Source organism: Diadema antillarum, unplaced genomic scaffold (genome assembly GCF_040938485.1).
Source record: "Diadema antillarum isolate AM-2024a unplaced genomic scaffold, OU_Dant_1.0 seq00000645_RagTag, whole genome shotgun sequence".
NCBI lineage: Eukaryota > Metazoa > Echinodermata > Echinoidea > Diadematoida > Diadematidae > Diadema > Diadema antillarum.
Genome location: NW_027271559.1, coordinates 265,062 through 325,813, shown reverse-complemented (window position 1 = coordinate 325,813; position 60,752 = coordinate 265,062). Strand labels below are relative to the sequence as shown.

The 60,752-nt window shown below is 38.1% G+C and overlaps 3 protein-coding genes across 3 annotated transcripts in view; 1 reads left to right on the top strand and 2 right to left on the bottom strand.

Moving 5' to 3' along the window:
• Window positions 1-9,429: 9,429 nt before the first annotated feature.
• Window positions 9,430-38,186, top strand: LOC139736424 (scavenger receptor cysteine-rich domain-containing group B protein-like). The gene is made up of 7 exons (XM_071647175.1): window positions 9,430-9,457; window positions 9,835-10,173; window positions 14,112-14,489; window positions 30,345-30,440; window positions 32,146-32,539; window positions 36,847-37,107; window positions 38,183-38,186. The coding sequence occupies exons 1-7, from the start codon at window positions 9,430-9,432 to the stop codon at window positions 38,184-38,186; spliced, it is 1,500 nt and encodes a 499-aa protein (XP_071503276.1).
• Window positions 38,187-41,561: 3,375 nt separating this feature from the next.
• On the bottom strand, window positions 41,562-48,386 carry LOC139736420 (uncharacterized). Its single transcript, XM_071647172.1, has 6 exons — window positions 48,022-48,386; window positions 46,399-46,568; window positions 45,351-45,438; window positions 43,463-43,696; window positions 42,889-42,980; window positions 41,562-42,383 (listed from the first exon to the last, which is right to left on the bottom strand). Exons 1-6 carry the CDS (start codon window positions 48,125-48,127, stop codon window positions 42,288-42,290), a joined length of 786 nt encoding a protein of 261 aa, XP_071503273.1. The 5' UTR covers window positions 48,128-48,386; the 3' UTR covers window positions 41,562-42,287.
• Window positions 48,387-56,623: 8,237 nt separating this feature from the next.
• Window positions 56,624-60,752, bottom strand: part of LOC139736422 (uncharacterized) — a 12,419-nt gene continuing 8,290 nt past the window's right edge. The window contains exons 7-9 of the mRNA XM_071647174.1: window positions 59,692-59,878; window positions 59,091-59,180; window positions 56,624-56,869 (exon numbers count right to left, since the gene is read on the bottom strand). Of these exons, the coding sequence (XP_071503275.1) occupies window positions 56,624-56,869; window positions 59,091-59,180; window positions 59,692-59,878 (523 nt within the window). The remainder of the gene's footprint in view (window positions 56,870-59,090; window positions 59,181-59,691; window positions 59,879-60,752) is intronic.

Sequence of the window (60,752 nt, the reverse complement as noted above, 5' to 3'; positions counted from 1 at the left end):
TACCAGTGGCGCACCGCCCCCCCCCCCCTTAATTTCTAAAACAAAAAACAAAGCTACAAACGGAAGTTTTTGGACTGTAAAATGTCAAAATTTTCACGCTCGCTCGCTCGGCTCGCTCGTATCTAATCGCTTTGCCCATTCTCCTGATGTTGCTACCAGTATTAAATTGCCAGCAGTTGCCCCCGGTGCCCCCCCCCCCCCCTCCTTAATTTCCAATCGAAAAGGAATAGCTACAAGCGGCAGTTTTTAGACTGTAAAATGTCAAAATTTTCAAGCTCGCTCGCTCCGCTCGCTCGCATTTTAATAAATTCAATTCAATTCAAACTTTATTTCATTTTTCGAAAAGAACATAAACATTTCACTTTGGGGGGTAACATAGAATAAGGTTGCATAATCAAAACAAAGTAAATTGAGAAAACATAATCGTGGAACCTTGGGGTAACAAAAACGTTGTAAGGAAAATTGATTGACTGAAGTGATACAGACGATATAATCGTTATGTCATTCTCCTGATGTTGCTGCCAGTAATTGCCAGCAGTTGCGCCCGATGCGCCCCCCTTAATTTCGAAAACGAAAAAATATAGCTACAAACGGCAGTTTTTTGACTGTGTCAAAATTTTCAAGCTCACTCGTTCCGCTCGCTCGCATTTAATTGTTATGCCACTCTCCTGAGATGTTACTGACACTAATTGCCAGCAGTTGCGCCCTGTGCGCCCCCTTCATTTCCAAAGCGAAGAAATATAGCTACAAAAGTTGTTTTTTTTTTGACAGTAAAATGTCAAAAATTTCAAGGTCGCGCGCTCCGCTCGCTCGCATCTAATCGTTTGTGTCCCGTTCTCCTGTTGTTGTTGCCAGTAATTGCCAGCAGTTGCTCCCGGTGCGCCTGCCTTATTTCCAAAGCGAAAAATATAACTACAAACGGAAGTTTTTTTGACAGTGAAATGTCAAAATTTTCAATCTCGCTCGCATTTGATCGCTCTGCCATTCTCCTGATGTTACTGACAGTAATTACCAGCAGTTGCGCCTGCTGCGCCCCCCTTAATTTTCAAAGCGAAAAGATGTAGCTAAAGACGACATTATTAGTTTACTGTAAAATGCCAAAATTTTCGAGATCGCTCGCTTCGCTCGCTCGCATTTTATCGTTCTGCCATTCTCCTGACGTTGCTTCCAGTATTTGCCAGCAGTTGCGTCCGGTGCGCCACCCCCCCCCCCCCCCTTTAATCTCCAAAGCGAAAAGATAGAGCTAAAAACGGCAGTTACTGGACTGTAAAATGTCAACATTTTCAAGCTCGCTCGCATTTAATCGTTATCCCATTCTTCTGATGTTGTTGCCAGTAATTGCCAGCAGTTGCTCCCGGTGCGTCCTGCCTAATTTCCAAAGCGAAAAAAAATATAGCTACAAACTGTAATTTTTTGCCTGTAAAATGTCAAAATTTTCAAGCTCGCTCGCATTTAATCGCTTTGCCATTCTCCTGATGTTACTGCCAGTAATTGCCAGCAGTTGCGCCTGCTGTGCCCCCTTAATTTTCAAAGCGAAAAGATGTAGCTAAAAACGACATTTTTATTTTACTGTAAAATGCCAAAATTTTCAAGCTCGCTCGCTTCGCTCGCTCGCATTTTATCGTTGTGCCATTCTCCTGACGTTGCGAGTACCAGTAATTGCCAGTAGTTGCGCCCGGTGCGCCCCCCCCCCCCCCCCTTTAATCTCCAAAGCGAAAAGATAGAGCTAAGAACGGCAGTTACTGGACTGTAAAATGTCAAAATGTTCAAGCTCGCTCCCTACGCTCTCTCGCATTTAATCGTTATGTCATTATCCTCATGTTGCCGCCAGTAATTGCCAGCAGTTGCGCCTGGTGCGCCCCCTTCATTTCCAAAGCGAAAAAATAAAGCTACAAACCGCAGTTTGGGATTGTAAAATATAAAATTTTTCAAGCTCGTTCGCTCCGCTCGCTCGCATTTAATTGTTATGCAATTCTCCTTTTTTTCTTCTTTTCACAAAAAGTCCATCCATGGGAGGGTATCCCCCTCCTACACCCTCTCCCGCTTGGTTACTTTGCTCCCTCGCCGAGGATCTCACATCACACCGTCACATAAAATGTACCCACGTAATAGTCCTTCATAGTATATCTATTTTTACTATGCTCTATAAGCGCGACTTTTACACTCCTGTTTTTACAAAACGTTCCTACGGTGGGAGGGGGAAGGAGGTATCCCCCCCTCCTACACCCTCTCCCGCTTGGTTACTTCGCTCCCTCGCCGAGGATCTCACATCACACCGTCACATAAAATGTACCCACGTAATAGTCCTTCATAGTATATTTATTTTTACTATGCTCTATATAAGCGCGACTTTTACACTCTTGTTTTTACAAAAAGTTCCTATACGGTGGGAGGGGGTATCCCCCTCCATCACCCTCCGCAATGAAGGAGCGGAATAGATCATCGCCGAGGATCTCACACCGTCACGTAATTTCATAGCGAAAGAATTCGTGTATGTATACAATCGCATGTACTAGTATGTACAATGTAGTATGTGTAAATGTACACGATGACACAGGAGGCAATAAATCAAATTATTAAAAAAAAAAACTCACAGTTTACATTTACTTTCAAAACGCACCCCCTTGAAAAAAAACTGGTGACGCCCCTGCATAATATGCAAATCAGCTCCCATAATGATAAAAATACAGTGTTTCCATGAAAACAATGCTTCTAGGTTTGAGATTGGAACACCGGAAGTGTTGAAACCTATGTTTACAATGTCAGTTAGTGCGATGCAAACATTTCCACGTACATAATCTGGGCCTCTTATGCACTAGCATATAGCACAAATATGTTTCAATTTTCCATGCCTTCACATTGCCGTTTCGGTTGTACAGCAATTGTCCTTTTGTTTGTAAGAAATGCAATATAATTTCGAAAAGAAAAAATGCTCCACATTAACTATATTGTCAAAAGGGTGAACATTGAAAAGCAATCCCTTAGGAAGTGTCCAAAATTACACCACCGTTCAAGCCCCGTAATTACAACACACGGATATTATGAACGCAAATACCGACGTTCTTTCGTGCATGGTTTTAGAAGTAGTTCCAGCAATACAGCCACACACTTTTATATCAATGAATGTCGTGAAAGGAGAAGCATTGCTTCAAAATATCTATTTGTTGGGAGGATGCACATTAAATGCCAATCCTGTGGGATGTGCCCCAAAGTACACCACCCTCATGGCAATATAGAAAACATTGAATATCATTAACGCGAATATACTATATGTTCCAAACGTACATATTTTCAAACTTCGATCGTGCCGTACATCAAGGGCAGTTTTGTTTTAATAAATACATTGTAGTTAATAGGGGAGACTTTGCTCTACAATATCCGTATCGTCAAGAGGGTGAACATTAAAAGACAACCCCATGGGAATGGTCCAAAGGTACACCTACGCTCAAGCCCCCTTAAGACAAAACACAAATATTAGCAACGCAAACACCGTTGTTCTAGCGTGGATGGTTTTAAAAGTAGTTCCGGCAATATAGCAAACACACTTTTTAACAATGAAAAGTCATGGAAATGATAGAAGAGGTTTAACTTTATAAGATCTATGCAGTGAAGAGGGTGCACATTAAATGGCAACCCTGTGGGATGTGCCAAAAATATTCCGCCCTCACGGCAATATATAAAACATATCAAATCGTATGTAATGCGAACATTATGTTTCAAACGTATATGCCTTTAAAATGCCATCGTGCCATATAGCAAAGGGACTTTTGTTTCCAAAAAATACAACTTATTAAAAGAGGAGACATTGCTCTACAATAACTATATTGTCGAAAGGGTGAACATTCAAAATTAATCCCTTGGGAAGTGTCCAAATTGACACCTAAGCTCACGCCCTCTTGTCACAAAACACAGATATTAGCAACTTAAATACCTTTGTTCTAGCGTGAATAGTTGTAAAAGTAGTCCCGGCAATACAGCAAATACAAATTTCATCGATGACAAGTAATGAAAATGATAGAAGAGACTTCACTTTACAAGATCTATACAGTGAAGAGGGTGAGCATTAAATGGCAACCCTGTGGGATGTGCCAAAAATACTCAACCCTCACGGCAACATAGAAAACATATAATGTCATAATAACGCTAATACATACAAATATGTTCCAAACGTACATGTTTTCGAAATTCCATGGTGCCGTATAGCAAAGGCACTTTTGTATCCAAAAATGCAACTAATTACTAGAGGAAGCATTGCTCTACAATTACTACATTGTTAAAAAGGTGAACATTCAAGTTCAAGTTTCAAGTTTATTTTCCACATCTCATAAAAAAAGAAAAATGAAATCAATGTGATTTCATGTGAGCGTAACAAAATGTACACACAGAAAAAAAATCAATAACAAAATAATGCACATGTATAAAAATCAAAGTTTGTGACTCAGGATATGTGGCGAGTGTGGAGGGGAACAGCAATAGGCCATTGACCTTTCGAGGCCGAACCCCATAGACGAAATGAAGAAAAAGAGAGTCAGTTAAAATAATGATATCATAATTAACAGTTATCAATTGAAGCGTTATAGAATAATTAATACCAAGCACATAAAGCAATTACAAGTACTATATGTACTTACAGAGGACAAAATAAACTATTACAAAACGAAAACAGTCTACAAAACAGGACATTATGTATCACTTAGCCAGGTAGGACTACACATTAATATACAATAATTTGAAATAAGCTGTAACTTATATTTTCTTCTGAATGATGCAAGAGATGGACTTTGTTTTAAATCAATGTTTAAACTGTTCCACAATTTTGGACCTACAAATCTTATACTACTTCTTGATATCTTATATCGGTAAAATGGAACATACATATTGCACGAATTTCGGGTTTCATAAAAATTTATAGATCTATTAAGAGCAAAGTAACTGCTGAAAATTTGGTTACAGCTCGTTATTCCGAAGGTTCGTTATTCCGAAGGCTCTTTATTCCTATAGGCTTATAGATCATCATAAAAGTTGATGCCTATTTAGGTGGTCAAAATTTATATTTGAAATGAGAAAGTGGGAGCATTTGCTGACATTTGTAAACATCCGACATTTGTTTTAGCATTGTAAAGAGCCGAAAGTTACCGTTATTTATTTCTGATTGTAAAAGCAACCATCCATCCAACATTTACAAGTATTTCAACACCTTATACGGAGCCGAATGTTACCGTTAATCTTTTTCAAATGTAAATTTGAATAATATTTTTGAATAATACTTTGAACGGAATATTACCGTTATTCATTTCCAAATTCAAAAGCAAACATCCGACATTTATTTCATTATCGTACGGAGCCGAATGTCACTGCTGTCCACTTCCGAAAGTGAAATGAATCATCTGACAATTATTTTAGCATCGTACGGAGCCGAATGGTACTGTTTTTCATATTTGAACGTCAAGGCAGACATCAGATATTTACTTTACCATCAAACGCAGCTGAATGTTACTGTTATTCATTTCGAAATGTAATAGCAAATATCCGACATTTATTTTAGCTTCATTATTATGGAACAGAATATTACTGCTATTCACTTCCAAACGTAAAAGCAATCATGTGACATTTATTTTGGCATCTTCCGGAGCCGAATGTTATTGCTATTTACTTTCGAAAGTAAAAGCAAACATCCGACATTTATTTAATCATCGTATTACGGAGTTGAATATTATTGTTATTCATTTCCGAACGTCAAAGGGATCATTCGATATTTATTCAGATAGCACCTTTCGGAGCTGAATGATGTTGCTTTTTACTTTCGAACGTAAAAGCAAACATCCGGCATTTATTTTATCATCATACGGAGTTGAATACTATTGTTATTCATTTCCGAACGCCAAAGCAAACATTCGACATTTATTTTATCATCTTCCGGTGCTGAATGTTATTGCTATTTACTTTCGAACATATTAAAAGCAAACATCATACATTTATTTCATCATCGTACGGAGTTGAATATTATTGATATTCATTTCCGAACGTCAAAGGGATCATTCGACATTTATTTTAGCATCTTCCGGAGCTGAAAGTTATTGCTATTTACTTTCGAACGTAAAAGCAAACATCCGGCATTTATTTTATCATCGCACGGAGTTGAATACTATTGTTATTCATTTCCGAATGTCAAAGCAAACATCAGACATCAATTTTACCATCGAACTCAGCTAAATGTTACTGTTATTCATTTCTAAATTTAAAAGCAAACATCCGACAGCTATTTTAGCATCGTATGGAGCAGAATATCACTACTATTCACTTCCGAACGTAAAAGCAATCATCTGACATTTATTCTAGCATCTTCCGGAGCTGAATGTGCTATTCGCTTTCGAAAGCAAAAGCAAACATCCAACATAAATCATCGTTACGGAGTTGAATATTATTGTTATTCATTTCCGAACGTCAAAGGGATCATTCGACATATACTTTAGCATCTTCCTGAGCCGAATGTTATTGTTATTTACTTTCGAACGTAAAAGCAAACATCCGGCATTTATTTTATCATTGTACGGAATTGAATATTATTATTATTATTCATTTCCGAACGTCAAAGAAACATTCGACATTTCAGTATCTTCCGGAGCCGAATGTTATCCTTATTCATTTCCAAACACAAAATCAAATATCTGACATTGATTTTAGCACCGTACGGAGCTTAATCTTACCGTTATTCATCTCCAGAAGTATAAGCAAACATCCGACATTTATTTTAGTATCATACGGAGTCGAAAATTACCGTTATTCATTTCCAAAATTAAAAGCAAAAATCTGACATTTATTTTAGCATCTTACGGAGTCGATTGTTACCGCTGTTCATTTCCAAAAGTAAAGGCAAACATCCGACTTTTTTGGTGGCCCGATCGGGCCACCAAAATCTCAAGTTCTGAAATTTTGGTGGCCCGACGTGCGTTTTTGGTGGCCCCGGGCCACCGGGCCACCATTAGTGTCGAGCCCTGTCTAAGCCTTTACCACTGACTATCTCATCATTTACATTGATTGAAGAGATTTGTGAGTCTGTTTTCTTTCCTGGTAACACATACCTCAAAGATTGCCAAATTTCTCTCGTAGAATTTCCAGCTATTTCAATCTTATTCATAATAAATTGGCGTTTAACTTGACGAATTTTGAAAGTCACATCATTTCTAGCCATCTTATAGTTTTCCCAGTCCGAGGGTCGATCTTTTTGCCTTTCTTTTAAGCTTGTACCTATCACGAATCAGAGTGAGGATGTCACTTGTCATCCACGGAGATTCTTTTTGTTTAACGCGCACTTTACGCATTGGTGCATGGCGATCAATGACCTCGTTTAACAGTGATATAAACCTGTTATACATCATTTCTACATCATCGGTTGCTTCATACACAGAGTCCCATTTGATATCTCCGATGTCTTGTATAAATGTTTCTTCATCAAATGTCTTATAACTGCGAACAAATTTGCATTTATGTACTTGGGGTTTATCTGAAGTTTTACCTTTACTGTACACACAGTATATCATGAAATGATCAGTCATAGCCAGCTCATATACACCGCTGAATGCTAATTTAGATGACACATTAGTTAATATCAAATCAACTGCAGTTGAGGAAGTTTCTGTTACTCTCGTTGGGCGTGTTATTAATTGGGTACAATTATATGCTTCCATAATATCAAATAACTTCTTCGTTTGCCATGATTTACTCTGACTCAAAACATCACAATTCAAATCTCCAATTACTAGGAAATCAATTATGATTCGTCCAATTTCTGCATTACACATTCGAAGGCATTAAAAATTTCTAATGACGAATTCGGGGGCGTATACCAGCAAGTCACCAAAAATGGTTTTTGTTTTACCAATCTCAATTCTATAACAAGTAACTCAATCATTACATCTTTCGTCATATCACTTCTCACAACAAAAGAAAGGTGATCTTTTATATAGAAAGCCACACCTCCACCAAATCTATTCCTATCTCGTCTTATCAAAATATCAGGAACATTGATTTCTCTGTCATCAATCTCTGCACAGAGATGTGTCTCGCTAAGAGTAAAAATATCCAAATCCAACCTATGAATTGTTTCTCTAATTTCATCGATATGTTTCAACAATGACAGACAATTCAAATGGGCGATCTTTACCCCTTTCATTTTAGAAATATCAGGGTTAATCGCGGATGCCGATTGAGAGGAAGGTGCTGGCATAACACGCCCAGGCACATGATTAATTACCGTTTCTTTACAGTTGCCATTACTGAAAACCTCATCTTGTGTACAATTATTACTTGGTAACAATTTCCAAACACACAAATCACATATCCAATCTTCATCTGATTTGAATACATTATCAGATATATTTGCGCACTTCAAGTGACTTCATTCACTACAGCTTACACATAAAATAGCATCCTGATTATTTCTGACAGTTTTATCACAAAATAAACAAGGAAATTTACAATGAGGCATGTACAAAATACGAATTAATCACTCTGCCAAAAATACAAAAGGTGTGATGATTAAAAAAAAAAGAAGACCTACTGAGCAAGTAGCCTCAGATCAAAACAAAACGAAACAAAACAAAACATTAAATTAAGTGTGAGGCAGACCGGGAAGGGGGGGGGGGGGGGATGGAGTGAAGTCAAACTACTACAGGGATATGCGACGTTCCTGATCACCCTATTGATGGTTCTCCCACTCGTCGCGTTGACTCTAGCTATGATCTTGCCGTCGCTTGACCAGGCAGTCACAACTTTTTTTGCTTCTCAGTGTCTCTCTCAGGAGTTGTTGGTTTTGTTTGGTCAGTTGTTCCTGTATCACAATGCCGGTTCCTTTCAGTTTGCGTCGCTGGGAGATAACGGATTGTCGCAGTGGGTAGGAGACGAACTTCACGACAATTGGACGTGGGCGCCTCTTCGGGGAATGGTGCGCGGAGGTGTTCGATGTCTGCTGTGCAGATTCGCTCGTCGGATATCCGGTCCGGTGTGATCTGTCCATATCCGCCTTTGACAGCGTCACTCCAAGCCGGGCATTCGCGATTTCACATGCAATGTCGTCTGTGCACTCTTCGCGATTCTCAGGGATTCCAAAGATCTGTAGGCAGTTACGTCGACTGTATTGTTCCAGGTCTGCGATGGAGTTTTGAAGATTCTGAATGGTGTCACATTGAACGTCGACCGTGGCTCGGAGTTGGGCAATTGTTGACGCCTGGTTTTGTTGGGCTACTTCCAGGTTCATGAATTCGCCCTTGTTGCTCGTCGAGACGGTCGAGTAGCTTCGTGAATTCCTTGCTTACAGCTTCGTGAATAGTTGCATTGATGGATTTCAGCATCTCTTTGTTCTCGAGACGAAGCTGTTGGAAAACATCTGAGGAGAGATTCTGCACAGATTCGCCAGTGTACGGGGACGCCATGTTTGCAAAATCCAAGAGTTCAGAAAGTGGGTGATCAAAAAGCAAGTTTTAAATCACAAATACACGCGTAGATAGTGAGATGCGTGCCAGCTCAGATCCAAAATAGCCTTTGACGGTATCACCTTGTAGGGTTGTATTATGGAAGTGATGTACCAACGTTAGTGACGTAACAACGTTAGAGGGTTCAGTGACAAGTGCATGTGCTCATTAACATCCATGTCCACGGAAGATAGTATTGATATATAATCAAACAGGCAATGCAATGTTGAACAGCAAGACGGAAAGTTCGGCAGTGTGTTATAGTCATAACATTGAGGGCTTGTATGTATGATATTCATTAACAAAAATGTTGGACAAGGAAAGAGGATAACATGAGTGAGTTTTCACCACGTTTCGTGCTCAGATACGTTCACCACCTCCCCGCCTACCATCAATAGCGTCCGTCTTGTCGGAGGGCGCTCGGAATTCGAGGGTCGTGTTGAGATCTATCACGATGGAGCCTGGGGGACGGTGTGTGATGACGAATGGGATGACGATGATGCCCGGGTCGTCTGCAGACAACTCGGATATTTCACAAGCGGCGCACGGGCTGTGAGAGGAGGGACGTACGGGGAAGGATTGGGATCCATTCTACTTGACAACGTTGGCTGTGACGGCTGGGAGTCGAGTCTAGCTAGCTGTTCTTCCAACGTATGGTACAACAACGACTGTGGGCACTGGGAAGATGCTGGCGTTCAATGTGGTAAGACTCAACCCCTTTTTAACAGGTCCTTTCAAACTAAGATTATTATCGCGGCAACATCCGGGTAACGTCAGGATGTATTTGTTTATTTATTCATTCATTTATTCTTCATATTATTACTATTAATGCTATTATTTTTATCTTGCTTGTTAAAGGAATAGGCCTAGTGCAGTTTTGATTGAGACCAATCTTCAGGGTTTTATTCAATTTTTTTTTGTGTGTGAGATAATGAGAAACCTCTTCTGAAAAATGAAAGAGGGCATGAATATCAAAAGCGATTCAATGTTTATTTGATGAAAATTGGTTTTGAAAATGGGGGAAATGTGCAAAACAGAGCAATCGTGATAAAAGATGGGACCAACCTGTTGTTAGGATCGCTGTGTTTTACTCTGTGTTTTGGATATCTCAGACATTCCGATACCGATTTTCATCTAATAAACTTTGAATCCCTCTTACAATGGTGCGCTCTGTATTATTATTTCATAAGAAGTTTCTTGGTATCTCGTAAAAAGTTAACAGCCCAATCCTCATTTCCACCAAAGCTACCCAATCCCTTTGAAACAAACGGTCCCGCAGAAAGTTGCTCCGAAATTGCCGCGGTAACCTCTCCAAAATTCTACCCTAGCATTACTCTGACACCGTGACAGTGTCCTCGTAACCCTTCTACAAGAAGGCAACTAGGGTAAAATTCCGTTGATACACTCAACCCGCATGCGCAGCATTGCAGACAAAGAATGATTAACTCGCCGCGCGTCGATAACGTGCATGGATTGTAACCATTGATGTCAGTCATTGTTTATGTACAGTAGTTGAGATCAGTGAGTGCATTTACTATGTGCACAATCTGGGACAATAGGCGTCGATTGCAGGTAGGCGTGTTTGTAGAAACCTAGGTGAAGGTTTTCGTTCTGTGTCTGTTAAAACGGTAGGCCTACCCTTTACTCTCTCTTCCGGTTTTATTGGAATTTTGGAGGAATTTTATTTTTCGGACGTTGTCGTGTCGTTGCTGATATAGGGTCTGGTAAAGACAGGACTTCAGAGTTTCAAAATTCTTAACGTAGCAAAACTATGCAGTAATACTTAACGAGATGAGATTGCTTCCATAAAACACATAAAAAATACCAAAGAAAATATAGCCTGTGTTGCTCATGCTCGAAAGTAAGATATTTTGATATTACACGGCAGCGAGATTCTTCATCTGTAGAAACGAAAGACAGTTCCCGATTGTCTGTAAATTCGATTCCAGATTTTTAAAAAAAAAACTATAAAATGGTATCCTGTTCAATGTTCTCGAGATCCAGCATAAATAGATTGAAAAATATGAAAGTAAAAGAAGAAAAACAAATCAACGCAATAATTGTCCAAAGAGGAACTTTGATATAACACAACTAGAAAAGTAGCGATATTGCATCATGTAACCATTAATAACGGAGGAAGGACAAACACTGGGCACTGCCATTTTAGCAGAACTCGACTTGGATGGGGCCCAGTAAGACCATAATGTAAATAAAAAGAATAATCACTTTTACAAAGCGCTATACAACACAGATTTGTGTATGCAGATAAAAATATTGCATTATAGAGTTTACATGACGAATCGCAGTGCATACCTTGTTGATAAATGTGAGATTAAGGATTGCGTCACACTGTCCCGAGATTAACACAAGATGTCAGTTCGTCACTGGACGTTTTCAATTTCGTGTGAAGTTGTTGAAAGGCCAATCATCGGCCGAAGCGAGTATGATGCCTATAGAGGGTCACACGACGGTACCCGAACCACATGCGAAGGCTCCATGAATATGCGAATCTTCGTTAAGATGTTCAAAGGGGGAAACCAGTCCAAATATAAGTTAATCTGATAAAAAAGTAAAATATTACGAGTTCAAGGGTATATTTTTGATCGAAATCGGATGAAAAACAATGAAATTATGATACTTTGAAGTGTCTCTAAGTTTTCTTAAAACTCTTCTTAAACAGTCACTATCAATATGCAAATGACAAAGTCAGCGTGACATCCCCTCTCAACTTGTCATTAGTTTGTACATTTTAAATCTCTTTTAAATTTCCAGTTTTTATTCAAACGCAATTATGCCCGAGGTTCATATCATCTTATATCCAACCGATCACTATTCTGAAGTTATTCAACCAGGAATAACATCTTGTTTCAGACTTCAATGACAGAAACGTTGAATATTCATCATTTTTTTTACACGATCACTGGAAAATTGTGAGGTGTGGCACGGTTAGCACACTCATTTGCATATTCAATATCCATTGTAGAAGAACTGTTTGGCAGAAATTAGCAAAACTTCGAAATTTCGCAACTTTCTTATTTTTTATATTTCAGTCAACTTTATACCGTTGAACTCTTAAGATTTTACTTTTTCTAATCAGACAAACTTATATTTGGACTGGATTTTAAGAAGTCAATATTATGAACTTCACGAATGAAACAGCACATCAAAACGAAGATCTTGCCGTCGCTCACCAAGTTGCTGTTGGAGCCTACAGAAATTCCACTGGCGGTCATGTGATAGTTCAATAATATGCCCTCACGAAATAATGATCAGGGCCGAATTTGAACAGTTCCTTTTATATGCACCGTCTTGGTAACAGGCCACACAACGCAGGGTAGCCTCGAGTAGCCTCCGGTGAAGATTGCTATCCGGAGAAGACGGTGAACAGCCCCCGGACAGCCTCCGGAGAGCTTCCGGAGAATAATTTTTAGTTTCTTTAAATATAGGAAATGGGGTGGGAAAAATATATTTCTGACATAAGTGACGGGCGGTATGACGCAATAAAGGACTCATAAATATTGACGAACGCCATGGTTAATGTTAAGTATTTCAGACTAATAAGTTTGAAAGTCACACTGGCTTATGTGCTGACGGTTTTGCAAAATTAATAATCTCTGCGGAGCGGGAATTTTCATTGGAAAGTTGTAAATAGTCACTTTTTCATACCAAATTGATGCTTCTGCCCAAGATGTCCAAAATGGATAATAATGATATGACTGGCATATTCTTTACTGTCGTATCCCCTTAAGGCCAGTCCATATTCCACTGTCAATGGTATTGAATGTTTCCCAGAAGACAATGTCTCTTGTTTTGTTTTGTTTTGTTTTGTTTTTAACAAAGTTTCAATTGTAAAATAGGTGACATGGTAGCTTCTCATTCCAAATTGGTGAGGAGGTTTATTATACAATGTATAATTTGTGAAACAAACGCCGTCATTTAATGATTTTCTAGATTACTTATACATACGTAATGATAAAAATCGATTGGTAGTATTGATATTTGCCTATAATTACTTTAACATTGATTTGAAGTAATCGTATCTTTTTTATTGAAATAACCTCAGCGAGTTTCAGAGAGTTTGAGAAAATGCCAGTTAAAACCGATGCAATACTATATGAATTGAAGCGAACTGAAAAAAAAAAATCGTGCACATAATAACTATAGATCAAGCTGTTCTCAGGTTTCGAATATTGATGATTCCATGACTATCAGAAGGGACACAAAAACGAATTATTGCAAGAGGTATCCAAATAAATAGAAAGATTGGTGTTACCTGGATCCATATTAGCCGCTAAATTTGAAACTGAAATAGACATCAAAAGTTTGCGATCGTGGGAGCATTGGTAATTTCTTGATTGTGATTGAACATTTGGTGTTCTCTGCCTCCGTTTTTTTTTTTCCTGTCAGGGGGAAACAATCCCCCACCGCCAAGCCTCCAACAAGACCGCGTATGAGATTGCTTACCATTGACAAAGTACACGACATGTTCAGTGCTGATGTGCACCTATCTTGACGCAAGTCTTTGCAATGATATTTCAACATAATTATGAAAAAAAAATACTGAGACATTTGACTTTAATGGTATTTTAGTTTATAATAAATATCATTTTATCAGTATGGACGTCCTCTGTCTCCAATCAGATTGGTTTGACCAAGGATATGAGGTAGCTCCACCTCCCCGGTATGACCCGGCCACCACCTCCCAACCCATCAGCATCCGCCTTGTCGGAGGGAACTCGTACTACGAGGGCCGTGTTGAAATCTATCGCAAGGGAGCCTGGGGCACAGTGTGTGATGACGAATGGGATGACAATGATGCCCGGGTCGTCTGCAGACAACTCGGATATTCCACAAGCTACGCACGGGCCGTGAGTGGAGGGACTTACGGACTAGGATCAGGATCCATTCTACTTGACAACGTTAGATGTAACGGCTGGGAGTGGAGTCTAGCTAGCTGTCCTTCCAACGGATGGTACGACCATAACTGTGGACACAAGGAAGATGCTGGCGTTCGATGTGGTGAAACTAAAACCCCTTTTTAACAGAGCCTTTCAAACTGAGAACCATCGCGGCAACGTCCTGGTAACATCAGGATATATTTATTTATTTATTTATTTATTTATTTATTTATTCATTCATTCATTCATTTATTATCATCATTATTATTGTTATTATTTTTACCTTGCCTGTTAAAGGGATAGTGTATTTTTGATTGGGACCAAGCTTCAGGTTTTCAAACTTTTTTTTTGAGAGAGAAACCTCTTCTGAAATATGAAAGAGCATGAATTTCAAAAGAGATTCAACGTTTATTTGATGAAAATTGGTTTTGAAAAGGGAGAGATATGCAAAACAGGGCAATCCTAATAAAAGATGGGACCAACCTGTTGTTGGGATCGCTGTGTTTTACTCTGTGTTTGGATATCTCAGACATTCCGAAACCGATTTTCATCCAATCAACTTTGAATCTTTCTTACAATGGTACGCTCTGTATTATTTCATTGGCAGGTAGGCGTGGTTGTAGAAACCTACCCGGATAAGGTTTTCGTCGTGTGTCTGTTAAAACGGTACCCTTTGCTCTCTCTCTCTCTCTTGCGGTTTTATTGGAATTTTGGAGGAACTTTATTCTTCGGACGTTGTTGTGTCGTTGCCGCTATAAGGTCTGTTAAGTCAGGACATCGGAGTTTCAAAATTCTTAACGTACCAAAACTGTGAAGAAATACTTAAGGAGATGGAAAGAGAAACTTACATAAAACACACCAAAACTTTTGATAAAACATCGTCTGTGTTGCTCATGCTCGAAAGAAAGATATTTTGATATTACACGGCAGAGAAATTGTTCACCTGGAGAAACGAAAGATAATTCTGGGTTCTTTGTAAATTAGATTTGATATTTAAAAAAGATGGTATCTTGATGAATGTCTATAGGGTCTGTGCTTTAGCACAATTCGTTTTCTTCGTTGTTGCATTTTCTCCAGATTCGGCATTGATACTTTCATCAGTTTGAAAGTATAAAAGGAGGACAAACAAATCAACGCAAGAATTGTCAAAAGTGTAACATTATCTTGACATAACACAACTAGAAAGAAAGCGATATTGCATAATTTCATCATTGACAAAGGGGGAAGGAAATACATCGGACACCACCATCTTATAGCATAACTCGACTTGCATGTGGCCCAGAAGGCCCATACGTAAATAAAAAGAATAATCACTTTTACAAACACTATGCAGCACATTGTATACAGGTAAATATTGTATTATGTTATCCATAGCACGAATCGTGGCGTATACCATTTTGATACATGTGAGACTATAAGGATTGCGTCACACTGTCCCGTAATTGACACAAGATGTTAATACGAATATGGACGTTTTCAATTTCGCATGAACTTGGTAAGGGTGGGATTTCACGGAGCACGCGAACGATTTGCGAAGAACGCGAATGGCAAAATCCAGCATTCGTATTTTAGTCTGCAAAAGATCGCCAAACGAACGTGAGGGTTCGGAAGCGTCGTCAATTGTTCGCAAATGTCGTTTTTACTTCGGTGAGAATTTCAAAAAAGTTTGAAATTTTTTGCGAACCTTTTCCGCACACTTCGTCGTGATTTGCTCTTGAATTGTTCTCGGAAGTGTCTTTAAAGCCTCGTCATATGCGCAAGACCTTCGCAAGACACGCGCGATGTTCGCAAAATGTTCGTGAAACCCCAAACAGATTCCGAAACTTTTGAGAATGTCTCGCGTATGTTTCGCGAAATCTGCGAAGTTTTTCCGATCATTTTACGACGTAATCGCAAACAGTTCGCGTACCTTTTGAGACATTCTCTCAAACGTTTAGCGCACGTTTGGGGGATGTATGACCTATACGTTTTCTACAAATAAAAATCGTAGCATACATCTAAACATCAAAGAATTATTAACAACTATGGTAACAAAAGAAATGTAAGACTATAGCAAAGAGAAAGAAATGTCTGATATACAAAAAAAAAAAAATCACAGAATACACTTAAAATTAGTCTAAAGTATCTACCATTTCATTTGAACTATAGAGATTATGTGTTGGAGGAACTGCAAAAAAAAATCAAATGCTTTACTAGTGGAGATAAGTATTAAGAAAAAAAATGTAGGCAAGCACACGATAGAGAAATGAAAACAAAAGAAAGGAGAAATAGAAGGAAAGAAAAAAATCAACTCAAGGCAGCTTCCATCTCTCCTTGGGTACATTTTCTACCATGATTATTGGAAATTTTTCGTTGTTCGCATTTCCGTCGCGTGTTCTTCGTGTACGTAACATGCTGTACTTTAGCAATGATACACACGACATTCGCACATACGTTGTGAAAACTTCGCACAAATTGCGCAAGAATAGTTTTCGGCTTCATTGTCGGAACACATTCGGAGAAAAACTTTTCCGAATGTTGGATTTTGTCATTCGTGTCCTTAGCAAATCGTTCGCGTGCTCCGTGAAATCCCACCCTAAAGGTCTGATTTCAAGGAGCACGCGAACGATTGGCGAAGGACGCGAATAATCTGGATCTGAATACAGAGGCTCAGCCTGCGTTCAGAATCTTCCATAGGTATCCATAGGTATGACAAAATCCAACATTCGGAAAAGTTTTCTCCGAATGTGTTCCGACAATGAAGCCGAAAACCATTCTTGTGCAATTTGTGCGAACTTCTCACGACTATGTGCGAATGTCGTGTGTATCATCGCTAAAGTACAGCAATTTACGAACACGAAGAACACGAGACGGAAATGCAAACAACGCAAAGTTTTCAATAATCATGGGAGAAAAATGTACCCAAGGAGAGTTGGGAGCTGTCTTGAGTTAAAGTTATTTATTCCCGTATTTCTCCTTTCTTTTTATCTCTCATTTCTCTATTATGTGCGTGCGTAGAGTTTTTTCTTAGGACCTATCTCCACTAGTAAAGCATTTGATATTTTTTTTGCAGTTTCTCCAACACATAATCTCTAGATTCAAATTTGATTGTTATCATACTTTAGATTCATTTTAAGTGTATTCTGCGATCTTTTTATATTTTTTTTGTGTATCAAACATTTATTTCTCTTTGCTAGTCTTTATTTTATTTCTAGTTGTTAATTATTGTTTGATGTTTAGATGTATGCTACGATTTTGATTTGTAGAAAAAGTAGGTCATAGTACTTCCCTAAACATGCGCTAACATGGCTAAACGTCCGTGAGAATGTCTCAAAAGGTACGCGAACAGTTTGTGGTTACGTCGTAAAATGATCGGAAAAACTTCGCAGATTTCGCGAAACATACGCGAGACATTCTCCAAAGTTTCGAGGTCTGTTTGGGGTTTCACGAGCATTTTGCGAACAGCGCGTGTGTCTTGCGAATGTCTTGCGCATAACGACGAGGCTTTAAAGACACTTTCGAAAACAGATCACAAGCAAATCACGACCAAACATTTCAACATGTTTTGAAATTCTCGCCGAAGTAAAAACGACATTCGCGAACAATTGACGACGCTTCCAAACCCTCCCGTTCGTTTGGCAGTCTTTTGCAGACTAAAATACGAAGGCCAATCATCGGCCGAAGTGAGTAGTCCTACGATGCCTACAGAGGGTCACACATGCGAAGGCTCCACAAAGATGCGAATCTTTATTTAGAAGTGTAAAGGGGGAAACCAGTCCAAGTATAAGTTAATCTGATTAAAAAATATGAAAATATCAAGAGATCAACGGTATAGTTTTGATCAATATCGGATGAAAAGGAAATTATGGCATTTTGAAGTTTCGGTAATTTTTCGGGAAAGAGTTCTTGAACAGTCAATATGAATATGCAAATGGCAAAGTTTACGTGTCATCTCCTCACAACTTGTCATATACTGAGTAGTTTGTGCATAAAACTGTGAAATTTCTAGCTTTTCATTCAAATGCAAGTACGGCCGAGGCTCAAATCCTCATACTGATCACTAGTCTATAATTATTCAACCAGGAATAATCATGATAACATCTTATTTCAGACTTTAATGACAGACACAATGAATTTTCATCATTTTTTTTTTACACATTCAATGGAAAATTGTGAGGTTATGTCATGGTTAGCTCACTCATTTAAATATTCATATCCACTGTACAAGAACTTTCTTTTATTTCATCCAATTTCAGTCAAATTCATATCGTTCAACTCTTAAGATTTTACTTTTTCTTATCAGCCTAACTTATATTTGTGACCCTGCACCTCAAAACAAACAAAAAGTCGCCAGACATGAATTTTTCGTTAAGACCATATTCTGAAAGAGCAGACTTTAAGCTTTAAAATGATGAATAACTCAAATCAAATGGACTCTCCTAACCTATCTACATACTGGCAAAAAAGCACAAACTCAGGAAAAGTGTGAATTCAGTGTCTATTCAAACGCTTAATCTTTTCCAAACCGTGCTGGCTGTGCGATGAATGGGACAAAAACAGGAAGTAAACCGCCAGAGTAACAACAAAGAAGGGATCATTAGATTAAACTGAAATTAAGCATGCCTCATTAACACATTCTGTCCATAATTAATGCCAACTTTCAAAGCAGTAGCACTATCCTTTCAAAAGTTATTAGAGTTGAAAGTGAAGAGTGTGGACAAGGTTTTTCAGAAATGAAAAAGGGATTCTAAAGACACACCTAATCACACTATTCCACCAAAAATGTTCGAAATAGACTGCTAAAAAACACACTCTCCTGCCCGTTTTATGATACCAAATTTTTGCATAATGTAAAAGAAGACCCGTTCTTTCAGAAAATATGAAAAAGTCAAGTTCGGCTAGGTTGACCCATTTCACTTATTTTCAGTCCTCACGCAAAATCAGTATGTGCGACTTTATATTCGTTTTGAGGTGCACGGTCACATTTGGACTGCAATTGTATAATAGGTGACACGATAGCTTCTCATTCCAAATTGGTTAGGTGGTATATTATACAATGTTAATTTGTGAAACAAACGCCGTCTTTTAATGATTTTAATGATTTAATGATTTAATAATTGGTAGAATTGATATTTGCCTATTTATTGATGTAATATTGATTTGAAATAATCGTTTCTTTTTTATTGAAATAACATCATTCTCCTTGACAACGTTAGATGTAACGGCTGGGAGTCGAGTCTAGCTAGGTGTCCCTCCAACGGATGGTACAACAACGACTGTGGACACAAGGATGATGCTGGCGTTCAATGTGCGATTTGTTCGAGCTCCTCTCTGTTGATAAAACCGCTCTCTCTTGATCGTAGTACAGTCCCCCCCCCCCCCATGTTCATGTGACTTTGACAAATAGAGGTAATCAGATATAAAGAAAGAATTTTGCGGATCAGACATATTGGTTCAAAGTATTCAAATGATACGAGATGAAGTCGTCGTATCACAATCTTATAACCTTGATTAGTTACCATACATTTGGTTGATAGTCAGAAAATACGAGTTTCCCTCTGATCATTGAAAAGTATCAACATGGCAGTGATGTTTCAAATGATTCAGCTTCTTCTGTTTCATTTCCCTTTAATGGAAAAAAATGGTGTAAAATCCTGTACCCGTAATAAAAGCTGAAACTCCAGCTGGTTCACTGGCAATCAGTGAGATGAACTCCCAAACACCCTCGTGAACAGTACAGACAAAAGTCAACCAAACTAATAATAGAAAGACTGTCTAGACGGTAGGCTATGAAACAAGTTGGGCATCTTACCCAATCCAGCTGTCTGTAATGTTATACTAGTTACAGGAATGACCAAGTGGTATAATACACAGTAGATCAGATCCGGATGGAGGAGAAAATGACTTCGCAAAACTGGTTTAAGTTCCTGAGCTTATGGGCTACTTGCTTAAATGCGATTCATTTAAGCTCAAGCGAGGGCTTCTGTCTTCTTGCATATTATATAATGTTCCTTGTTTAAAAATGAAAGGCAGAGAGAGATAAATGGCTACACTGTCTCGGTCACCTTGTTATGAGAAGAAGGTAGATAGGCGAGTTTTTAACATCCCACTGAAAGGCACTTTCATGTCTTCCAGTCAGAAGCAAAAAGCTTTTGTGAAGTTTAATGGTCGAAGTTATTTTCTCGTCCAGGCGCTAAAGCGAGTCTCCACGATTGAGGCTTTCCATAAACAGTATTTAAAAGTGCATTTGACACTGATTTGAGATTCATTTCTTGCTTTCTACTCTCCTCATCCTTAACTGACAACTTCCCCCTCTTTTCATCGTATCGTCCACACAGGTGATATTGAGGTTCCTTCTAGACCACCCTGGCCCATTACCTACGATGCGCCGATTCGTTTGGTAGGCGGATCTACGTATCACGAAGGTCGGGTGGAGATATTTCACGAGGAAAAATGGGGTACTGTGTGTGATAGTGGTTGGGACTCGCGGGATGCAGAGGTGGCGTGTCGACAGCTCGGTTACCAGTCGTACGGTGCTCAGGCCTACAGCGTCCCCCGAGTCAATGGCAGCAGACCGTTTCATCTTGCGTACGTCAACTGCGATGGTTGGGAACGCTCTTTAAGTTCGTGTCCCGCGAATCCTTCACCTGACATCTGCACTAAGATGAACAGTGCAGATGCAGCGATTCGTTGTGGTATGAGAAATATCGTTCATATCTCCATGAGAGTACATGATATTATTTCATATGTCCTTTGAAATATTTATATTATTTTTATCTATTCAGGCTACATGTTCATGTCACCATCTATACGGGTTATTGCACATATTGCTAACTGGTTTACATTGCAACTCTAAAAAAAGCTGGTAAAACAGCGGGCGGATCCAGGAATTTCGTAAGGGGGGGGGGGACGCCTTTACAAAATTAAAGGGGGTATGCGCCCCTCAATTTTTAACAAAGAATTATAGGGGGCGCCCCTCAATTTTTAACAAAGAATTATAGGGGGCGCCCCTCCATTTTTAACAAAGAATAGCCCGGTGCGCTCCCTATGGACCCGCCACTGTAAAAGTAGCTGCGTGATTGAAAATGCCTACAAAATGGTGAGACTCTCAGCTATATTTGTTGCTACCCGCTGAGCAATTACTGCATAGTTTCTAAAAGTTGCAACAAGCTTTCTCAGCTGATGTTTGAGCTACCTGGAACGAATTAAACCAATTCTTTAACTCGCAAGGACTCTCAGGTGGCGACGCAGCAAAGTCCCAACCCCCGCCCATGCACACCTCACCATGCAGAATACATTCACACAACAAAGGATTTTGTTTTCATTTCCCCAGGGGAAATTAAAGAAATTCACATATTTTTTTTTTGAAATATAGGAACTCTAGACAATAGTTGAAATGCATGCAAAATTATTAAAAAAAACTTTTTATAAGGAGGATCAAATCGGCATTTTCATGTTGGACCAAAATTAGTGTTTTGCCAATTTGTACAGAGAAACCGTGTACACATGAAATTGTTAATAATATTTTGCTCTTCAAAAGACTTAAAATGAAACCTATCCACCTGTATGAGGTATATTGCTCTGTCTGATTATTATTATTACACTATTGCGGCATGTATTTTCGGTTGTACTCATTACCATCTTTTCTCCAACGAAAAAAAAGAATGTTTACACTGCAGTATTTATCGGTTCCGAATCCACTAAAGAATAGACGAGAAATCACATAAATCTGTTTGTTTTCGTACAGTCGTGATTCCTGAGAACAGTGCGACTGTAATGTCCCTTGCAGTTGCTTGTGGACTTTCCATCGCCCTTGCACTGGTCTTTGTGATTACAACCTCGGTCCCGTGCCAAATGGTGAAATTCCGGTCACTACCCACAATAAGGTGCAGGGAGATGAAAACGAACTTGACGAGCGCCCCCTTCGACGAACGCATCAAATACATCGATATAAAGAATGATGCCACACTTCATGTTTGAATAAATCATCTATGAAAGAACGTTAACCAGCTAAACTCAATTTCTTGAACCAAACTCTGTTTCTTTCTATGTATTTTTGTCAACCAGTGCCGTAATACACACATGTGTCACGATGTGAAACTTGGCTGGTTTTGTAGCATTACGTAACTTTTCGAGTTAAAACTAAAGTACTGTTTCGCGTCTTTCCTATTCTCCATGGAATGACGTTACCTACTTTGTAAGGTTAAAGGTAATATGTGTCAAAGAAAGTGACTGTGTTTGGCCAGAATGAATATCATTTCTGCTTTAATACTCAAAGAATGCGGAAGTTAAGTTGCCAAAATAGAAGGCTACGTCTTATAGGAAGATGTGACGTGATTGAGGTTTAATTCTCTGTGTGCCACATTAATTTCTGATCATGTGAATTTCGTGCACATTTAATTAACACAGAAAGGGTTAATGTACATGGATTGATAACAACACGTACGAAGCCTTATTTTACTCAGAGTTTTGTTTAGACAAACATATTATTACATGCAATAATCAATATAATTAAAGAAAAAAGTTGTTGCCTAAAGCAAAAGTACATTAGTACGCATAGAAACAGTCTAACTGCAGATAACTCATATTGCTAACTGCAGATAACTCACATTGCAAGCATTTTGTGTAAAGCAATAATGTGAAATGAAAAAGTGATTGAAATGAACGCAGAAAAAAAAAAACATACCGGTACACACCTTCTCTCTTTTCCTGCATCAGCACTTTCCTAATAGTCCAGGCTAGAAGGCACCCAACCTTGTTTTTTGATATATACAATGTTTTTTGATGGTTTCTTGTCAATTCGAGGGTGCTGATTCCAAATCCGATTGATGCCACTCGCGTAACCTTGAGCATTTTCGGCAAAATGCAAAAATCCAAAATGGCCGCCAGATATGCTAATTCGGCCATGATAAACACAATAATGTGCATTATTATGACCAATTATTCCACCAAACTTTGTACATTTCTGTTCATAGAGTTACTCCATCTGCATTTGCAAGCGAATTTTCACTTCATATAGGTTCATTTAGCATTTAAAGCTATATTTTTATTCAAAATGGCCGCCATTCCTATGCTTATGTACTATATGAATGCCAAAACATATGCATGGAAATATAGAACAAATTTACTGTATTTCCAGTCCCGTACCTACGCTATCATAAAGTGTTGCATGTGCAATATGTTGGGTGTCACTTACAATATATAGGGGGCCTACATATGAGCATTTAATATTCATAAAACTTACGATGTTGAACACAATTTCTTATATATTTCATTTTGTCTCAACAAAAGTCTCAACAATTCACTAAACGTCTCGCAAGGAATCAATATACCATCATATTCTACATGCCGGCCGAATATAAAAATATATCGACAGATACTAACACAATATATTAAGGAGCCTAGATACATGGTATTTATCAAATAATGTTGAAAATGGAGGAGAAGCTAGAAAGCAAAGCTTGTATTATGAATTCCCTTAAACCATATTAACAAAGTACAGAAAAATCCTATACAGTAAGCACTGGTAAGTGCAGAGATACATGGTTGCAGACAAAAACACATCGGACATTAATGACACAACTAAAAACCCTTTACATTGTAGATTTTTTTTTCCAACAAGGAGTTGGGGGGGGGGGGGGAGGAGCAATCCTGAGGCGAGTTCGAAATGGATCATAACCTCCATCACTTTGATATGATTTAATTTAGAAATGCCGCCTTGATATTATCGAGCAAGCCTGATTTTCTTCTTGAATTAAAACAACAACAAAATCTGTTGAAGGCATAAACGAAACTGTCCTAATGCAATACCGTAGAAACTGTTCATTAAATATCAACCAAGGAGCAATGTGAGATACCTCTTTCAGTTCTCTCACAGTTCCCAGGTGTTGATAATAAACTTTGACATCATGATCTCATTCAGTCTTGGCTTAAAACTAAAACTGTCATTTTTATTGTCTTTAAAGAACCCTTTAATTGTATGTTTAGCAGCAGGCGACATCAGCCCCAAATTTGCAGAATTCTCAGGCTAAAGATGCATATTAGTCCTGCAATTGTTTTAATTGCAACCACATCTGGTGATGTTCAGCACTTCCTCAGGGGTCAGAGGGCGATTATTTGCTATAGAAATAAGGTGAAGACATGAAGACTTGCTTGATCACCACCCGTTGAAGCCCTGTGGCTTTGTTGCCAGGCCAGAGACAGTGTTGTAGGTAACTTGGGTGGTATCAGAGATGACATCAGACCAGCATCTGTACCAACCTGTTTTGGGGTCAAAGCTTTCAAGTTACAGTATAGGGAAGTCTAGGCTTGTGGGATTTCAGGCGCATTGATGGCAGGTTGTTCAAGGGGGGCATTTCATGAAGTGTTTTGTCAGATCTTTTCTTTTTGACAAACTATTATAAGCTATTAAATCCTTGCATCTGATTGGCTGAGAGCAAATTTGTCAGACAAATTTGTCAGACAAAACGCTTCATGAAATGCCCCCCCCCCCCCCCATGCTATCGTGTTTGGAAGGTCAGGGTATGCGTTGACGGCACTGGTGACACTTGTCATCATTTCCTTCCAGTGTGAGGGAGAGTGATCGAGTGCCAGTGAAGGAGGGTGGACTTCCTTAGCCTATGCTTGGAAGGCTTGCCACAGAGGGCTACCTTGAACATAGCGTTGGCAAGATAGTTACTAAGATTGAAGGCATGGGTCTGATGATAATCTAATAAAGGTTGGGGCAAAGTCTCCAGAAGATGAAGTACTCCACTATTGTCTTGAGATGGGTCAGTACTCGGCTCATGTCATCCAAGGACTTTCTATGAGACGTAAAGGCAAGATCATCTGCAAACTTCTTCCGTGAAGTGAATGTAATGTCACCACATATATGTTAAAAAGACCTCTAGTGGAGTTAGTTTACAGCCACCATTAAGGAGGCCATCATTCAGAGTCCTAACACAGCTTGTCTGGTTACCGAGAGCAATCCTGAATCTGCAAATGCTGAAGATTAAAGACAAGCAGTGTGAAGTTGTTATAACAATGCTTTCAGAATGAGGCAGCATTGTACAGATCTCAGAGTCTCCCTCGACATCATAGGCCTATACTCAAACACATTCACTCCGAAAAAACGGTGGTAAAATTCATCTACCATATATAATTCATCTGGGTTAACATTAAAACTTTGGGGCATTGTTTTCATTTCAGAGATTTGACAATACACTGTTCAGGAAGTGAGGTGGTCCCTTTTTCCACTTTCCCCTGCCTCATGTTCTTTCTCGGATGAGGGGACTGAAAAGTTTGTATAATATCGCTTTTAGATAATGTAGAACAGGACAGTTAATTTGAAATTTCATTTGTGTCATCATCTATATAGGATTCAGCCTTTTGAATCAGTAAATCAGAATGAATATTTTTGATGTTGAACATCTCAAGGCAAGTAAGTATCAAATGTTCATATCTAATAATTCCTGATAAACGATCTTGATGTTGGCGTCAATTCAAGTTTTGGTGGATTTTTCCAAATACCCAGAGAAAAATTCAGATTGAGGTAGCAAATTTGGATGTTTGCATCCAAAAATAAAGCAGCCTTTGTTAGTAACAACCTTCTGATTTATAATCAGCACACAAATTGGTAAACAGTGTACCTGAGTGACAGGAAAAAAAAAGAAAATTTGTTTATTTCACACGCTCTGCCGTTCATATTGTGCAGGGGTATATTATGAGTGGCATCCATTTTGAAGTTTTGTATTAAGAATAATAATAATAAGCCTAAAAACAATAAACTTTCTATTTGTTTGCTTGTTTGTTTGCTTGTTTTGGTAGTGGCACTCATCAGATTTGCATTGCACATGCAAAACTTGGTAAAAGCGTAGGTATGTGACTGAAAATTCGTCTTCTATTTCTATGCATATTTTTTGCCATTCATATAGTACATGAGTATAGGAGTGGCGGCCATTTTGAATTGAAAATAAGCTTAAAATACTAAATGTACCTCTTCAGATGAAAAATTTCTTGCATGTGCAAGTAGAATTACTCTAGGAACAAAAATTTATAAAATTTGATGGAACAATTTGTCATAAAATTGACATAACTGGGATTATCATGGCCAAATTAGTATATCTGGCGGCCATTTTGGATTTTTGCGTTTTGCCGAAAATGCTCAAGGTTACGCTAGTGGCATCAATCGGATTTGGAATCAGCACCCTCGAATTGACAAGAAACCATCAAAAAACATTGTATATATCAAAAAACAAGGTTAGGTGCACTTCCTATGGAGCCTAGCCTGGACTATAATTCTTTATTTCTGATTTGTGATTACTGCATCGACTATAATTTAGTCACAAAGTTGTATGTGGGTTCAGTTGTAAGTGAATTGGCAAGTTATTCTTTGTTGATCAGAAATCAAGAGACATCTGGCTTGTGTCAGAGAGGAATAAAAATGCTGTGAAACTTTGTTTGTGAGCGATGAGACAGTTTTCAATGTATTTCAACCGCATATTATAGCTGTCTTGCTTTGAAGAACATGTATAAGTAAGAGCACAAAATGTTTGTGATACTCTTGTATGCTAAATCCACATTTCTTGTCGGATGACCGTCATATCAACGTAAACTGCTATTTTGAAAACCTCGATTTTGATGTCTAGGCCTTTATCATGAGCTGTGAAAGTGAAAATCAAGATGAGCATCAAACCTTAATTGAATGGATTCCTAACCACGAAGGTAGGAGTAACAAACAAAGCGGACTTTCTGATTTTCAATTTCGTTTTTGTTAACTTAGCAGAACATTCTGTACTCAGTACTGTTATTACCTGTATATATATTCAATCATTTGACCACAGACAGACAGAGCTCGTGCCGTTAAAGAAATATCAATGAATTGTTCTGGTGTACTAGGCTTATACTCAGGACACACAGATGAATAAACCTTTACCGCTGAAGTGCATGCAAATACCTTCATATCACGGTTTCCTGTCAACGATTTTCTTCATTCATTTGGTTATTCGTGGACAAGATATCAGTCTAGGAGGGGAGGGGGTCAAATAATGATAAATGACAAAGTAACACTATGAAAGACGATAAAATATTTGTATGTGTATCTTTTAACGTCAAACGATCACAAGGATGTATGTTATTGTGTTGCGGTAAGACAGACGAGAGAAGAAAGTGTCACGAGGATTATGGTGTAAGTAGCTTGAGAGCGGCGTAGCGAGCTGCCTGGAATGACTTGGTCGAGAGAGAACGGCGGTATCTGTTGTGGTCACTGAAATTGTCCTAGAGTTGAAAGAAAAATAATATATCATATACCAACGATTAACAATAACGCATCGACAAATTGATTGATAATCATGACTTCCAACTCCTTCATGTACGCATGACGTTGCTTGAAATCAACCACTATAACTCTATATACCTTAGTGATCACCTTCAGCGGAAAGTGCGGGAATTAGCTGTAATGTAATCTTAATCATCGTTTGCTCCATAGATTAATGTTAGTTAAGTGTACGTTAAAAACATGTGCATGACACTGTTACAAATTAATTGAATCGTTATATAAAGATTCAGTCATTTTGAGTACTTGACTTCAAACAAAATTATTTGTTTGTTTTGTTATCACGCTCACAAAATACTCCACACCCGATTCTAATAGGATGTTCCTGGATAAGAAAAATCTTACCAATGAAAAAAAAAAACCCGATGTGAACCTGGTATGTATTTTATTCCCCGAATGGTCGAATAACTGATTCAAAGGGTATATTAGATAAAAGTGACATATACATTTTTGCACAATGTTAGAGGAAATCATTTTTAAACATAAAAAGAATTCCAGTATTTCTGAACGGTAAGTTACATGACTAATCAATGAGGGTTTCAGTTGAAATATCACTGCAATGTATCCATAATGTGACCCCTCCCTCCCCCCCCCCCCAAAAAAAAAGAAGAAGATTGTACAAGTATAGTATAGTATAGTCTTGTATCGTATAGTCTTGGTTGAGACCTAATTTCAGGTTTCTAACATTTTTAGGTGAGATAATGAGAAATCTCTTGTGAAATATTAAAGAGCATGTGATTCCATGAGGAATTCAACATTTATTTGATGAAAATTGGCTTTGAAATGGCTGAAATATCCAAAACAGAGCGATTCTAATAAAGTGTGTGGGACCCACACTTTATTACGATCGCTTTGTTTTACTTTGTTTTTGGATGTTTCAGTCATTCCAAACCCGATTTTCATCAAATAAACTTTGAATTCCTCTTAAAATGGTTTGCTCTGTACTATTTCATAAGTGTTTTCTTGGTATCTTGCAAACCTTAAAGCCCAATTCTCATCTCCACCAATACTGTACTATCCCTACAGACAAAAGCTTTATTAAATGTGTGATGCAGTTATATTCGTGCGGGATACAGGATAGGGTCTTTGCTTTTTAAGTCAATCGTAAGCTTTATGTTGCATCACTCTTGCATCCCCTTCTAAAGACTTCGCGTAATTGGGCAAGTTCTAGAATACACCATTTTGTACTCTACCCTGTGCAAAATAATCAGGACTGAATTACATGTATATTGTCTCCATTCTAGTTCATGTTTTGATCTTTACCTACATTATGGTGCTTCACTGTTTGCCCCTGTAACCACAATGTTTCATATCTTCGTGAGGCAAGTTAATGGCGAATTTATGGCCCCAATTTAAGCAAATATTTACGCCTCCTCACATATCATGTATATCTCACTAAAGATTTTTAATAAGGGGAGGAGGTGGGTATGACGGAAGTTTTCAGTGAGTGGGGGAGGATATAAAACCCCTTACAAACGTTATAAGGTCACTGGATTAAATGAAAAACATACACGATAGATAAAGGTGCTATGGTCATAATTAGTATAAAGTTGATGTATAATAGGCAATTACACTCGTTTTCCACGTTTCGCTCTATGTCCACATATAAATAGATTTAAAACGTAATTTGAAAGCAAAGAATACAAATTAACACGAACTGTCATTTCTGTGATATCACAAATCGTGGATAGCACTGTTGCTTACAACATGGCGAACATAAAGGTTATTTAATTGTATAGCTTCATCATAGCTTCATGGGAGAAATAAAAAGTGCGAGATGGTTTCCTTAACTGCAGATTGTCTTTCTATTCATTTCATCTTTTTTTTTTTTTTAAATCTAGCAGAAGCACCAGATTAACTGATGGATCTCATGTCTGAATGAACAGCAAAAATGTCTTTTAATTATTTATTTAAGCAACAATAGGCAGGTAAGTATTGAATTGTGTGGTTTATATAGATAGATATTCCATATAGATATTCCGTATGAGACTGTAAAGCACATGCCTGATAGTATTATGTGAATTCTACCTGTAGACTTGGGTGTAGGGCTATAGTCTTCATTAATTTTGTGTGGTTGTGATGGCATATATAGAATATCTGCCTATTGATAGGGATACATGCATGAAATCTGATTATTACTTTTATTACAGATGAGAATAGTATTGACCTAACGGTTTTCAACGACGCCGTTATAACCTGTGTAAATATTTATTTAACAGACGCATTATATATATATATATATATATATATATATATATATGCATATACATATATAATATAGATATATATTTCTTCCTCAGTCTTGATAAAGGGCAGGGCCCGAAGGCTCGAGTATTAAAATCAAATTGTGAGGATTCAAAAGCAACGCCATACCGCCTCTTCCTTACTCTCAACTACACACTACTAAGTTCCTTCCCACCCCTCTCAACCCAAAGGATCTGTCCTGTGTTATCTTCCATTGAAAAAATAACGTTGGGTTTTATCGCACATTATTTATGCCACGTCATAAAATACTTCTACACGAGAGGTATAAGTACACTGTATGTGGTGACAAGCCCTCACTAAATTACATTATTGCACCACATCGGTCGGAGAAGATTCTATGCCACAACTACGCACACTATCGGCTATGGATATCTAGTAGAGGCACAACGCGCTTCCAAAGTACACACTGGGTTTAGTCAGTGGCCATGAAAGTTAACATGGCGTCTCTACACTCACCTTCTAATCTGGCGCTGTTACTTATTGTCACAGCTTTGATGCCAAACTGTGCTGTTTGTCGTAAGTTCATCTTGATTCTTTGTACCATCGAATTTGTCTTCAATGTTTGAATTACGACTCAAGTCTAGATTTGTAGGCTTACATCCAGGAGCAAAATATCTTTTAAGATGTGAAAAAAAGACCAACTTGTGAGACGTGTCTGTTTCATTACCTGAACACAAAGGAAGGTTAAATGCCAGCACTTAACTGACAAAACTATTGTCGATCGGTCATATTTCTTTGATTGAACATATTTCTTGAATGGTGGGGCCTGCATTTAAAGTGATAATCGCAGTCTAATATTTTGTATTCATGTCGATTTTTCCGATTCCAGATGAAATAGTATCAGAGAATTTATCGAATGCCATTCATGTGTACGTTTGTTATGTATAGTATATATAAGTAGGCCTACATACTCTTTCCTAATTGAGAGTGGCACTTAATAGTCGCAGTCACTCTACGGTTACCATGTAGCAGCTTTCCAAATACTAAAAACTAGATTATAGATTTTAAAAGTAGGCCCTTATGAAATGATTTTTAGAAATAAAGAATCTGTATCATCAAAAATCTCTTGATATACATATGTATGTATATATCATAAAATTCATGTATTTATATTTATAATCTAGTAACGCTGACAGCGTTTTGTTTGTTAACACTCCGGTTGAAATGATCTTATCCACTAAATTCCTCGTTGTTTATGAAGATGGTAAATCATCATGGAAATGTCATGTCAATTATTGTTGTTATATTATTTCTCCAAACATTCGCATCATTGATAAGTACTTGAAATAATTTCACCCAAAATGGTATACTCATCGTCCTATAGCATAACCCTGAACCGAAATACTTCTGCATTCAGGGAAATGATGTGTATGAAGATGTCAGGTAGGCCTACATGAAGCCACGCACAAGTATTATTACAAAAATGTAGCATTAGTTTAGATTTAACAACACCTTACTGATTTTTGTTGTTGTTTTCTGTTCATCAGCAATGGAAAGAGTCATTATTTTTGGTAGACGTTGACAGTTTTTATAGGAGGTGGTAGGCCTACACTGTTGCGACAAGGATTGTCGCCCCGACAAGGTGCTTCGAGGGTGGGCGACAATCCTTGCCGTCAGCCCTCGTCACAGATTGTCGCCAGACGACAATCTTTGACGGAGCGACAATCCTTGACGCCAACTCCGTCCAGGATTGTCGCCCCCGAGCCGGGGGCGACAATCCTTGTCGCAACACCTAGACATTGAAGTATACAAATGTTGTTACAATCGTCTGGTCAGAAAGCAGCACAACCATGCGGGAAACAATTGGGTATGTTTTAGATTCACTGAGAACAAAGACAAAAGTCGCTCCCTGAAATGAGGCTCCCCTGTCATAGTGTAATTGTTTGCAATCAATAAAATTAAGAGCAAATTGCCATTCTTATAATCCTACGTCCCTTTTCGTTATGGCACTTGTTGACACAATTCAAGCCTTTAAAGAAAATGCGTTCCTCCTCTAAGCAGAAAGAACTTTGACATATTTCAGGTTTTAATTCATATCAAATATTTCAGTTTTATAAGCGTAAAGAATAAACGAGCAAAATAACATGCATCTGTTATGGTTATGAAGTATAATAATTTTATCATCAAATCAAACTTGGGACTTTTTAGTCATTATAGTACATGTATTCTATTCTTCGTCCATTCAGTGTATCATAAAACTATCTTTATTTTCTTAATTCAGATGTATATTTCGACTATTCAGAAGAAGATTATCCCTGGAACCATGACAACCCCACCACATCCCCGCCAGATAGCATCCGCCTTGTCGGAGGGAGCTCGTACCACGAAGGCCGTGTTGAGATCTATCACGATGGAGCTTGGGGCACGGTGTGTGATGATGACTGGGATGACGATGATGCTCGGGTCGTCTGCAGACAACTCGGATATTCCACAAGCTATGCACGGGCTGTGAGGGGAGGGACGTACGGACAAGGATCAGGATCCATTCTACTTGACAACGTTGAATGTGACGGCTGGGAGTGGAGTCTAGCTAGCTGTTCCTCCAACGGATGGTACAACCATAACTGTGGGCACTGGGATGATGCTGGCGTTCGATGTGGTGAGACTAAAACCCCCTTTTCAAGTTTTAACGGAGCCTTTCAAACTTATAGTCACCGCGGCAACGTCCGGGTAACTTCGGATATTTTAATTGATTTATTTGATAATATTGTCATTATACTTTTACCCTGCCTGTTAAAAGGATGGTGAAGTTTTGGTTGAGACCAAGCATTTGGTTTCTAACATTTTTTTTTTTTTGAGATTGTGAGAAAGCTTTTCTGAAATATGAAAGAGCATGTAATTTCAAGAGGGGTTCAATGTTTATTTGATGAAAATTGGTTTTGAAATGTGACAGATTTGTAAACAAGAGCAATACTAATAACAGGTGGGACTAACCCTTTATTGCATGGGATCGATTTGTTTTATTTTTTGATTGGATATCTCAGACATTGCGAAACCGGTTTTCATTTAATAAATTTTGAATCCCTCTTAGAATTGTAAGCTCTGTATTATTTTAGAGGTAGTTTCTTGGTATCTCGAAAAAAGTTAAAAGTTCAATCCTCATTTGCACCAATGCTACCCAATCCCTTTAAAACGGTCCCGCAGAAAGTTGCTCCGAAATTGTCGCGGTAACCTCTTCCAAATTCTACCGTAGCATTACCCCGACACCGTTACAGTGTCCTGGCAACCCTTCTATTAGAACGCAACTGGGGTAAAATTCCTTTGATATACGTACTCAACCCGCATGCGCAGTATCGAAGACAGAGACTGATTGACGCGCCACGCGTCGATTAGGGTGCGTAATAGAAGTATTCGGTATTCGCTATTCGGTATTCGGGCACCGAATACACCGCCACCCGCACCGTCAACTCACCATCCCATGCAGTGAGGATTTCTTCCTCCTACATCCCAGCAAATCTTATTAACAATTTCTAAACTGCATCAGAATGTCAGTCTACATGCTTATTTTTGCTAAAGGGCAAATCCAGACCAAAAGTGTCATTATTTCATAAACGAGAGACGGTATACGCTGCAAGAAAATCGAACAAGCTCGATTCCCACTTTGCTATACTTTTCGCAGCTATTCGGTACTTTCGAATAGTGCCCTCTTATGTGAACCGGTATGAGGAAATCCTATCGTTCGATTCAAGCTATTCGCGTGCCCTCGAAAAACGAGCCCGAATACCCGAATAATATACTTCTATGTGAACGCAGCCTAACGTGCATGGATTGTAACCACTGATTTCAATCATTATCTTGCGTGTACATGTATAGTTGACATTATATGATGATGACTGGCGGGGGAGGGAACATACCGAATGTTCCACCCGAAGGGTTTGAAATGCTATTGAGGAAGGTTATAAGTCCCGAGACGAAGTCGAGGGACTTATAGCCTCCCGAAATAGCATTTCAAACCCTGAGGGTGGAACGTTATCTTTGGTACAGCATTTTTCCCGACAACAAAAGTCATCCTCTGTTATATTGCATGGGTTTATAGTCAAATACCATCATCTGTTATGGGTTGATATTATAGTCAAAGTAATCTGACAAAACTTACCTTACATTTTGCGCAGAATTTTCCGTAGAAGCCATGTTCTCAACGTCTACACCAGCACAACGCACTCGATCGCTCTCGCAGAGCCAAATTCACTGTGCGCGGGTCCTTCAAATCACACTTTCGTACGCATTACAATAATCGTCATCTGCTTTTTCACATTGTATGGAATAGGCAATTTTATCATATCGATTGCGTGAAAAACATAATCGTTCAATCGTTTGGTATCGTTTGTCATTATTGTAACGTGAAAATGTTTTCTCATGGGAGAACATTACAAAAATGTTCTGCCCATGGGCGAACATAACCAATGTGCCTCCATCACGTGACTGTGTTTAGACAATCACTAACCGGTATTAAATAACCCATTTAATATCAGTGATTGTAATATTGTGCACAATCTACAACAGCGGGCGGCGCTGGCATGTAGGCGTGTTTGTAGAAACCTACCCGGGTAGAGTTTACGTCGCGTGTCTGTTAAAACGGTTCTCTTTGCTCTCTCTTGCTGTTGTATTGGAATTTTGGAGGAATTATATTCTTCGGACGTTGTCGTGTCGTCGCCGGTATAAGGTCTGTTACGACAGGACTTCAGAGTTTCAAAATTCTTAACGTACCAAAACTGTGCAGTAATACTTGAGGAGATGGCAAGGGAAACTTACATAAAACATACCAAAACTACTAGAGAAAACATCGTCTGTGCTGCTCATGCAAAAAAAAAAAAGAAGAAGATATTTTGATATCATACGGCAGCGAAATTGTTTGTAAATTCTTTGTAAATTAGATTTAAGATTTAAACCAAAAAAAGAAGAAAATGTTATCCTTTTGAATGTCTAGAGTCTGTTGTTTAGCACTTTTCCGTGTTGAATTTTCTCGAGATTCGGTATAAATACTTTCATTAGTTTGAAAAGGAGGACATACAAATTAACGCAAGAATTGTCAAAAGTGTAACATTATCTTGACTACCACAACTAGAAAAATAGCTACATTGCATAATTTAATCATTGACAAAGGGGGAAGGAAAAACACAGGACACCACAATCTTAGGAGAACTCGACTTGCATGAGGCCCAGAAGGCCCATAAGTAAACAAAAAGATTATCACTTTTGCAAGGCACTATACAACACATTTGTATATGAAGGTAAATATTGCATCATGGAGTCATCGGCCGAAGCGAGTACGATGTCTACAGAAGGTCACAATCATGGTGGCACCCGAACCACCCACGAAGGGTCCACGAAGATACGAATCGTTATTAAGAAGTTCATATTATGAACATCACGAATGAAACAACACATCAACACGAAGATCATGCCGTCGCTGACCAAGTTGCTGCTGGAGCCTATAGAAATACCACTGGCGGTTATGCGATAACTCGAGATACCACAAAACACCACAAAGGCCACAAAACGCAGGGTAGCATCGGGTAGCCTCCGGCCAAGATTGCTCTCCGGAGAAGATTGTGTCTGTTACGACGAAAGACGGTGGACAGCCTCCGGAGAGCCTCGGGAGAATAATTTGTTGTGTCGTTAAATATAAGAATATGATATGTTAAAACATTGAGGGGTGGGAAAATGTATTTATAATATAAGTGACGAAAATATGACGCAATAAAGGAATCACGAATATTGACGAACGCCATGGTTAATGTTAAGTATTTCAGACTAATAAGTTTGAAAGTCACACAGGCTTATGTGCTGACGGTTTTGCAAATACATGTAATCTCTGCGGAGGTTGAAATTTTTATTGGAAAAGTTGTAAATAATTGCCCTCGCTAGAATTGCATTATATCCTCGTCTTCGACTTGGGCAATACAATTCTAGTTCATACAATAATGTCGTATCCTCTCAAGGCCAGTCCATATTATATTGATATTCCACTGCCAATGGTATTGAATGCTTCCAATAAGACAATGTCTCTTGTTTTGTTTTTACTTTTGTCTTGTTTTCAGCAAAGTTTATTGTATAATAGGTGACATTGCAGCTTCTCATTCCAAATTGGGTTAGGTAGTAATACAATGTTAGTTTGTGAAACAAACGTTGTCGTTAAATTATTTTTTGGAGAACATAATTATATGAAACGATTGGTAGTATCGGTATTTGCCTATAATTCCTTTAGTATTGATTTAAAATAATCGTTTTTTTTAAATTGAAATAGCCACAGCGAGTTTGAGAGAGTATAACAAATGCCAGTAAAATCGATGCAATAATAAATGAATTGAAGCGAGTCGCACAAAAAGAAAAGACCATCGTGCACATTAGATCAAGCTGTTCTCAGGATTCGAATGATATTCACGATATTGATGATTTCAAGACTATCAGAAGGGATACAAAAACGAATTCTCGCAAGAGGTATCCAAATACATGAAAGATATTGGTGATGCACATGTACCTGAATCCATATTAGATTCTAAAGTCGAAAATGAAATATATAGACATTAACACTTTGCGATCGTTGGAGAATTGGCAATTTGCTGATTGTGATTGATTATGCAGTCTTGGTGTTCTCTTCCTCCGTTTTTCCCGTCAGGTGGAAGCAATACCCACAGCCTCCAGCAAGACCGCGTATTAGATTGTTTTCCGTCAACAATGTATAAACCACATGTTATAGAAACTGTGATCCATTCAATGCTGTTGTGCACGGCATTCTTTCTCGAATATAAACTGTCTTGACGCAAGTCTTTGTAATGATGTTTCAGCATGTGAAACATCACTGGTGCATTTGACTTAAAGTTTATGGTATTTCATTTCATAATAAATACCATTTTATCAGCATGGACTTTCTCTGTCTCTAATCAGATTGGTATGACCCGGCCACCACCTCCCCGCCCATCAGCATCCGCCTTGTCGGAGGGAGCTCGTACCACGAGGGTCGTGTTGAGATCAATTCCAATGGAGACTGGGGCACGGTGTGTGATAATAACTGGGATGACGATGATGCCCGGGTCGTCTGCAGACAGCTCGGATATTCCACAAGCTACGCACGGGCTGTGAGTGGAGGGGCGTACGGACAAGGATCAGGATCCATTCTACTTGACAACGTTAGATGTTACGGCTGGGAGTCGAGTCTAGCTAGGTGTCCCTCCGACGGATGGTACAGCACCTCCCTGCATGGAGGTAGAAATCTACCTCCATGGTACAACCCTGACTGTGGGCACCAGGATGATGCTGGCGTTCAATGTGCGATTTATTCGAGCTCATCTCTATTGATAAAACCCCTCTCTCTTGATCGTAGTACAGCCCCCCCCCCCCCATGTTCATGTGACTTTACTAATTAGAGCTAATCAAACATAAAGAAAGAAATTTGACGGATCAGACATATTGGTCCAAAATATTCAAATGATACGAAGTGAAGTCGTCATATCACAATCTTATAATCTTGATTAATTACCATACTTTTGGTTGATAATCAGAAAATACGACCCTTTCCCTCTGATCATTGAAAAGTATCAACATGGCAGTGATGTTGCAAACGATTCAGTTTTTTCTGTGTCATTTCACTTTAATGGAAAAAATGGTGTAAAATCGTGTACCCGTAATAAAAGCTGAAACTCCAGCTGGTTCACTGGCAATCAGTGAGATGAACTCCCCAAAACCCTCGTGAACAGTACAGACAAAAGTCAACCAAACTAATAATAGAAAGACTGTCTAGACGGCAGGCTATGAAACAAGCTGGGCATCTCACCCAATCCAGCTGTCTGTAATGTTATACTAGTTACAGGAATGACCAAGAGGTATAATAATACACAGTAGATCAGATCCGGATGGAGGAGAAAATAACTTCGCAAAACTGGTTTAAGTTCCTACGCTTATGGGCGACTTGCTCATATGCGATTCATATCATGTTGCATATCATATAAATGTTCCTTGTTTAAAAATGAAAGGTAGAGAAAGATAAATGGCTACACTGTCTCGGTCACCTTGTTATGAATATGAGAAAAAGGTAGATTGGCGAGTTTTTATCATCGCACTGAAAGGCACTTTCATGCCTTCCAGTCAGAAGCAAAAAGCTTTTGTGAAGTTTAATGGTCGGAGTTATTTTCCTCTAAGGCGCTAAAGCGAGTCTCGAGAATCGCGAAACTGATTTTTGAGATTCATTTCTTACTTTCTATACTCTCCTCGCTCTTAACTTACAACTTTTACCCCTTTTCATCATTTCGTCGACACAGGTGATATCGAGGTTCCTACCAGCCCACCCTGGTCCATTACCTACGATGCGCCGATTCGTTTGGTAGGCGGATCTACGTATCACGAAGGTCGGGTGGAGATATTTCACGAGGAAAAATGGGGTACTGTGTGTGATAGTGGTTGGGACTCGCGGGATGCAGAGGTGGCGTGTCGACAGCTCGGTTACCAGTCGTACGGTGCTCAGGCCTACAGCGTCCCCCGAGTCAATGGCAGCAGACCGTTTCATCTTGCGTACGTCAACTGCGATGGTTGGGAACGCTCTTTAAGTTCGTGTCCCGCGAATCCTTCACCTGACATCTGCACTAAGATGAACAGTGCAGATGCAGCGATTCGTTGTGGTATGAGAAATATCGCCCATATCTCCATGATAGTACATAATATTATTTCATATGTCCTTTGAAATGTTTATATTGTTTTTATCTATTTAAGCTCATACATGTTCATATCACCATCTATAAGGGTTATGGCATGTATTGCTAACTGGTTTACATTGCAACAGCTGGTAAAAAAGGGGGTGGATCCAGGAATTCCGTAAAAGGGGGGGGGGGGCGCCTTTACAAAATCAGAGAGGGCATGCGTAACCTCCGTTTTTCTCTTTATTTCTTTTGTTTTAACAAAGAATAAGGGGGGGGGGGGTCCGGTGCGCTCCCCTGGATCCACCGCTGTAAAAGTTCCTGCGTGATTAAAACGGCCTACAAAATGGTGAGACTTTCAGCTATTTGTTGCTACCCGCTGAGCAATTACTGCATAGTTTCTAAAACTTGCATCAAGCTTTCTCAGCTGATGTTAGAGCTATACCTGGAACGAATTAAACCAGTTCTTTAACTCGCAAGGACTCTCAGCAAAGTCCCAACCCCCGCCCATGCACACCTCACCATGCAGAATACATTCAAACAACAAAAGATTTTGTTTTCATTTTCCAAGGAGAAATTAAAGAAATTCACATTTGTTTTTGTGTCTTTGAAATATAGGAACGCTAGACAATAGTTGATATGGATGCAAAATTATCTAAAGAAAATGCCTTTTTATAAAGATGATCAATTTGGCATTTTCTTGTTGGACCAAAATTAGTGTTTTGCCAATTGGTAGAGAGAAACCGTATACACATGAAATTGTGAATAATATTTTGCACTTCAAGAGACTTTAAACGTAACCCACCCAGCTGTATGAGGCATATTGCTCTTTCTGATTATCATTATTACAATATTGCGGCATGCATTTTCGGTTGTACTCATTGCCAAAAAAAACGTTTGCACTGCAGTACTTGTAATTATCAGTTCCGAATCCACTAAAGAATAGACGAGGTTTTAACAGAAATCAAATACAGTAAACCTCGGATAAGTCGACGTCGAGTGAGTCGAAAATCACTTAACTCGAAGCAAAATAAAAAGTCCCGATTTTTCCCTATGTATTTTCTCTAAGAAATATTTGGATAAGCCGAAGTACGAGAGTCGAATTTCGGCTGTGTCGAAGTAAAACATTTAGTCCCTTTTGTACAAAATACACGTAGTTTACATCACTTGAGCCGAAGAAGATTTGTCTGGCATTCTCATTACATTTAGAGGAGAACAAAAAAATCGGCATGTCGCAGAACCCCGTCCCTGGCCTGCTGCAGGTAAGCATGCACACTCACCGTACCGCTCTGCACGCATGTCGAATACATACACATGTATACTAGTACATGTTTACACACAGTACATCGATCCATATACTTTATCCATACACACAGCACATCCATACTAACGGTTTATCCATGTCAAGCCAGAACTCCTTGGTCAACCAATCGCTGCTTTAATATTTTAGTGACAGGCCAAGTGGGCGGAGCTTGTTTGTGCGTGCCTGGCTGGCTGTATAGTTTTGTTCAATGGAGGTGGGATGGGCCTGGGAGAGTGTTTGTCTCAGGGTAGGTTGACAGAGATGTTGCACCATAGACATAGCACATCGGCACATTGCCACATTACAGCGCAGACATTCTCAGAACTACGTTTAACTACTAGTATTGATACAAATTCCATGTTCAATTTAGAACAAAAAAAAACATTATCTTCAAGAACAGACAAATTTGAATGCAAACACACATACGCACGCACGCACACACACACACACACACACACATGCATGCAAATGTACTATAATACATGTACATAACTGTGAGTCGAAAAAAAATCGACTCTCGCGAGAGTCGAATTTCACTTAAGTCGACGCATTTTCGTCAGTCCCGAGAGCTTCGACTCATGCGAGGTTTACTGTAAATCTGTTTATTTTCGTACAGTCGTGATTCCTGAGAACAGTGCGACTGTAGTGTCCCTAGCCATTGTCTGTGGACTATCCATCGCCCTTGCACTGGTCTTTGTGATTACAACCTCGGTCCTGTGCCAAATGGTGAGATGCTGCCGGTCACTACCCACCATAAGGTGCGGGGAGATGAAAACAAGTTTGACAAGCGCCCCCTTCGACGAACGCATCAAATACATCGATTTAAAGAATGATACCACACTACATGTTTGAATAAATCATCTATGAAAAAAAGTTAACCAGCTAAACCCAATTTCTTTAACCAAACTCTGTTTCTTTCTATGTATTCTTGTCAACAAGTGCCATAATACACACACGTATCACCATGGAAACTTGACTGGTTTTTGTAGCATTACGTAACTTTTCGATTCAAAACTAAAGTACTGTATCGCGTCTTTCCTATTCTCCATGGAATGACATTACCTACTTTGCAAGGTTAAAAGTAATGTGTCAAAGAAAGTGACTGCGTTGGCCGTAATCAATGTCATTTGTGTTTACTCAAAGAATGCCGAAATTAAGGTGGCAAAATAGAAGGCTACGTCTTAAGAAGTTGTGAACTGATTGAGGTTTAATGTACGTGGATTGAGAAGAAGCTGTATACGAAGTCTTATTTTACTCAAAGTTTTGTTTAGATAAAAAATATTGTTATGCATTAAACAATACAATTAAATAAACAAGTTCTTGCATAGAGCAAAAGGACATTAAAAAATGCAGCTACGCATAGAAACGGTATATCTACAGATAACCCATATTGCTGGCATTTTGTGTAAAGCAATTGCTTGATGAAACTGATTAAAAACTAATGAAAAACAAAACAAAACAAAAACAAACTTGCCTTCTCTCTTTTCCAGCATCGACACCTTCTTACTTTCAACACTTTCTTACTTCTTTATTTCTGACTTGTGAACTGAATCTTCCATATAAGGTTAGTCACAAAGTTGTGAATATGTGGGTTCATTTGTAATTGAACTGACAAGTTATTCTTTGTTGATCAGAAATCAAGAGACATGTGACATGTGTCATTCTTTTTTTTTCAGACAGAGAGAAATAAAAATGCTGTGAAACTTTGTGAGCGATGAAACAGTATTTCAATGTATTTCGACCGTATATCATAACTGTCTTGCTTTAAATAACGTGTAAGTAACAATACAAAATGTTTGTGATACTCTTGTCAGGTAGGGCCTAGATCCAAATTTCTTGTTGGATGATCGTCATGTCAACGTAAATTGCTACATATTTTGAAAACCTCGATTTTAATATCTATAGACCTTTTTCATGAACTGTGAAAGTGTAATTCAAGATAAGCATCAAACCTTAATTGGTTGGAGTCCTAACCACGAAGGAAGGAGTAACAAACAAAGCGGACTTTCTGGTTTTCATTTTCGTTTTTGTTTTTGTTTTTGTTAACTCAGCAGAACATTCTATACTCAGTGCTGATATTACAATATGTTTATTCAATTTGATCACAGTGCTCGTACCGTTAAAGAAATATTAATGAATTGTTCGGGTGTACCAGGCCTATATTCAAGAGACAAATATGAATAAACCTTTACTGCTTAAGTGCATGCAAATACCTTCATACTGCAGATTTCTGTCAACGATTTTCTTCTGTTCTTATTTGGTTATTCGTGGACGAGATATCAGTGTAGGGGGTTTTAAATAATGATAAATGACAAAGTAACACTATGACAGATGGTAAAGTGGTTGCGTGTGTATCTTTTAACTTTAAATGGTCAAAAGGATGTTATTGTGTTGCGGTAAGACAGACGAGAGAAGAAAGTGTCACGAGGATTATGGTGTAAGTAGCTTGAGAGCGGCGTAGCGAGCTGCCTGGAATGACTTGGTCGAGAGAGAACGGCGGTATCTGTTGTGGCCATTGAAATTGCCCTAGAGTTGAAAGAAAAATAATATATCATGTATCAACAATTAACAACTTCAATAATAATAATGATAAACAAACACACACAGGCAGCACACAGGCGCATCGACAGATTGATTGATAATCATGATTTCAAACCCGTTCATGTGCGCACGACTCTGCATACCTTTGTTATCACTTTTAGTGGAAATTGAGGGAAGTACTTGGAATATAATCTTTATCATCATTTGCTTCATATGATAATGGCAGCTCTATTCGAAATCATGTAAATTTTTATTGTAGATCATAATGACTCACAAAAAAGCCCTGTCCATTGCAAGTCCCAGAAAACCCTTATTCTATCGTATGTGTGCGTGTGTGTATGTGTGTTTGTAGCGAGCTGAAGTTCCAATGAATCGCACAAGTCACTCTATCAAATGGATATCCACGTACCTTTCAGGTGATACACTAAATCTGACATCATTTAGTATTTCTCGATTAAAATGAAATTGCATGAATGAATACACAACTTACCTCATCGAACTCTTCAGGGCAGTCCTGGGGAATGTTGAATCTTTTCTCATCAACCCCTATCTCATAGTCCACGTATTCAGAACTGAATGAAACTGTATGATAAAAACAGAGCTATAGACATTGAGATCACGTATGATTGAGAGTCAAAATCATTAAAATGATTGTAAAGTATCTTCGGATATCTTTACTGCTTGATATAAAAAATATTATTACCATCATCATCATAATCATGATTATTATAATAATAACAATCATTCTCTTTTTATCATTATCATTGTTATTCTTATTGTTTCTATTATTATCACCTGCATCATCGCTGAGCACTACACGCGTTCCGCCGTGCTATCATGTCACGGGGATTTTCCCAGCATGTAGATTGTTTGGGAAATGGGCAACAATAACTGTATTTCAAGCAGTTTATGACAAAGCCTGTAATGTAATTGCAACGCGTGGTGCTATAGTGAGATAGGGAAAAATGTTGATATTAATAATGGTGAAAACATGTGCTCATCTAAAGAAAAAAACATCCAAAGAATTCGAAGTGATGAGATACATGCAGGGAAAAAAGACTCACTGAGCTCTGATGATTCAGAAAGTTGGAGAGATCCCAACATCTCTTCTTTGAGTAAGAGGTAAGTCTCAGGATCGTCGGGGTTTTTGGCATACGACAGCCATAGCTGACCAGTCATTCCTTCGTTTTCTCCGTCGGTCACATCAAGGTTCATTTTAAAAGTCTCCTCTCTGATCGCATTCGGAGAACCTTTGAATCCACCCAGATTATAGGACGTGCTTTCAGCGATCATCATACCTTCAAAGTACAACACGAATGAGATATGAATACTTGTTTGTTTGATTGGCATCCTTGTGTTGTAAATGGTATGGGTGCTATACCAAGGAGGTACTGGGCGAGCTCGCCTAGTACCTCCTTGGCCATATCTATTGATAGAAATAAAACGATTAATACAGGTATTCTTACAAAACTCATTTAGAATTAGGAGGATAATCCCTAGATTAATACTTTTAAATACTTTTGTCACGCTGGATTGAAGGTGTCTCGCAAGAATATCTCCATTCAAAAAAGCTAATGAAGCCGGTATGTTGTTCAAAAGGGATTTTTGCGATGTAAATCACGGGGAATCGAATTCGCTGACTTCTCTTTAATGTTGGAAAAGTTGAAGTGATGAGTATACCTTCGGCAAGACATAATCGCACTGATAATAGATAGGGCAATGACATTCCTTACTGGTTTATGGAAGTACCTTCTGGCATTTGTTCAGATGTAAAAATTGTATCAAAACACTGTTGAAATTAGATCACGTTCTGGAAACGAGATTTTTTATCAAGGAAAACTGTTTAAAAATTTTACATAAGTTTTGTTACAGTTAGGCTAGTTTTTTCTTCACTTTTCTACGGAATGATATACATTCATGTTTCTTTTTTATGAAAAAAAAAATGTCTAAATATTCATCTAACTCAGTCAAGTCATGATGCTAGAGATGTCTGTATCATCACATTCGATCGAGCATCTTCTTTGGAAGCTTGAGGGCCAGTTCAGCCTGTTTAAAGATCTCCCATGACCGGGAAGGAATCTCTGAAAAGAGATGTTCACTTTTAAGTAAAAGGAAGATGTCGAAATGTTAAGCACGTATAGATTCAATTCAATTCAATTGTTGTTTGTGTTTGCCATCAACAGAAGGAAGAACATTATACAAGGTAATACCTTCATCAATTCAACTTTAAACAAGCTGAAAGGACAAAGTATTCATCGAATGAAATACAAAAACACATGTACGAGTGATATTACAGCGACAAAAGAACAATGCACACTTTGCCATTGTAGAAACAACAACAAAAAGTAAATCATTGTTTATGATGATGAAAAAGAGTGTTCCACTATACAGCAACGATGTAGGACGCGAATGACTGGAACATGAAAAACAAACGACAGCACAAATATACCAGCAAAGCGTGTTTATGCTAACTTGATCTATATAGGCCTACCATTGGATCATTCTTTTTATCTTTGATATTGATGCTGATTATACAACTCATACTATAAACAGTACTTGTTTTAAAATACATATGAAATAAAAAACTCAACAATGCTCACAATAGATCCTAACATAAGAATGTAACGGTACAAACACTAATTGGCCGAAATGAACAGCATGTATGAATGATCAGCATGTATAACCCTTCCACTACTTAACACAGACTTCAAGAGGTGATAGACCAAAGCAGTCTAGGAAAACACACATACAGACACACATATAGTGCCTATCTAGTTCTTTCCTGTGTACTGAGTGTTCTGCTTAGATTTTTCATTTCATCATAGCCTGATTGCACTTTCTGCAGAGTCGAAGCGTTCTTCCACAAGGTGCAATCGAAATAATTCTTACTAATATTATATAATGTAAGAGAACAAGGGGGAGGGGTGGAGGAGGGGTGGTGAGATGTCCTACCATTGAGGCATGGGGTGAAGCTGCTTTGAAGCTGTTCCGGCAGACGGTACTTTCTGCATTCTCCGCTCTGGATCACATAATTCGCTCCCTGATGTGGAAGAAAAAAAGAAGAATGTTCTCATTCAGTTTCAGTTTGTTTCATTTTTCAACTTGTCAAAAGAAACGATCACGACGAAATGAAAGAAATTTCACATGAAACTGTATACAAGAGTACTCATAAGTAATACATAATTACGTAAATATAAGTGTACGTACTGTCGTGGTCATTGCTGAATTCGATGATACAATTAAACTTCAGTGAAGATTTTTAGTAGGATTACATTCGATTGGTGATGATTTTGCTTGCTTACACATCTTGCAAACTATATATCCGATAAAACATTACGCAATAAGAGAGAGAGAGAGAGAGAGAGAGAGAGAGAGAGAGGGAGAGATGAAGCACATGAATCTGCTTTTCCACAATCAAGCAATGTACGTTAAAGTATCGCATTATCGGTGACATCAAATGACGATTTGAAAAAGAGTGTATCGAATGTGACAGGTGGTATCTTAAACCAGTCGAGGTGACTGCAAAATGATTGACACACACACTAATAGCACAGACATGTAGAACACACGTTCCCTCGCTCCATAGAATCTTAAAGGTCCTTTTCACCTTGGGGGACAGTGATTTAAAAGAATTTCAAGATATCACATTATTTTGATGCATATGTGTAGGTTTGTTGCGTCACAAAACATCCTACCATTCTACCATATGACAGTTTTGGGTTTTTTGTTGTTGTTGTTTTTTGCAACAAAGCCTATTAACGAGATACACCTGTATCATTATTTTTCTCTTTAAACCATAACTGCAGACGGTTAAGTCTGGAAACATTTTGATTATAACTACGTTCACATTTTGGGTATTTAACAATACAATACATCGATTATATGGATTGAAATTTTTGCAGTGTTTGTTCTATCCCTATCAAACTCACATTTTAGAACTATTTTTAAGCAAAAAATGGCAGATTATGCCTTTAAAACTACGGAGTACTATTGGTCTCACATTTGGCACATCTACAATGAGCTCGTATCCGATAGTCAAAGTCTTTCCCGTGGAGTCGAGTACAGAAAGGGTATAGTTGGTGTAGTATCGCTCGTTGACGTAATCAAGAGCTGAGAGCGCACGATGTCTTCCTCTCACGACCACGCTTCCTGAGTTGGACTGGATGCCCACTATGAGAATGATAGGCATAGTACCATGGACAAAACAATCGAGTGACGAAATAATAGTTACACTCAGACGGTGATCCTAAACCTCGAGGATATCTTCAAGGATAAGCTCGTAGTTAAGCACAAAGTGTAGACACACTCGCTGATAGCTGTTAAAACTGAAGTTAACTCAAAGATATCCACGAGATACATGCCATGTATAATTACTCAGAGTAATGCTCTCGATATTAACGAGCCGCAGGGGTTTGGAGGTTGGAGGTCTCCACTCGTAGTTATAGCATCGTTTAGACACAACTACGGGGGGGGGGGGGGGGGGGGGCGGAGGAAGGGGTAGTGAGCCTATCCTTGAGGTTAGCTGCCTTCGAGGATAAGCTTCATCATGTGAACACGCGTCGTATATAGTTCGGAGGCCAGAGCTTATCCTGGACGATAGCTATATCCTCGAGGATAGGATAGCCGTCTGAACGTCTTTCTTACGTACGTGTTTCGCGAGTTACATAGAGTTACGCAATGGACATCTAAACAGAAGTATAATCAGTTCGAAGACTTTTAGCGACACTGACACATCTCAACTAATACATTGATCACATTTTGTTTTTCAGAAACAACGAAAAATCTAAAAGTGCAGTAATGATATTTGAAGGAATTATGTCTATGTCTGTGTGAAACTTCCACGATATGTAAAGACATAGAACAAGGCTGGTTCTTTTTCACTATTTACAACAGATATAATTGTCACTTGCGTATACATACGTCGTATTTTCTGAAATCCGAATGATTCCCTGATACAGTTTTGGGACTTGAACGTTGATGTTCCTGTCTGTATATGTCTGTCATATGTGTTTTAAATATTCATTGCACTATGTATAAAGGCAAGACATCACCTGGAGTGCTCTGGCTGAAGAAAAAAAGAAAAAGAAAAGAACGACACTTTGATTGAAGTATCAAAGAAAAATTTTATACATAAAGCTTCTAATAAATGAATTCTGTAATATTTGACTTCATCGTACCAACTCTCCCCTTGTGCATACCTCCAGCATGTCTTAAATGTACGTGTGGCTTTCCACCATTAAAAAGAAGCATGGAACTCACATATAGCTAAACTAAAATCTACAATTCCTTCCAGTAGTTTTGGCCCATGCATGTGTACTGCCACAATATATACAGCAAGCCGCCACTGATTTATTGTTTATTTCAAATACAGAAATGCTTTGGAGCCATACGGAACATTCCCCGCCATTTTCGATTTTCAACATCATGCAGTAAATAACATTATGTTTATTCATTTCTTCCTCAATTCAATTTCTTTGTACTTGTATAATATTTCAACGTATGGAGAATATGTATGTATCATTTGTTCTTTTCTCTTCCTATACGTTTGTACAATGTCATTGTTTGTAAAATATGAAATAAACGAAATGATTTAATGTAATGAAATGAAGATGTTAGTGCTTACCCTGAGTTACCGTATATTGCTTCATGGAACAATAAGGTGTCGTCTCAATCACGTAGGCTTGTGAGAACGAGGCCAGACAAATGAGAAAGAAACACGTGATAATCATGGTTTCTAGTGAGAAAAGAAACTGGATGATAAGACAGAAATCTAGACTCGTGTTCTTCGAGTATTCACACTCCTTTAGCCAGCCACACCCTCAGATCGTCTCGTCAAGCAGGTGAACTACAAAATGGGCTTGAGTGAGAGAACGCGGACACACAAAACCAGAAATGACTATTCCTTACGACTTTGAAATCCAATCACTATCAATCGGTGAGCAACGATAGCTGCTTATAAAATAGTGTGATGTGGCGTGGCGTGGAATGGAGTTGTCATGTATGCAAATGGTCATTATCATGTACATGTTTTTAAGGTTCAACAGTCTAGTGTATCTCTTGCTTGATTGGACGTCCCACTATTGTAGGTCGGTCGTAGGGAAACTGTGGGCGTGGTCGTATGACGTGAGGTTGTCTATTTGCTATATAGGCCTACTGTACTTCAATATGGTATCAAGGGTGTTGCTGGGTGCAGGCTAGTCTCCCTGGGGTGGCAAACCTTTTTGTGCAAATACCCTCTCTCTCCCTTTCTTTATCTTATTTTATCGGATGATATCGTAAAATACTCATTTTATAGGCGACAGATGACTTCATGGTTCTTGAGATGTGCTTATCTTTGACATAAGGTGCAAATATGTCGTCTAATAATTGGTAAATCATTCCACCCCCAACTCATTTTCCTTTTGATAAATGCAAAGGTATACGTAACGATTTATCAAATACGAATTGTATTTTTTTGAATATTCGTAGTTTCTAAAGAAATTTCGTTCACTTCAGTTTATTTCTCTGGACTACCGATACTAACCGATCTCAGGTTTACCTTTGAGACGTAATTTGATGAGACTCTGCAGGCTGTTTTCTTTTTTTTTTTTCATTACCGGATCATTGCAATTTAGTTGTTAATGTCAGAAAAGAATAGAGACTGAGGGGAAGGTGTTGCCCTCTATATTCAATTTTAATTCCATTAAACTGTTTTATTTAATGATTTTAGTAGAATGAATCCTTTATGGGAGAAACTTTTGTTGACATAGTGCATGTTAGCTGCTTGAAAAAAAAAATCATAGTCGGTGTAGTTTCCAGCTCCAATACATCACGTCGTGACAATTTCATAACTGAATTTAATCTTATATCAAAGATAAACCAATATTTAGTAGCAACCCTTCTCTCATGTGGGTGATTTAAACCTATATCCTGTAAAGTCTAAAAATATGATATTTTTTCACAAGATGTGGTAGATTAGCTTCCTTTATTATCTTATCTATATATCCACTATATACGTATCAGTCCATTCTGCTTCTTTGCTTGATAATTATACAAAAGTTAATTTCAAAGTTTGAAGAATAATAAAAATGAATATGATAGTTTCCCTTTAATACAATAAGCAAGCACGGATATCTGTCATTCTTTTGCTCTCTTTCTCTCTCTATTTTTCAGTTGATATGCGTGTCAGCATGTCATAGTGCAGTGAAACCCCGTTATAACGAGGTCCGTGGGACCGGCGATATTACCTCGTTATAACCGGTACCTCGTTATAACCATACGCATCGTAAACAAAGAAAAACACAAGCATGACGTCATATGCCCGTCAATCAAACTTAAGAATGTGCTTTGCGTTGTTATTACACCATTATGGATCGTTATTATTGAGAGAATTTAAGGGAAATTATTTGTGAATTGATTAAAAAAAAAGACGAACAAAATAGGGGTTGAAATGCGTTAATTCGTTATTTTTCTTCCAAATGTCTCATCGCATAATACAATTTATAGTTCTTATTATTCAGTACAGCTGTATTTCATGATATAGTGAAAACTTCCATGAATAACTCGTGATAGACAGCTCAAGTAATCTCACATGAAGTAACTGTCGTTTATTTCGGTGTATGCAGAATTATGTTTTCAATATGAGAAGGTTATGATGTGGTATACACTGTAGTTATTATCATAAACACTTCCCATACCTCTACCACAATGGGTAACCGACCTTACAAGCTATAATGTTTTATTAACGTTTTTCTTCCATATTTTGATACTTGATTGTACTATCTCTGTCAGTTCAAGCAAAATAAATATGAGTTGTTATTTCTGTTATAATCTTTTATAATGTTTATATTGTTTGTATATCATTTAGAACTTTTATGGAAAATGTCAAAGACACGTCATCTCCAGCTATCGATTGCAATTCATTAGAATATCTTCTCTGCGTGTTTCCTCTTAGATCCATGTCGTGACACAGTAATGGATTATAGATGAAAATTGCACACGCGCTGCTCTGAAATTAATTACAGATCAAATATCGTTGACTAAAAGGGAGAAAAGTAAGCATGATATGACATATGAAATTGATTGTTTAAGAAATGGTAAAGTAATTAGAAAAAATCACGAGGTTATACCAATATTCGTATTAGCAGACAGAAAAAAGAAAGAGACCAAATGGTACACACTTGTATTTTCCCTTGCCGAAATGTTTTCTCAGACCGTCAAAACGGTAATATTGATTTCCCATACTATGAGGTTATTTCAAGCTGACACCTGCATTTCAAGAGAAAATGATGCCACTTGTGTCACTATGTGGAATACAATGTAAATGATGCCTTGGTCTGTACACACCATTTTATATTGTGACTACGTGTTACCAGTAACAATAGAATGCTGAAGCAAGTCGTGTTTATTTCTTGGCTGCTGTGTTGTTGTTGTTGTTGTTGTTGTTGTTGTTGTTGTTGTTGTTGTTGTTGTTGTTGTTGTTGCTGCTGCTGCTGCTGCTGCTGCTGTTGTTGCTGTTAATTTTGTTTTGTGTGGAAAATTTTCCCTGTGTTGATAGAATAATTCATGGTTAAAAGGAGTCATTTCAGTGTGTTGCATGATTTGGAGTTGCATCGCTTTTAACAATGAGGTATAGGGCGGCACACGCACTGGATTTCTATTTGAGCAGTGATATTTGCTAACATCGATCACATTGAGTACGAAGAGTGGGTATACTGTGGCAAGACAAATATCCCGTCATCTTGTATGTCATCACCATGCACACAGCATTTCCCAATCCCTTCTCGATAGCACGACACTGGCTCTGTTATCACACACTTATATGGGGACAGATAAACATAACCACCCCCGCCCCCCAAAATGAGGAAAAACACAAAACAAAACAAAACTAGAAATGTCGCTATGGCGACTGGTATGCCTCCGCCATAATGCATGATTCTCCTTATAGGTCTAGATAGTATATGTGGACAATGTGTGATTACATTTTCACAAAATTGGCAAAATATTAAAAGGCCAAGTTTGTCACAAATGTGTTGAATGTTCACCTTCCTTGACCTAGGTTTAATTGGATGAATAGGAGAGCATGTATTTGGGATTTACGGACTTTAACTTGACTTTGACCCATTCATACGTATATGTATTGAGTAATTTTCAAGGTATGGAGAAAAAGTGCAATTTCTGTATTGAATAGTAAATTGTTACCATTTTCATCTGGCCTCTGACCCTAAAATTCATAAGATAATCACTGTCAGGCAGAACATGCATAAATATGTAGTACGTTTCAAGATAACTTGAGCCACTTCCGAGATATGGAGGAAAAACTTAGTTCAGCACTTTCACTTGATCTTTGACCTTTTGGCCTTTGAGGCAAAAACAACAACAACAAAAAAAAACTTTCCAGAGAATCTCTATTAGGTTATACATGCATACACCAAGTGTAAATGAAAAAAAAATAATCCTGCTGGCATTGCATAAACATGACGGAAATAGTAAAATTTTGAAGTGTTGCCCTTGACCTTTGACCCCTGATCTTTGACCCCATGAACCCTAAATTCTCTAGATAATCGCTGCCAGTCAGTACATGTATATATATTATGTTCCATGAAGATATCTTGAACTATTTCCAAGATACAGAGAAAAAAGGTGAAGTTTTGATATTTTTACTTGACCTTTTGACCTTTGACCTCATGACCCAAACTTTCACCAGAGAATCTTAATTGGGTAATACATGTATACACTAAGTTTCAAGAAAATATCTTAAGGCATTGCATAGATATGGTGGAAATAGTGAAATTGTATGTATTTGACCTTGACCTTTTGACCTTTGACCTTGAGCATGTGCACCCAAAAGTTGCTAGGCACAACTTCATCCCCTAATACAATGTACACATACATGCCAAGTTTCATTAGGATACCTCAAAAGGTTTTGACAGTTACCCTGTCCACAAAATTCATTACAGATGGACGGAAGGATGGACGGACGGACGGACAACCCGAAAACATAATGCCTCCGGCACCACTTCGTGGCGGAGGCATAAAAACAAAACAAAAACATTTGCCTTTTTGCTGAACAGTGTCCATTGTCATTTCTTGCAGCTTTGGGCACATATTATTCACATATTAACTACGCCAAGGTAATCATACATCTTTTCACACTCTACAGAGCTAACTCAGAGAAAACCAATCAATAATAGGCATTGCACAGATTTCATTATCAGACATACGTAGCAATTAGAATTTTAATCATGATAGAGATATTAGATTTGTAACATGTACAACCATGATGGAAGAACCGGATAGACATAGGCATAATATGTAGCACTTGTACACAAAGGCGAATGTTAACTCATGATATATCATGAATGATATTAATTTGTGAAGTTCTTTTTCATTACAATATGTACTACTGCATGCTCAAAAGCTCACAGTGCCAGGGCATGAGAGGAACATGCCGTACAATCTGGTCTTGATATATTATGATTTGAAAGATGTCACACAACTGACTGACTGATCATTTTGTGATAGCAGCAGACACGTATATGGTTGAGGGAAACATCACACAATGTTTGCCCTATACACACTTCAGTTACCTCATTGCTTGCATAAATCATTACCTCCTTCCAATATAATCTTTTAACAGGGCTTGACACTCACATTTTTCTTTAGTTGCCTGTTGGGGACACTAAAATCAATGAATTTGATGTTTTAGTGGCCCTAAAATGAAATGCAGTGACCCAAAATAAAAGCACATATAGAAATGTTATTTTGAATTTCAGCTGCCAAATCGAGCCACCAAAAGATAACCTTCTGGGAAATTTGGCGGCCCCACATTTATGTCTAGTGACACTGGACCACTGCTCAAGTCAAGATCTGATCTACACCTTAAATACTGGGTAAATCTTTCTCTAAAAGGAAATGCTGAATTTTCTGAGCAAATCTGACGATTTTTTTTTTCTTAAGAACTCAGTGTGTTTGAGATGAGCATTGTATTCATGCACTTAACCTCCTTTATGACTTGTCTATTGTTGTTTGGCTGTAGCCTTTAACATGGATTACTATTTGTGAGAATCATGTGCCGTGATATATCATGCCCATGATCAAAGGTGGTATATAATTGTGTGTCTCTTATCAATGAAATAAATGACTGTTCACATAAATTCAACTATAAATGAGGAAAACAATGTGACAAGTAATACTATACTGAAGCACAGACCATATCTGGCTAATTATTTCTTGTTAATTAAGTGTCCATAATGAATGAGATGTAAAACATTATTCTTTTGTGCAAATCAAATAGCTATTTGACCTAAAATGCATTGAGAACACTATGAAAGACAATGACATGTTGAACACTCTGAAACTAAACGTTTACATTATTACTAATACACATTATCATACTGACTAGCAGAATACAAGCACTGTACTATCATTTGATGTGTAAACTTGCTCTGCTATAGAAACCTCCAACACATTTTAAATTGGAATGTTTCTATTTAAGTTCAAGTATATGTAGAATGATATGTTTCATAGATTTCATCAGATTATTTACTTAATTCCTTTAAATACAAGACAACTAGAATTATCGTTGAAGGTGATTAATACCTCTGATCCAGCAGCTCAGATTCCAATGAAAAAGAATTGAACCAGGGTTTGTAAGGTACAAACACAAAGGGCATTTTGCAGTAAATAACAGGTGTACATCTATAGATCTTCATACACACCAAATTTGACCTTAATAGCTTAAATGCTTGTTTGACCAAAAAAAAAAAAAAAAAAAATGGTTACCATGGCAAATGGTGTCTTGCATATCTACACCTACAGATCATACATACTAAATGCGGCTGTAAATGCTTGAATGCTGTGGAAGTAATTCACACAGTTTTGGTAAAACATTGGATTCACAATCCTTTGGTAAAATTGTGGTTACCATGGCAATGCTTTGTCTAGCAAACACAAAAATCGTGTCTCCACATTTATACCTCAATTCCATAATGTCCATCAAATTTAATTTAACCTGTTTCATAATTGTGGAAATAGTTCACTCCACAAGATTTTCAAGAAAATACAGTGAGAAAGTAGAGTGACTCTATGGGTGACTCTATGAGTGACTCTATGGGTGACTCTACTGGTGACTCTATGAGTGACTCTATGAGTGACTCTATTGGTGGTTGACTCTATGAGTGACTCTATGGGTGACTCTAAGAATGATTCTTTGAGAGACTCTGACTGACTCATGAGTGACTCTAAGAGTGATTCTATGAGTGACTCTATGACTGACCCTTTAGGTGACTCTAAGAGTGACTCTATGGGAGACTCCATGAGTGACTTTAAGAATGACTCTATGAGTGACTCTCAATCATTTCAATTCATGATTTCACCTGATGGCGACCACTCCTTTAAATTTTCATTGCTATAATGCATACTGTGTTAGTAACTGCAAATAAATTCCTTCTAAATGACATCCATTTTCCCACCTTTCATATAAATGTAGTACTGTATTAGTATCCGTGTTCTAATTCCATACACTCTATGAATCATTTCTCCCTGAACACAGCACAGGAGTAAGAATATAATAAATACTTGTAATACTGATTAAAAATTAGATGATTTAAAACCATTAAAGTACTAATAAATACTTTCACATATTTACAAACCTACTGTCCCTATTAACCTGCAGGGCCTGACATAACACATTTGTTCAATGTAGTAAAGTAGTAGTTTTGAAACTAAACCCACGATGATGGTGATGGTTTTCTCAGCTTTGTCTAACCTTGCAGCGACTAATATACAATCATTAATAAAGCCAATTTTGACCAAAAGATATTAACACAAAATGCATAAATGATTGGTGACCAGCACTAAATATTTAAACATTACGATACTGCATATCATGTATGCACAGGTGGTATTACAAAAGCACACAATCTGGATTAGGGGGGTTACAGAAATTACATGGTGATACACCAAGGGGTTACTTGCACTATATAAATATGTTGTATCAAATGTCTATGGATCGGTTGTTCTTATACCCCAATATAGTCACTATAAAGAGAACTTACAATTATTGGAGAAGTAGTGTCATAAAGGGACCACAAACCCACTTGACTGGTTGCCCAGGGAAACTAAATGTACAGTTTGGCAAGGGAAACAGAGGGCAAAATACTGTAAAAGTAGCTATTTTCGCGTGACTAATTTTTCGTGCTCGGTGAGAAAAGAAGAGTTTCGCGTCCTTTTAATTCCGCGGAATCAAGACATCAACTACTGGAACTCATTGGAAGCAAAAATATTCGCATGCTTTTATTTTTGCAACACTTTTTGTTTGCTCGAAACGTGAGAAAATTTCAGCATCACTAAAATTTCCACTTTTACAGTACCTGTTCAAAGTATGGGACCCTTGCCCAAATAAAGTGAAAGTACCTACCGTGTATATATACATGTAGTGGTAAGAAGTTAGGTGAAATTTAAGATCATTTCTTTCTACTGGCTGCCTGACACAAATTGAAATAAATATTGCACAATTAGGGATAGCACATGAATGACAGATTTCATACTCAATGTATTGAATATAAAGATGTCAGTACCTGTACACGATGTAAAAGTCTTGTGCACAGTCAAATTCTAGACTGGGATAAGTAAGTTTTCTATCTTCCTATCACAAGCTCTCTTTGCTATTTCCTGTGCTTACTCTTTGGCTGGCACGCCTGTCATATAATTATGCAGAACCTCAGTGTGTAGGGTGGAGCCTTTGAAACAACTGGGAAAGCCTTGCAATTGATACATAGACATTATAGAACTTATCAAATAGCTGAATGTTAAAACAGCATCACAATGTTTTGCTGTGTGGCCCTACTTTTAATAGTCAACCTCATCCTGGTCATCCGCTTGACTACCAGGAGATTCACACAGGCAATCTTTCCCACTTTGCCTCAATATCGAAAGACAGGAAGCACTATTTTTTTGATATGTGATACTTAATTTCAACAATAAAACTTAGATAGGACCATGATATTTCAAGACTGCAAATGCGCATTGTCTTTTGGCAGATACCGGTAGTATGTAATAGACCATGTGAGCCATTTCCCGTAATGCATTACAATGATTGGATTGACTTGTCTAGTTGCAATTACAACAGGGTCATCACTTACACACTTTGCATACTGTAGGAACTGAGGGAATGTACGTTCCACGGTGGGTACTTCACATGATACAATTCAATCATTTCATTTGTTCAGCCAACTTACATGTTCTTAAAATGAGGAATCCTTTTCAGAATATGATTTCTCAGAAAAGGCATCAACGTCACTTGTTTCATACATGAGATAAATGGTCTCCTCCAGTCGAGGCCCTGTATCCAATCTCATGAGAAGAAAGCCAAGAAGGAAGAAGAAGAGAGCTGAGAGAGCCAGACAGGTGGTGGTCACATAGAGCAGGGGTGTCTGGATGCCCCCCTCACAGTACAGCCACTCAGGATGGAGATGAGACAATGCAGGAACCTAGCAACAAAACCAAACATCAATACAACATCACATTCACTTGAGAGATAAACACCAATACAACATCACATTCACTTGAGAGATAGACACCAATACAACATCACATTCACTTGAGAGATAAACACCAATACAATATCACAGTCACTTGAGAGATAAACACCAATACAACATCACATTCACTTGAGAAATAAACACCAATACAATATCACAGTCACTTGAGAGATAAACACCAATACAATATCACAGTCACTTGAGAGATAAACACCGATACAATATCACAGTCACTTGAGAGATAAACACCAATACAACATCACATTCACTTGAGAGATAAACACCAATACAACATCACATTCACTTGACAGATAAACACCAATACAATATCACAGTCACTTGAGAGATAAACACCAATACAACATCACATTCACTTGAGAAATAAACACCAATACAATATCACAGTCACTTGAGAGATAAACACCAATACAATATCACAGTCACTTGAGAGATAAACACCAATACAACATCACAGTCACTTGAGAGATAAACACCAATACAACATCACATTCACTTGAGAGATAAACACCAATACAACATCACATTCACTTGAGAGATAAACACCAATACAATATCACATTCACTTGAGAGATATACACCAATACAACATCACATTCACTTGACAGATAAACACCAATACAACATCACATTCACTTGACAGATAAACACCAATACAACATCACATTCACTTGACAGATAAACATCAATACAACATCACATTCACTTGAGAGATAAACACCAATACAATATCACATTCACTTGAGAGATAAACACCAATACAACATCACATTCACTTGACAGATAAATTTGATATAAAACATTTTTTTTTTTTTTGCACATTACAGCCAAACACTACCAAAATATAGATGAAAATTACGACATTTCTGTTCATAGCGCTGATAATCAAGTGTAAAGAGAAGGAGGGCAAACATGGAGCACATCATTGGGTGGGCCTTAAATTAAGATTTGTGTGTGTAACTATAAGCTCATGACCAGGAGAATTTTTTACCCACAAAACCTTGCTAATTATCAATTCAAGTAGTCATTTTGGTCGAGTGAATTGTTTGATTCATCAGTCCGTAATGTGTATGCACAAGCTTTCTTTGCACAGAGCTCTGCTGCTTGAAAGTGATTTTTGCTTCCAACCAAAATTTAGTAATTCAAATCTAAAAATTCAAACAGATCTCCAAAGAAGGTGAAAAGATGAATTCTCAAACCTGCCCTTGCATGTTGTTCAAAACCAAAAGTTGCTTGGCACCCTGGTTTATGGAGTCCCTTCCTTGCCTTCTTGTCTGATAAAGCAACAGGCTCAGGCAAACATTGATAAATAACCTTCCCCTTTTCTCCTAAAAATGCCCCTTGGTGAGTTTTAATCGGTGTATCTACTCATTGCATATTCACTTCTATAAACTGCTGACATGGGAACAAGCTAACTTAAAGGACAAGTTCACCTTCATAGACATGTGGGTTGAGTGAATGCAGCAATATTAGTAGAACACATCAGTGAGAGTTTGAGCAAAATCGGACAATCCGTTAAAAAGTTATGAATTTTTGAAGTTTCTGCTCAGTCACGGCTGGATGAAAAGACTGCTATAGCTTGTGATGTTGCATGAGTACAACGATATAAAGAAAGAATAAAGAAAATTCAACATATTTCCATTTTTCTCGCATAACAAAAGAACACTCGACTTCAGAAGGCAGAGGGAATAGTATTACCCTTAACATACGTCAGTAGCAAGTCGAAGAACTGTGCACTTTATTCAAAAAGTAAAGTTTTGTAAAATTCTCTTTTTATTTTCCTTATATAGTTGTACGCATGTGACATCATACACTGTAGTAGTCTTCTCTTCCAGCAGTGACTGCACAGATACTTAAAATATTCGTAACTTTTGAACGGATTGTCCAATTTTCCTCAAACTCTCACTGATGTGTTCTACTAATATTGCTGCATTCACTCAACCCATATGTCTATGAAGGTGAACTTGTCCTTTAAATGTACTTTGAGACCTTCCTGTCACTTTATATATGACCGACGATTTCAAGTTATTTTACATTTTGTATCATTTCCTGACAATTTGACAATAGCAATGATATATTCTATGCAAAAAATTCTGCATAAAGATAGGATCATCTACACTCCCATACTGATGCACAATTTGATGCATCTTACCAATAGTGGTCCAGCAATGTTCCCAAACACAAGTCCTGACCTCAGACAAAAGGTCACCGCTTGGTCTCTCATCTGCTGGTGGAAGCAGGCCTGTAGGTGGAAGAAGCAGCCGTGACATGGGCTAATATTCATGTCTGCTATTCGTATCTATCAAAGTAATCCCATTGACAGACACAATTTAAATTTCATGCAATAATACATCTAGCATGAAACTATACAACTAAATATCACATTAATGGAAGAATTAAGAAGACAATAATTATCTACACAGTACAACCGGTTAAAATACAGTTGATATCATCCTCTCATGCATCTCTTAGAATTTGAAGAAATTTGAGTTACACAGTATCAAAAATAAAAATGAAGAAAGGGCTCATTAAAATATCAAGTTATGGCAAATCAATGCACAAACAGATATTGTAGGAATGCTTCAGTAACTTTCTCATAGCTCATGACGTATTGCTATTGTGTATCGCATTGAAGTTTAAATACCATTGTGCATGAGCCAAAATCACTACCAGGGAGTCAATTTAAACCCTGACGAGCTGTTTGGATTGCCCAGTTCCCCGACTCTAAACCCCTGAGTTAAATTAGAACCCACCTCACAGACAGCAAAGACACAATTCCACCAGGTTTCAGCAAACAGGTAGACCAGAAAGAGCAGACCAGTAAAGACAGCAGGGCTGGTCTTAGAACCCAAGAGAAGAGCTGGTAGTGCAAAGGAAGCTGCACTCAGCTGGCCAAGTGACACAAGGAATACTGGTGCAACTTTGTTCTTCCCGGTACATCTGAAAGATTAACATGAGGTATTGACTTACATAGCATATCCAGCCCAAAAATTAGAGTTCTGAATGAAGAGAATACACATAGAACTTATGATAGCGTAATACATTTCTAACATCATTCAAAATTTCATTTACATTGATTCAAACTACAGTAACTCCATTACTCTGGTCCAGTAAGCCTAGACCCTGTATGCATACACACTTCTGTATTAAATGGCCATATCTTCAATTTTGTTTGTCAAAATTTCTGCCATCCCTAGCAGTTTGCTAGTTTGCATCCTGACCTTTAATTTATGATACTCAGATTGTCTGATACTGAATTTCAATCATCACAACACGATCAAAATTGCAGACATTGTCTTCTGCGATTGTGGTGAAAAGCATGTCTAAAAACATTTCAACAAACCATTTTACAGGTGATGTATTGTATGCTTTTGGTGCTGAACTATAATTCATGTGAAATGCACTCTGCTCTCTGAGCTATGTAAAGTTACGAGCTATGGTAAATTACACTCACAGTGGATTTTCTTTTGTATCTTTGTCCTAAGATGTGTGCGCTTTAAATGTTTGACCAGACAGTTGCAAACACGCACCATTGAATACTAGCTGCGTACATACTGACAGTACCACCAGGCACAAATATATTGGACTTGGTACCGTGTACGTATGTACATGCAGCCATGCCATTGTGGATCTATAGATGGGAAAAAACATGTGCGTGTGCAAAGTCAGACGTCTACTTTTTAAATATTCCATTGTACTTGTGTACATAGCCAATTATTATCCCTATGGAGCATTTTAGCTGCGCATTATTAACACATATTTCGGTCATTTTTCCATGTGCAGTATCAGAGCATATTCAATGCAACACATATGC

Coding starts and splice junctions, on each gene's coding strand:
- LOC139736424 (XM_071647175.1), top strand. CDS start 9,430: ATGTTTGCAAAATCCAAGAGTTCAGAAA. Junction 10,174..14,111: donor AGATGCTGGCGTTCAATGTG/GTAAGACTCAAC, acceptor GTCTCCAATCAG/ATTGGTTTGACCAAGGATAT. Junction 14,490..30,344: donor AGATGCTGGCGTTCGATGTG/GTGAAACTAAAA, acceptor GGGTTTAGTCAG/TGGCCATGAAAGTTAACATG.
- LOC139736420 (XM_071647172.1), bottom strand. CDS start 48,127: ATGATTATCACGTGTTTCTTTCTCATTTGTCTGGCCTCGTTCTCACAA. Junction 46,569..48,021: donor GCAATATACGGTAACTCAGG/GTAAGCACTAAC, acceptor TCATTCTCATAG/TGGGCATCCAGTCCAACTCA. Junction 42,384..42,888: donor GCCCTGAAGAGTTCGATGAG/GTAAGTTGTGTA, acceptor TTTCAACTCTAG/GGCAATTTCAATGGCCACAA.